This window comes from Octopus bimaculoides, chromosome 2, assembly GCF_046866305.1.
Source record: "Octopus bimaculoides isolate indiv1 chromosome 2, ASM4686630v1, whole genome shotgun sequence".
Classification (NCBI taxonomy): Eukaryota; Metazoa; Mollusca; class Cephalopoda; order Octopoda; family Octopodidae; genus Octopus; species Octopus bimaculoides.
In genome coordinates this window covers 171,303,672-171,368,671 of record NC_142929.1, presented here as the reverse complement: position 1 = coordinate 171,368,671, position 65,000 = coordinate 171,303,672, and the positions used below count along the sequence as shown (strand labels likewise).

General features: G+C 37.5%; 1 protein-coding gene across 9 annotated transcripts; it reads left to right on the top strand.

The window, feature by feature from the left end:
* The first annotated feature begins 10,988 nt into the window (after positions 1-10,988).
* LOC106876845 (protein SERAC1) lies at positions 10,989-49,414 on the top strand. Of its 9 annotated transcripts, none has more exons than XM_089348076.1 (17): positions 10,989-12,116; positions 20,137-20,312; positions 20,667-20,694; positions 21,331-21,449; positions 24,061-24,111; positions 25,446-25,571; positions 27,013-27,131; positions 29,011-29,127; positions 31,154-31,273; positions 33,936-34,098; positions 35,203-35,353; positions 37,305-37,452; positions 38,918-39,018; positions 41,306-41,403; positions 43,262-43,438; positions 45,263-45,406; positions 48,222-49,414. In XM_089348076.1, the coding sequence occupies exons 2-17, from the start codon at positions 20,162-20,164 to the stop codon at positions 48,407-48,409; spliced, it is 2,001 nt and encodes a 666-aa protein (XP_089204202.1). In that variant the 5' UTR covers positions 10,989-12,116; positions 20,137-20,161; the 3' UTR covers positions 48,410-49,414. The 9 variants fall into 9 exon arrangements, with proteins under 9 accessions (XP_089204202.1, XP_089204200.1, XP_089204203.1 ...); XM_089348074.1 differs by having other exon boundaries at positions 12,095-12,132; XM_089348077.1 differs by having other exon boundaries at positions 12,110-12,324.
* The last annotated feature ends 15,586 nt before the right edge of the window (positions 49,415-65,000 follow it).

Genomic DNA, 65,000 nt, shown 5'->3' with positions numbered 1-65,000 from the left:
TAAAATATGCGCGCGCACACACATTCACACAATTGTGTGTGTGTGTGTGTGTGTGTGTGTGTGTGTGTGTGTGTGTGTGTGTGTGTGTTCGTTTGTTTTACTGTCTCCTTGCCTTGACATGAGACAACGGTAATAAGCAAGTGTCACTGGTATGCAAGAGGTATTCATTTCCAATCGGTCATGTCAACGTGAATGGGCACGGCGAAATATTATCTGGAAATAGATGAAGGTTGGTAACAGCAAAGGCATCTGACCATACAAAAATTCGTCTGATGCAAGTGAACATGGAAAGGTGGATGCTTTTATATATATATATGTAGTGAACACTTCTCTCACTAGTATATATATTAACAGGCGAGCGTAGTAGAAAGCAACTCTTTCCCTGTCATCACCTGACTGACTATTCTTTCCGCGGGTAAATTATCTCCAGTCCGTTCACCCTAGGACGCAAATCGACCAACCGTAGCCCCTAATAAGGTCACGTGAGAGTGTTCTTCTGATGCTTCTCTGGAGCCGATCTGTATCTATAAATAGCCTGCTAGATACCCGTCAATTCGTTGCGGCTCAGATCTTGTAGGATCTGGTCGTTTGACCACACACGCGTAACACAGCACCAACCAGCCAGCCAGTTCCAGCGACGACATCAACAACCACTTCAACTACGACTACCAGCATCGCCGCCAGCGTCAACATGACTTCGACACGTACACAAGCTACCAACAGCTACCAAACAGCCACCGCAGCTTCTCAACCTTGTTTGTGTGATTTGCTCACCACGAAATTAACAGCCCGAACTCAGCCTGCGAAGAACATCTGTATTCAAGAATCCGGCCCGGCATAGAAGCCCCAACATCACGACGAGTGACCGCTCTGCCTTAACCTTAACTTCTTACATACAGACCTACAATCTAACTGTGTACCTCAACAGAACTGGTATTTCCTTATCCGTGTTACTGACTCTAAACTATACTCTGTAACTCTTACATTCACATACACTATTTTCTTTACATGACGGCCAGTCTTATATTGTGTTTTATTATGTCGCATTCATACACACACAGACATACAGTTTAATGCTACAATAAATCTTACTGTTTTCCATTCGTCACCATTTCTCCTTTGGTTCGCACGGTCGTTCTTACATATATAATAATTTTAGGCGCAGGAAAGGCTGTGTGGTAAGTAGCTTGCTTACCAACCACACGGTTCCGGGTTCAGTCCCACTGCGTGGCACCTTGGGCAGGTGTCTTCTTCTATAGCCTCGGGCCGACCAAAGCCTTGTGAGTGGATTTGGTAGACGGAAACTGAAAGAAGCCCGTCGTATATATGTATATATATATATATATATATATATATACATATATATATATATATATATATATATATATATATATATATATATATATATATATATATATATATATATATATATATATATATGTATGTGTGTTTGTGTGTCTGTATTTGTCCCCCCCCCCCCCACCATCGCTTTACAACCGATGCTGGTGTGTTTACGTCCCCGTAACTTAGCGGTTCGGCAAAAAGAGACCGATAAAATAAGTACTAGGCTTACAAAGAATAAGTCATGGGGTCGATTTTCTCGACTAAAGGCGGTGCTCCAGCATGGCCGCAGTCAAATGACTGAAACAAGTAAAAGAGTAAAAGAGCATATCTGTAAAAATATGTGACACTTATCTTAATAATTCTGATGCGCACTCTATACGATCTTTTTACTCTTTCGTTTTTCTCTCTCTTATTCTTTTACCTCCTCTTCTCCCACTATTCTATCCTACTACTCTGTCACTCACACTCCTTCACTTCTCCTCCCTTGCTCACGTGGCTCCCACATGACCATCCTTCTTTCTTCTCCTAACTTGTGTTTCTTTCTCTCCGTTGTAGCTGGAACATGGAAGATGTGTTCTTGTCTGTCTCCTGTCCAAGCTTGATTTACGCATTCGCCACCACAACCTCGTTTAGGCTTAGCAGCCCTTCCTGTTTGTTTTCACTGTCCTGTTTGTGTTACCAATTTTGACCCTCCGCAAAATCCCAAATTTTATTTGATTTTTTTTTTTGCAGGATCAGCTGTTTTATCGGAAGCGTATATTGTTGTTAAATGCTCGAAATACGAGAGTAGAAAACAGCCAACAACTGATGAAGGGTCGTTTTTTATGTTGTTTGTCTTGTTTTCCATTTGTGTCTTTCAATGTTCGAAAAAAATAGTTGATATTCCATGTACTCGTACTTCGTATATTTTTGTTGTACACGTTTCATGACGTCCTGTGCCCACATATGCATATATATATATGTGTATAGGTGTAAGTATGTACATATACACATGTATATATGCATATATATATATATATATATATATATATATATATATATATATATATGACTGAACACTATTCAATTTTTTTTCTCCGTGTTTTTCTCCTTGTCTCCGTATTCTTTCTGTTGAAGAGCGTAGCTCGAAACGTCAAAGTCTTTCCGTATTCCCGAGCGTCATACTAATATATACTTTTGTTATTTACACCACCTGTCCTCGTCTGTTGTTATTATTTGTATATTCTCCCATATATATATATATATGCATATATATATGCATATATACATGTGTATATGTACATACTTACATCTATACACATATATATATATGTATATGTGGGCACAGGACGTCATGAAACGTGTACAACATGAATATATATATAGGTATGTATGTATGTATGTATATATATATATATATATATATATATATATATATATATATATATATATATATATATATATATACATACATACATACATAAATATATATAAACATATATATTACACACACACACACACACACACACACACACACACACACACATATGAAATGATTGCATAAATAAATGAAACACTGATATATTTTGACTTGGTTCAAGGTTTCAGATGTTTATGCATTTTGTTACGTTGCTGCTCTTAAGAAATATTTACAGACCGTAATCGAAATTAGTTTCTGACTATTAAAAGGTTGACGAGATTTTACACCCAATTATAATTGATATATTTCTACTATCGTCACAAGGCCTGAAATTTGTTGGGGAAATACTGATCGATATCACCGGCCCCAATGCTCAGCTGGTTCTTATTTTATCCTTCTCGAAAGGATGAATGACTAAGTCGACTTTGGCGGAATTTGAACACAAACTTATAAGGCGGACAAAATTTTGTATTACATAAGAATTTCATTCCCTGCTTAAGTAAGACGTAAGCGAAATAAATTAACTACAAAGAAAATCCCTTGGGTACGTATTCTCTGATATTCTCATCTATTTATTTATCGTAGAAACATAACTTCAGAGTTCTGGAAACCAGGAAATTATATTGTTACGAAATACCGTTCTCAATAACGCTAACGTCTTGCCTGTGGCGAAAAATATTAAGTCGAGAATCGAAACTAGGTCGTTTCCCTCTCTAAAACGGCCTCTTACTTGAACGGGTGAATAATTAGTTTCTCACATTAGAGTGCCAGTTGGCGGAAACAGGACCTTTCAAAGCAACATTGAACCCGTTGATATTGAAGAAGCTTCCTTCTTATAAAGTCATACATTTTTTTCCTCTTACACAATCACAACTTACTGAATTTTAGCTTACGTCAGTGCAAGTTGAGTACTTATTTACCTAAGCGTTACTATTTTAAATCCTTCTATAAACTTTTTATTAGCCCATATAGCAAAAAGAATTAAGATTAAAAACTGTTTTCTTATCTTTTATAATGCGGTATTAAAGGTTTTAGGGTTTGAACACCAGGCATTCAGAATCAGCATTAACATTTTTTTAAACAATTTTTTTTTTTTTTTTAAATCAAAAACTTATTAGAGATAAGCGATTTACTGCTACCTTTTAGCTTTTAATGCTGGGACACCGCCTGAAGGGTTTAGCTGAACAAATAGACCCTAGTACATTTTTTTTTTAGTTCGGTACTTATTATATTGTTTCTTTTGCCGAACCGCTAATTTATGGACACGTAAACACACCGACACTGGTCGTCAATCGGTAGCTAGAAGGAGATGTCCCAGAAATTTTTCGAAGGGAGGATACAAGGTCAGAAGGATTTACATTTCCAGGAGAAAGTGGCGTAATAACATTATGTAGAAGGATGCGCTTCTTTTCTTGAGGGGGTGGGGGGGCACGATTCCCTCCCCCGTGTCCGCCAATGGCTAGAGGAACAAACACAGATATACCCATATAGATGTATACGACGAGTTTCTTTCAGTTTCCGTCCACCAAATTCTCTCCCAAGGCTTTGATTGACCCAGAGCAACTGTGGAAGACACTTGCCTAATTTGCTATGCAATACGACTGCACTCTGAACCATGTCGTTTAGAAACAAACTTCTTACCACACAGCATCTATACAGTATATTTTTCTTTTCGTAGTTATTTCTATTTCATTTGCATTTCAAGTTTATAAATTTTGTTCGCATTTGTAATCAGATTTTCATTTTTAATAAACTGAAAATGGAAACAAATAAAATTTCAAATACGAACGAGCTAAATGCTTAGCGGCATTTCGTCCGTCATTACGTTCTGAGTTCAAATTCCACCGAGGTCCACTTGGCCTTTCATCCGTTCGGGTCGATAAAATAAGTATCAGTTACGCACTGGGGTTGATATAATTGTCTAGCCCTCTCCCCACAAAATTTCAGGCCTTGTGCCTATAGTAGAAAGGATAATAATAATAATAATAATAATTATTATTATTATTATTATTATTATTATTATTATTATTATCAATAATAAGTATGGAGACTTATACATCCACAGAATTTATTTTAATATTATATACAGCATACTATAATGACCTACACGTGTTTCCGCTGCAGCGACTACTCACTGTTGTAAACACAACCTTCCATTATTGTCGGTGCAGCTTCTTCAGAGCCGTCCATTTGGTCATCCTCGAAGTGATGAACCGACCCTGATGAAGCTGCAACGACAATATTGCAAGGTTACATTTGCAACAGTGACTAGTCGCCGCAGCGGAAACACGTGTAAGTCATTACAGTATGCTGTATAAAATAAATTTTGTGAATGTACAATTCGCCATACCGTTTATTATTAAATACCGATCGTTACGATTAACCGTTAACTGGAACCTAACTGAGAGCTAATATGGTATCCACTCGGGTTATATATCCCTCCAAACACATTGTGTGTGTGTGTATGTGCGTGTGTGTGTGTGCGCGCGTGTGCATGTGTGTGTGTGTGTGTGTGTGCGTGTGTATGTGTGTGTGTATACAGAGTTCGCCAAAAATATTTATACACACACTCTTTCTCTCTCTCTCTCTCTCTCTCTCTCTCTCTCTCTCTCTATATATATATATATATATATATATATATATATATATATATATATATATGTGTGTGTGTGTGTGTGTATGTGTGTGTGTTGCTTTCTGTGGAAGAGCGTAGGCTCGAAACGTTAAAGACTTTTTCACTTCTCGAGCGTTATACTAATACATCTGTTTGTTTTCTACACCAACTGTCTTCGTCTTTTTTTTTTTTTTTTTGTGAATTCTCCCTATATATATACATATACATATACATTCGGCCAGATATCTGTGACTTGATTTCGAGTGGATTTTTACAGTCACAGATTTCGCTTACCCAATATTAGGTACAGACGTTTTGCACCTCTTCCACCTTCTTGTGGACATGCGCACTTGGCGCTTATGGGAGGTGACCACAGAACTTTCTATCTTAGGTAAAAGGCCACTAACCCCTGCAGTTAGTCCAGTCTTTTTCATTGTTGCTACGAACGACCCATACTATGCACTCTTAAACTCATATCCGGAGCTGACTAACCTAAATTGTTTTACTGCTGCTCCAACGCACACCACCACCCATTTCATCGAAACTAAAACTGCTCCGGTTTTCTCTCGCCTTCGCTGACTCTTCTCGGAGAGGCTAAAGGCGGCCAAGGCGGAATTTAACCACATGCTCCAGTTGGGACTCATCCGCCTCTCTAATAGCCCCTGGGCGTTGCCCTTTCACATGGTTCCAAAGCGTTCCGGAGACTGGCGGCTCACTGGTGACACAGGAGATTAAACGCCATCACGGTGCCAGACAGGTACCCAATACCCCACAACCAGGACTTTGCATCATCTCTCCACAACTGCAGGGTATTTACCAAACCGGACTTGGTTAAGGCGTACCATCAGATTCCCGTGAATCCAGAGGATATTTCAAAGACTGTCGTAACTGCTCCTTTTGGCGCATTCGAATTCCTAACTATGCCATTTGGTTTACGGAATTCAGCCATTACATTTCAAAGGTTCATAAACGAAGTCGTCCGAAACTTAGGCTTCGTCTATACTTACATCGACGACATCTTGATAGCTAGCGCCTCACCCGAGGAACATCTCCATCATGCACGTCAGCTGCTCGAGCAGTTCAAGACTTATCAAGTGCGGAGCAACCCTACCAAATGTGTTTTCGGCGCATCTTCTTTTACTTTCCTAGGTTACGTCATCAGCCCCGAAGGCATATCGCCACTGCCCGACAAGGTGAAGGCATTGCAGGAGTTACCTCCACCCACCTCGTTACGTCAACTCCGACATTTCTCGGGACTTTTCAACTTCTATCGGCACTTTGTTCCTCCTTCAGCTGAAATCCTATATTCGCTAAACACGCTCCTTCGGAATAGGAAAAAGAGGAATGAGCCGATAGCGTTGGACTCCACCCAACTTGACTCTTTCAACACAGCAAAGCAGCAACTCGCTCAGGCGATAAATTATTACCATAAAATTAATAAAATACTTCATGGCTTAATTACACCTGATTCTAAAATTTATATATTGACTTAGGATTGGGGGATAAGAATGGGAGTGGAACTAAAACGGGAACGGGATAGGATATGAAACAGTGTCATGGGAACGGGAACTGGAAATAACCCCAGCTTTTCCGGGTATTACCGGATAATTCAGCTAGTATATATCATATTTTACACGCTACATTTATGCGTGTATCTTTGCTAGGCGCAGCTTCACCTGCGCTATGCTGAACATTTATTGGGAAGGGAAACAACTCAATGAAGTTTATTTATTTTGCAATTTCCACCCCATCCCGAATTACAGGAAATTTTTTTATCGATAGTCTTTTATATAATTTCTAATTCTGGCAAATGACCAGCATTTTCGTTGGAGGGATTAAATCAACACACGCTGCAGTGCTCAACTTCCGACGGAGTGCCAGTAGTATGTATTCCCAATAACCCACGGGGAAAGTGACAGGAAAATATACTACAAAATGTTAACAAATGACTGATTTCATATTGTATTTGTCTTTTGCTTCGTTGCTTTACTTAGGGCATTTTATAAAATGTGATATTTTTTTAAACATGTCTATAATACCATTTTATAAATTGTGATGTAAGTCTACGAGCAGAATCGTTAATACGTCAGACAAAATACTTACAAGAGGTTGCTGAAAATTTTTCTAGCTTTGGGTAAAAGAAAATGCAGGCGGATCTGTTGATTATGATTTTATTGAACATATTCCCCTCTCAAACTCACACTTATTGCAGCGGTCCTTCAGTTTTTCTAAGCCCTGTGAAAGAACTCGGAAGGTTGGGCCTCCAGCCAGGTCTTTCGCGACAGGAACTTTTCAGCACCTCCTCATAAACGACATTTCTTACGGTTCTTTACGTTCCGAGTTCAAATCCCGTCAATACCAACTTTGCCTTTCGTCGTTTCAAGGTCGATAAAATAAAGTACCAATCAAGTACTGTAATCGACTTCGTGCTTTTCCATAAACTTGCTAACGTTGAGTCAAATTTAGCAAGAATTTTACAAGTTGTGATATCGTTGTGTACAATTAATAAATGACGTAAAATACAATTTAATCATTTTAACTATTATTTATGGTATATGAATGAAATGAGACATTCATATCCCGCTACTTTTTCTCTTTGCCATCTTTAAATGTTTCTCTACATTAGGATCTTTTTTAAAACGGGGGCCACATTTTTCATTAACGAAACACTTTGAAACTTGGAACACTGGTAGAATGTGTCATATAAAACATCTTTTTCTCTTAGTCTTCTTAAAAAAAAAAGAAATCCATAAATTATTCCATGTTAAAGTTGTCGTATTTCTGTAATTTCACCCAATCACTGACGTCCATTCAGCCGATATACATTAAGCGCCGACTACATAAACAAACGATTCTGAAACAATTAACCCTAACCCTAGGGTTAGGGTTAGGGTTAGGGTTAGAGTTAGGGTTAGGGTTAGGGTTAAAGCAAATTTAAAATGAAAAAAGCAAATAAAACGAAGAATCGTTTGTTTATGTAGTCGGCACTTAATGTATATCGGCTGAATGGACGTCAGTGATTGGTTGAAATTATCGAAATAAGACAATTTTTTACATGAAATAAATTCGAATACAAAAATATTTTTCTGTTCTATAACACAAAATAGATAAGTATACGAAGTTTGAAAGTCTTTCGGTACCAAAAACACTACGTAAAACATTAATGAAAAATGTGGCCCCCGTTTTAAAAAAGATCCCTACATTAGAATGATCAATCAAATTTAATCACGGATGATAGAAATTTCAAGAATAATACCACCGACTATCAATACTGTTCTTAGAATTCTAATATAAATCATTTTGTGATTATAACAACACTCTGGTTTTGTGTTGTAATTTTCACAATAATTTAGAAATCTTCTATAAACCTGTGGTTGTGTGGTTAAGAAGCTTGTTTGCAGCCATGGCGTTTGGGGTTCAGTCCCACTGCGTGCACCTTGGGTGTCTTCTATTATTGCCTCGTGCCAACGGGCGAATGAATTTGGTAGGCAGGAAATGAACAAAGCTCGTTGTATGTATGTATCTATATATGTATGCCTGCAATGTCCCCCACCATCGCTTGATACCCAGTGTTGGTTTGTTTACCGCTCCGTAACGTAGCGCAGTTAGGCAAAGGTGACAAATCAAATAAGTACCAGACTTAAAGAGATAAGTACTGGGGTCAATTTATTTGACCCCGGTGCTCCAGCATAACCGCAGTCCAATGACTGCAACAATTATAGGATAAAGATAAAACCTTTCTGTGATTATATCTGAAACAATAAAATGCACTGCCTTTATTATAAACTACTTTATAACAATAATATATTCTGCTTTTGCAATCGTTAGCACACCGGATAAAATGCTTTGCCTTTCATCCTTTCGGGATCGATAAAATAAGTACCTGTTGAACACTGGGGTCGATGTAATCGACTTATCCATGTCCCAAAATTAATGGCCTTGTGCCAAAATTTGAAACCAATGTATACTTCAGGATAAGTCATACAGAGTTGTTCCCCTTCCTAAGAAATTTTTCCCATTACGTTTTCCAGTCCAGGGGACAAATAAGTGCTAATATCAAGGGTCTCGTGTAATATAGTGAGCTGAAAAACTTCAATTAGCCGAGATTATTCATTAAATTTATGATAAAAATCTTCGTTAATAAAAATTGTAATTTCCAAGGAATCCTTTTCTTTTTATCATTGGAAACAATTCAGCGTTAAAAGACATTGTCCCCCACCTATATATATATATATATATATATATATATATATATATATATATATATATATATATAAAATATATATATATATAATATATATATATATAATGTCTTACGTTTAAGATGATTCCCATGCATTTCCCTGAGGAGAAGTTTACATTTTTAACATCGCCGATTCCTATGGATCGCATAAATTGTAATTCTTCGAAACATATGTCGGAATAAAGTATGCAGTTATAACATGCGTTTTCTCCATTCCTTAAATTTTTAAATATACTCAAATACCCAAAATATCAAGGAGTTTCTGCCTCACCAACAGGAATTACACCACAGTTATTTTGTGATCTTTGCTACCTTGGTTTCTATTAACCCATTTATTCTATCAGAATAATTATTATTTATTAGGATAGAATAAATACATATAATTAAATAATATATATATATATATATATATATATATATATATATATATATATATATATACATATATATATATATAATTACAATTTAGTGCCCCTAACGGGTTTTGATTCTTCGTAATTTTCTTTATTATATCTATTACCATTTCCATAATGTTAATGAAACTATTTTTTTCAATTTATAAACCTCATACTTATTTATTAGAATGTAACGGCCATAGTTTTTTTAAACGAAACAATAATCTGTTCATGATCATTTGACATTATTTCTAACAATATTATTTATGATCAACATAAAATAGGTAGGCACGATGAAGAAAAAATTGAAGTCAACATTTTGCTTGCTTCAGCAGAGAACGAAAGTGTTTTTGACTGCTCCTTCAGATGGCTGTTGATCTTTCGACTTAAAGAAGAACGTAAAATCGAGCAACCTATGAAAAACAGAAGATATGAGATGACATTATTAATTCTTTATTTGTATAAATATAATTTATCATGCAAAAATTATCGAGTCAAAACTTCATCACAATTTTCCTAGCTTTAGTACAACTGATTTTTAGTGACTTGTCCAGTTCAAAACTCCATTGTATCTTTCGTAACCTTTTTACGGGAACCCAAGTTTTCATTTTCCCGATTTTTGAAATAAATAAATAAAAATGTTGACTCATGATATAAAGGAACTTTTTCTTCTTGAGAAATACACTAAATTTGAGGAAGCTGACTATCATTTGATGATCCGTGATTTTTGTCTGGAAGGAAAAGATTTGACCAAGAACAAAATTTATTCTAAGAGGCATTTTACTCCAAGCCAATTACTACCTAAGTATATGTAAAAGTTTTAAAGGATCTCCAAAAATGTCAACTATTCCCACGACTTGTCATCCAGTTTCCAAATGGGTTATAATTTTCTAGCCAATATCGAGCTTGTTTGCCCTCGATACTTCTAATTCCATTGTTGCACTTCTTCGCATCTTGTTGGTCGCAAGAACAAAAGGTGTGATAGGGTGATCCGAATTTGCCTTATAGGCAGGTGGATAAGTGACATTGAAACATTCCCAGATATTGCCCTGATTCCAAATATGTTCCCTTTGTAGAGAGTGGGGACTAAGTCTATGAGTCAGGAAACCGCACGGACAGACACATAAAATTTTGCATTTATTACATAAGGATCAGGCATGGGCAACCTTTTTCGAGAAGTCTGAGACATAGCTCATCATCAGGCGAGCCGCACCACTATAAAAATGCTCAAGGTAATTTTTCGGAAGGGTACCATTCAGCAAGTCCTGCGGACTGCAGCCTGTAGAGATGATATCCCGCATGTTCTTCGTTCCTCTTACCTTACCATTATTGTGTTGTACTTTAATAGTGAGCAAGTTATTAAATTGTTATAAAAGGCATTGGCTTCTTTTCTTTCTGAATAATTTTTTTTTAAAACAAACATAATCGAAAAAGTATCTCTGAAATTTCATTTTAAAAATATGCATTATTAAAAAAGTTATGAGAAAGCAACTTTAACTAGTCTACAAATACTTTGTCATAGTGAATACTTATAAGTTAGCGCTGACTGAAGTTAATTAATTTTGAAAAGCAGTAGATTATATGATTTTGTGGAGAAGCCTCGACGTTAGTCATGGGTAAAGTGGAGCCCGTAGGACTTTATGAAAGGCGCGCTGAACGAAAAATTACCTCGAAATTTTGGCGGACGTCAAAGATAGGTAGCCTACTTAAGTTGGAATTTCTCCGTTTTGATGGAGATTTTTTCATGGTGCCTTAGAAATGATCAGAAACATCTTTTTCAGAAAAAAAAATTTTTTCGGTAAATGTTTTTTTTAAACCTCCCCACCACCTAATCTTCCCCTATCGCTGATGTGCACCGAAATTTTTTAGTAGTGCGGCCCACTTCTCAAAAATGGTTGCGCACATCTGCTCTTCATTGTCGACCAGCCTACTAGAAATAGCAGCCAAATTTCTCTCAAGCTGCACTCAACCATTTTGGTTTGTCTTAGGGCTAAACACCAACAACAATTAACAAAGATTAGACTATTACCATATAAATACAACATCATGACCTGGGAAAAGCTGGATACATTAGTTTACTATCTTCAATACAAGAGATTGTTATAAAGAAAGACAACCATGGTGAGTTTACACAAGTGTATGTGTTTTCGATTTTTCACTCAATTCTTTGATTTTGTTTTCATTCTTTTTAATTGATTTTCATCCTACCTACAATACACATCAATTTTGTTTATTGCTATAAGATAAATATTCTTCAACCTTCTCCTTAGAGTTTATATGTATCTATAAATGTATATGTGGATTTATAAATATAACACTGGACATGAAGGTAAATTATACTTTCAAAATCAATATTTTGATTGTCTACATATAGATATCATTTCATTTATCTCTCTTTTTTTTTTAATTTATTCTGATTTAAACGGATATCAGCAGTAGAAGTTACTATAGAAAGGGAAAGAAAAACAAACTTTCCGTGCCTACTAATGCCAGGTGATTAATACGAAATCGAAAGTAAAACTCTCCAAAATATGGTATATAGATCAGCGATTCTCAAACTGACAAATATCCTGCCTCCCAAAAGTGAAAATTTTGCCATCTACTCTCTTATTAATGAAGAGTCGGGCCGTTTACAACGAAGTTCTTGTCATCGTCGGCGGCTCACCTTGTCGGTGCCTGAGGTGATGCCCGTGAGGGTGCTTACTCTTCCAACGCCTTAGCCCGTTGTTATGTCGCGAGTGTGTTGGCTTGCTTCAGTAGGTTCCGTTAAAACTTCTGGTGTGCGACCAACTGAGGCACCTAGTGTTTGTTAAATTCATGTTTTTTCTTCCTCTTTTTTCGTCCATGTTTGTGTTTTCTTCGGTTTTAGATTTGTATTTTAATGTGGTTTTGTAATATATATATATGTATCATACACATACATGTTATATTCCTAAATATATTAAAATCACTCCTCACACACACACACACACAAAATGTTTAAAGCTATTTTATGTTAAATATGGCAATTTATCCGCTCTCTCTCTCTTCAATCCTCACAAGACCACCTCCTATGAGAAACAAGTCTAGATTGAAGACTAAAGATCAACATATACTGAAAGTACTATGGGAAAATATATAAATAGAGATGTAGATTCTGTATAAATAACTATCAAACATGCCAGGCAAGGTGAACTAACCACTTTTGCATCTAGCTGCAGTCGTTTCGCTTTCATACACGTTATGTCCATAAATTAAAAATTATTTCGTCGTGCAGTTTCATACGTCAAATATAGTCGCTTGCGCTTACTTAGGAAATGTGTGCATGTAGTAATCACGGATTCATTCGTGAAAATCTGTCGTTAGCACGCATGAAGAGATATTTCGTGATTCTACACACATCTTTTATATGCATGCTTAGCTAACTGATATTTTACACAAACACGCTAACACGTTGTATTTATAGAAAAATAAAATCATTCATCGATTTCGATTTCGACGAACTGTGCGATCGACTGAACTACCTTCTCATTGTATTAATGTATAGGTGGCTAAGTATCCCTTTGAATTGCAAGTACAATCTACCCATTTTCACTCAAGGCTTCTCTCGGCTCGAATTTATAGCAAAAGACACTTCCACTTGATGCTAGATAGTGGAATCGAACCTAAAATCTCATGATTGCGAAGTGAACTTCTTGCTTGAGCATGTAGTTTGGCATAACTATAGATTCCTGCCCCACCGACTTTGGATGATCATAACTTTCAGAAAAATGGATATTTTTTAATGAAATTTTCTACGACTATGTGTTATATCATGTAGATTCCGAATATACAAAACTTTTGGGGAAATGTGTTTTAGGAGGGGGTGGGGTGGGGAATTTCGCAAAATTCACCCTCGTCCACTTCAATTCGTCTTAACTTTCAAGAAAATTGATATTTTTTTATGAAATTTTCTACAAATATACCTCGGACTATGTAGATTCCGAGAACATAGGAATTTTGAGGGAAAACAATTGGAGACTACTTTTGAGAAAAGTTCATATTTGTTTCATTTTCTCCGCTTTGTGCATCCGTAGATTTCTAGTCCTTTTCTCTCTCTCTCTCCCTCTCTTACACACACATTTGTTTATTTTGAATCATTGTTAAATGAAAGATCTGGGATTGATGTAGCATTGATATACCTGAGACTGATATATCAATCCCTGATATACCAAACTGAGGTACTATTAAAGCAGCGCGGACCCGAACGCGCAGTCGCGCGTCCGCGCTAGCTAGTCTTGAGTGGTCGATCCTAACCCTATCCCTAACCCTAACCCGCGTGTGCAAATGAATACGTGTTTAGGGTTAGGGTTAGGATCGACCACTCACGACTAGCTAGCGCGGACGCGCGACTGCGCGTTCGGGTCCGCGCTGCTTTAGTAGTACCCCAAACTGATGGGATAGTCACGACTGGAATGACTTTAATCATAGGTCTGCTCGAGGGTTAATCTGGGGTTAAACAACAGTAAAATTTGTTTATAACTTTTATTTTAAATTAAAATTTTTATTGCCTTCTTCACAGTGTTTACTGTTTTACAAAATCAAACTAGAAAACTGGACAAAACAGAGAACACAATTGAAAAAATGAAAAAGAAAAAAAGAGAGAGAAAGACGAACGAGAAAAAAAGAAAAGAAAAAAAAAATTCACCACCTTAGGTTGAAAAGTTGGGGGTCGCTGGGAAACCTTTTATAACTCCTGGTTCTACCTTTCTCTAACATACATTAGACATATGATTATAGACGTGGATTAAGGCGGCAAGCTAGCAGAATTGTTAGCACGCTGGACGAAATGCTTAGCGGTATTTCGCCTGTCGCAACGTGTTGAGTTCAAATTCCGCCGATGTCGACTTTGCCTTCCATCCTTTCGGCATCGATAAATTAAGTAAGGCTGGTTATCTTCCTCACCCAAATTTCAGGCCTTGTGCCTATTGTAGAAATGATTATAAAGGTGGATTAGGAGAATCGTGGAACCGTCCAACAAATGTGCATTAAATGTTTAGTTACTTCCCTTTACGTTTTGAGTTCAAATTCTTCCGAGGTAAACTTTGCATTTTCATCCTTCCGGCATCGTTAAAATAATGTTTTAAGGCTAGTACAGGTGTCGATTCTTACAGTGTATCTTAAATGTGCAACATCATTAGAGTGCAATTAAAGAAAAATAACTTGTCCATAATTAACCATAGCTGTTTAAATACAATGGGTGGTGTAACATATAAAGGTAACAAGTAAAGCTTATAATTTTGTTTATTTTTAGACGTTTTCTATCTAATTATGATTGCTTAAATGTTTATTTCTCTTAAAATAGATAGCTATGTAGTCTGCGAGCCATTCCCTTCCATTTTCCTTTGTAGGTGATGTAGTATTTGGAGGAAGTGATTTGTTAAAAGTACATTGTGTATTGCCAACTGCTAGAAATAACAGCCAAATTTTCCTCATCATATTTTTTTTTTTGAAGGCAGTTAAATAATGTAGTCCAGAATGCTCTAGGTTTATGCCTAAACAAAAAAGACGAGATGGTCACGGTTGAAATACCTTTTGATCATAACTATCTTCATTCGCAATTGGCTTGGTGTTAAACGACAACAATAGCTTATAATGTATAATGTGTATATCAATGTATCCCTTGTTATTATTTGAATAATGGTAACAGTACAGTATGTCGTCAGCACGAGAATGTGTACACAACCTAACAGACAAACGGCCTGGTATATTGTTATTTATTCAGCAATGCCATGTTTTATATCTTTTGTCGTTCATTCGCTGGCAGTTTGCAAATTACGTATGTGAAACTACAAGAAACTTTGTTTTTTTTTAAATGTTTATTCTCTTTCATTTGTTATGTATGAATGGCAGTACAATCTGATTGGGGTGGGGGTAGGAATATTAAAATATTGATATACATTTCGCAATGATACCCAATTTACTCACTACTATTTACCTTTTTTTTTTCCTTTACTGTTTACGAATTAAACACTATTTATTTTACTAAAATTTACCCGGTTATGAAGGATAAATAATAAATGGTAATTAAAAATCCTCGTGGAGTGAAGATCTCACGGTAAAATTTACCGATATTACTAGGTAGAAATCGTGGAAGACTTTCTCATCTCAGAATAATTACTTCAATAAACTTATAGAACAGCGACTTATCGTAAGACTCTCTCTCTCGCTCTTTCTCTCTCTCTCTCTCTCTCTCTCTCTCTCTCTCTTGTAAAAATATTTTGCTACCTGTATGCTTACACACACTTGCAACAGTCACATTCTCATGTGTACTACCATTTGATCTTTTGCACCACTGAAAGACACCTTACCTCTATTAGACCTCTAGTGGGTCGAGTAATCAATAGCTGCACATCTCTTTCAACGCGCCAACATGTTTCTGCATGGGCACATATATGCATTGCCCACCATATAGCTCTCTCTCTCTCTCTCAACTCTACTTTGCGTAGTGTAAAAGGATCGAATTACCTCAAAGATATGTAACTAGACACAGTGGTAGGTAATTTTCCTATTCACAAACCTCTTCATATGTAACCGTATCTGTGTGTACTGTGTGGTAGCAAACGTGTGGACGTATTGTAACCCATGCAAATTGATAGCATTTCTACGTTTAAGCGGGTTGCATATATTTTGATGCAAGGGAAGGGTGCACACACGTGCATTTGGTGCGATTTACTCTCGTTCTTAGAGGTTTTTTGACCGCTGAAGCCGAAAAGTTACAAAGTTATGGGATCTAGTTCAAAACGGGGGCACCAGTTTTCGTTTATGTTTTATGTAGTGTTTTTGGTACCGAAAGACTTTCAAATTTCGTATACTTATCAATTTTGTGTTATAGAACAGAAAAAAATTTTTGTATTCGAAGTTATTTTATGTAAAAAAAATTGTCTTATTTCGATAATTTCAACCAATCACTGACAAGTATTCAGCTGTTTATAGTTACTCCTTTGGCATTTTAAGCGGTTCCTTTGGCAGTTTAAGCGGTGTAAAGCGTATTTAATCTCCATTACTTCTGACATTTTGCAGAGAGGCAACACACGTGTGTTCGTTTTCCTTCGTTTTAGTTTTAATATAATTTCGTTAACATCTGCCTGAACTGTATGTGTACAACATTTGCCCTAACCCTTCCCTCAAAAACCAGGCCTTGTGCCTATAATAGAAAGGTTTATTAGCTACTGCCAATATGCTTCAGCCATTTTTTGATAAGGAAATAATAATTTTATCACCGCCAGAATCGTTTGTTTACGTAGTCAGCACTTACTGTATTCGGCTGAATGGACGTCAGTCATTGGTTGAAATTACATAAATACGACAACTTTAACATGAAATAAATTGCAATATAATAATTTTTCTTAAGAAGACTAAGAGAAAAAGATGTTTTATATGACACATTCTACCAGTGTCCCAAGTTTCAAAGTGTTTCGTTAAGAAAATACTGGCGCCCCCGTTTTGAACTAGATCCAAGTTATGTTTCTGCTATAAGATGTTGTGGACTCATAGTTAGCGCCTGAATAACACCTTGCAGTTTCATCGGAGACATATATATATATATATATATACACACACACACACACACACACACACACACACACACACACACACACACTCTCTCTCTCTCTCTCTCTCTCTCTCTCTCTCTCTCTCTCTCTCTCTCTCTCGTGTGCTATATGAACATTTATTGTGGTTTAGAGTCTAGATTTGACTGCTATTTTCAGCATGGCGGTATCTCTTAGATGGTAATCTTCCAGTTTGGAGAGGTTAAAAAAGTAAATAAAATGCAAGGGAAATAACTGAACGTCTTACCAGTATTATCCGTACTACTTTGTTTATAAATAAATCATGTGATTTGATTGACGTTAACTGTTTATATATAAATCACACACGTGATTGAATATCATAGTTTCTTATGAGAAATCGAAAATGCCTCGTGGAAGACCGGTTGCACATCTTATTGTTGCTGAAAACGAAATCCTCACTCGTGAATTAATATTAGAGGGAAAATGGAAAATCTGTGATTTAAGCAGTAGCTCAAGATACAGAATGTTGGAATGGTGTACGCGTCGTCGACTTATTAGAAATAAGTTTACTGTTCCGTCGGGTACTTCTGCAAACCATTTCGTTTCCGTTTTGTAAAAAGAAAAAAAGTCGCATGTTGTTTGTAAAAAGAAAAAAACATTTTAAACTTTTATAAAAAAAAATTCCGTCGCATGCTGTTTTAGAGAAAAAGTAGTATGGATAATACTGGTAAGTCGTTCAGTTATTTCCCTTGAATATTTTTATTTATTTCTTTTACCTCTCGAAACTGGAAGATTACTCTCTTAGATACCCCAAATTATAATTTTAAATAAAGATATGTATATATATATATCTCTGAGTGGTTGGCGTTAGGAAGGGCATCCAGCTGTAGAAACTCTGCCAAATCAGACTGGAGCCTGGTGTTGCCATCCGGTTTCACCAGTCCTCAGTCAAATCGTCCAACCCATGCTAGCATGGAAAGCGGACGTTAAACGATGATGATGATGATGATACCGGAGTAAGCACATGAAATGTGCAACAAGGTGGAAATATATATATATATGTGTATCTATATATATATATATATATATATATTCTTTTCAAGGATGTGTACCTATTATTTCCTAGTGGTAATCAAACTGGGGTATGTTGTAGCAGGTATGTGCAAAGGAATCCAGAACTGCATTATATACGTGTCCTTCTCTAAGATAATGACGATGTGAGTCGTGGAAGACTGGGTTGTTATTTTTAACAGATCAAGTGACCATATAAAGGTTCCCTCCACTTTAAAACTAATAATCGGTTTCCAGTATTGAGATTAATTCCCACTATGTGACAACTCACAATTGGCTGCTTGTGATGGTAGCGATGGTACAGTTTGAAAGCTTTCTGGAGGACAAGACCTGAATTCTGCCCTGAAACGTAAAGAAACACTCAACACTTTTACAGTACTACCACTGCATACACATATGTATCATAGATATTTATAGCAAACAGGTCTGAACCTATCATAGATATTTATAGTTAAAGGTCTGAACCTTTAATTTCTAACTGTCTTCGCCCTAGGTACAATGCAGTGTCAGTGACAGGACACAAATGATTATGATTTCTTGGTTGACACACATGCATGCATGAAACTGAGACCTTGTGACACCTGTGTAGCTTTAAAACGATATAATTATTCTTGGATAGTGAGTTCTGTTCCTCCGATTTATAGCACCAAGGCTGTGTGTGTTTGTGTGTGTGCACGTGTGTGTAATCATTATCTTTACCATTTTCTATCCTTTTTAGGATTAATTTTTATATTCAGAGCAACTGCTGTTTGAGAGGGGTTGAAATATAATCACACACACATACATAAAAACATACATACATACATTTCATATATATTTCACATACACAGTGAAAATATGTACTGATCTTCATGGCTCTATATGACAGACCTCCTCACATTTTCCACTCACAAGTTACTGCTGAAGCCAACCCTGTATTAAAAGACATTTGCTGAAAGTGCTTCACTGTGGAATCAAAGCCATACTTATGTTTGCTAAGAAAACTTCATCATCATATAGCCCATGTATCATCATCATCATTATCATCTTTACATTCACTTTCCCAGGCTTGTATAGGTCACATTGAATCTGTTGAAATAGATTTTCTACAGCTAGATGCCCTTCCTTCCTGCATTCTTCATCTGTTTCCAAAGAATATGATATTTCCTTATGAAGATTGGAACCAAAGGACATCATTTGAATGATTGTGACATGTGATGTCAAGACAAGGAGACACAAGCACACATATACCTATGTACATATATCAGACTTCTTCAACACGAAGGTTCTTTTGTCCAACATTCTTATGATTCTGTCATTCCTTCCACCAGATATTAATAATTCTCTCGATCGTAAAATAGTGATACATATTTGAGACCCTGATGAAGCTATAAAATGTTATTCAGAACACAACTATGAGTCCACTGCATCTTATAGCAAAAACAGCTGTAAGCTAATAAAGTTCAAAAGATAATCGTTTTATTCCTTTGTCATTTCATTTTCGTATTTATAATGAAATAAATAATAATTATATGTGTTTCTTTTGGGGTTTTTTCCAGTAAAAGTTACCACTTAGCATGCCCGATGCCGATTCAGCATTTTTCGGCTGTCCATCCTCAAGTAATTTGCAAATGGCACAAGAGCAACAGTTTCATTCTCCCCCGTCGGCATTCGTCTCAATGGTTACAACAATGGGCCAGACGAAGCAATCTACGCTCCAGGTTAAGAAAGATTGGTATGTAAATTTTTTTCTTATCCCTTTTCTTTAGACCAAGTAAAAATTAGTAGATAATGAAATGAGCCCTGAAAACATTGAGTTTCAGATGAGAGATTTGCATGATTGAGATGCATGGAGAGATGATGTATAACAGACTTATGCAACCTAAGTAGTCTTAATGAAAATGCTGACAATAAAAGGATTACAAAAACGATATGATGATGCCTGAAGATTTGAATGGTAATTGTGACAGTGGTGGGTAAAATGGAATAATGCAATATATAATACATGGTTCAAGTTTTGAGTAAGTCTGCATTAACTGCACCTACAGCTCATAATGATTTAACAAAATTTTCCTTTTGTATCTTTCAGGAATTGTCTTGGGTGGAGTTATGATGTGGTAAGTACACCTCCCACATTATATATTTTTCACAATTGTTTTTGTGGGTAATTGTTTTCTGTTATAAACTCAGGCCGATCAAAACCTTGTGAGACAATTTAGTTGGCAGAAATTGAAAGAAGTTGTCATGTGTGTGTGTGCATGTGTCCTTGCCTTTATATAGTTGTAAGTGAATATCACTGTCATTCAAATGATGTCTTTTGTCTTCCATCTTTGGAGACATGTCTGGTCATGGGGAAATACTGCTATTGTTAAAAACTGGTAAGGGTTGGCAACAGGGAGAACATCGGGCTGTAGAAAGTTTGTCTCAAAAAAATTCCTGTCTGTTGTTGTTAACATTCTTTTATACATATGCTACATTTTTCCAACAACTATTTAGAATGGCTAAGTTGGTGTTGGTTTGTCCCATTACCCAGAATTCATTATTTTCAGAAAATCTGTCTTGATCTTTTTAGTTATACTCTCGAAAGATCAACTCAGTTCTGAATAACCTGAATGCTAACGAGTTAATTTTCTTCATTTGTTTCATTGATGTGTCTTTTCAAAATATTTTTTCTTTGAATGTATAAAAAAAAAAACTGTTTAAGTTATGAACTGTTTCTAAGCATTGGTATGTTTTGTTAATCTTTCTTTCAGTGGGTCAGCAGTTTACCTCGAAGTTAAGATGTTAGATGAAAACCTGCCCTCCTTCAATAACATCTCTAATATGGATCGTAGATCTGAATCAAAAGTTTCTCAAAGTTTCTCTCGTATCGGTGAGTAAAACATGGATGTCTCTCATTATTCACTTGGTCACATTAATCATTGGTTACTTTTTCTGACTTGTTTTAAGTACTTATATAACTGCTGTTGAATCAATGACGAGCAAGCTTGCTTGCTATGCTGCATCGAGGAAACATTTATAGAATTTGTTTCTTGCAAGATGTTGTATGAACTTGACTAATACTAACTGATCAATGAACTTTATTCATCCTCTCAGGTGTATTGTATGAAATTTTGTTTAATTTCAATTCTTTGTTACTTTGCAAACATGCAAACTTAAATCATAAAATATATAACTATGCAACTGACTCCCAATACATGAAATTATTGGCTTTGTGCCAAAATTTTAAACCTTGTGTGTTGGGCCTCATGGAGGCAGTGACGTCAAACCAAGTGAGATCATAGTCATGGCCGATGCCAGTGTCGCATAATTGACCTGCTAAAAGCACCCTTCAATCATTGGGCAATATGCTGTGCTTGAAGACCTGTCAAACCAAGTGAAGTCATACCTGTGGCCCGTGCTGGTGGCATGTAAAAAGCACCATTCGAGCATTGGGCCTCATGGAGGCAGTGGCAGGTGACCAAGACCCTTGGCAATATACTGTACTTGCATTGACCTGTCAAGCCAAGTGAAACCATAGTCACGGCCGGTGATGGTGGCATGTAAAAAACACCCTCTACATTCTCGGAGTGGTTGGCATTAGGAAGGGCATCCAGCCATAGAAACCTTGCCAAATCAGATTGGAACCTGGTGCTACCCACTAGCTTACCAGTTTTCAGTCAAACCGTCCAACTCATGCCAGCATGAAAATCAGATGTTAAACGATGATTATGACAACAGTGACAAAGAGGAGGACAACGACGACAACAATGATGAAGAGGATGCTGCTGCTGACGCCAATGCCACTGCCGACAATATTGTGATATTCTCATCAGGTCTGTAAGGGTGGCACAGATGGTAACACACCCAGCGCAGTTATTAATTTTGTTAATTAATGACTGAGTTCAAATCCTACCAGTCCACTTCAACATTGCATTGTAGATCAGGATTCACGAAAAGCCCCAGTAATGTAGTGGACAGAGATGACATCATCAGCAGGACATTTTACTTAATATATAGGATTTATTTCTTAGACCTGGAGAATTTCTACTGGTTCAGTCAAGAGGACACAAGCTGAAAGGTCAAAAGTTCATATTTGGATGATGAAATGTGAAGTTGCATTCTAATCCTGACACTATCTATAAATATGTACAGCAGAGAGTTACTGCTTGCCAGTAGGTGTCAGATGAATGGATTGTGTCATTTTACATGAGTATGAAGCTATATATTTCTAAGAGTAGGGTTGTTCACTAGAGAACCTCAACTCCTAGGGCTGCTGTTGTGACTTATTATACAACAGTCTTTTCTATCTGCCTTGCCTGTGTGTCAAAGCTCAGTTCTCAGCTCATGATTTGCATGTCCAGTCACCGGTTTTTGCCTATATATCTCTGCCTATGTATACCCTTCCTTCTTTCTCCTTCCACAGATTTTTGAAGAATGGTCTTTACATGGCCTTATTATCTCAGCTCTCTTTTCATTACTGTTGCGAGAAGGCTTTTCTAGAGGCCACTATGATGCCAATTAGTTTCACAGTCCTGCATATTTTTCATGTGGCTGAAGTATGAGATACCTAAGATGTTGTGTTAGTATCTCATTTCCAGTGCCAGCATATTTCCCTGTATCTATTCATTGCTCACATACATAGAGGAAGATGAACAGTAACAGTGCATGCAAGTATCTGAACATGCTCTTTATGGCAATGTTTCATCATCATCATCATCATCAATGTTTCTATATCATTGGTTTCAGTTGCTTAGTGCAAGGGTAAAGACACTTGAATTTTATGGACTAGATACTTACTTTATAGATTTATAGTAATGAAAGGCAAAGAGGGCCCCCAACGTGGTTTGAATTCAGAATATAGAGCAAGAAGACTAAATAGTAAATTCAAACAGGCTCTAGCATTTCTGCTATCTTTCCACTTTAAGCCTTTAGCATTCAGATTATTTCATCAAATGTAATGCATATTTATTCACATTATTTTGAATTAATCATGTATTGTTTTCTGGTATCACTTTCGATCATGTGATTGTTATTTCTAAAATGACATTGTAGGGTAGGTGTAAGAGGTCAAATCTGGCCAGTTTGAACATAAAACAGGTAGGATATTTGAGCCAGATATGGCCAGTTTAAATGCTAAAAGGTTCAGGAAATGATAATTAAGTAGCTCAATACCCATCACTACACTGCTACAGATTCTTAACTACTGCTTCTCGGTGATAAGCTGATTAGAGGACACTCCTCTTGAAAATGGTACTACTCAACGATAGATCCTCTTGTAGTCACTTGACCTGTTAAAAATAGCTGTCAAATTTCTATCAAATGATGCTCCATGTCTTGTAAAAATGCTAATGCTGATGCACTATGTATGAGAAAACAATCTTTGACCAGAGGTTTTCTCACCAAGATTAATTTGGGTTAAATGACAGCAGCATATATGAGTAACATTTATGGAAATATATTCTGTTTGATTATGACCCATCTCTTAAATATTCTTTTTCCAGCTGACCTAAACACTGGCCCAGTAAAAGTAAAACCAAGAAGTGATAAGCTAGGTAAGGGAAATTTCCTTATGTAATCAAATAACAAAAATTACTACTAAAACGTTTTATCCCTATGATAGTTTTAACAAATTAAAATCTGAACTTCAAGGAAATCAGTAGTGGTCTGTGTGAGCAAAAATTCACTCAGCAAAGTTCACAAATCTGTTTGTAAGAGGACAAGAATTTTCATCTTGCCACATTGTATAAACTTATCCAAATTTAGGAGTATAACCTAAGCCAGGTCAAGTGAGTTATATCAGTTTGACCTATCTTGAATTGACTTTTTCTTTTTTTCTTTTTTTTTTTTTCTTTAAAAAGAAAATAGATGTGGTTAATGAAAAAGGATGTTTATGATGTTTCTGACAAAAGTTACTACCTTATCCTGTATTGCTCTATAATGATCTGAACGCTGAAGTAAACTTGAATAGAAAGATCTAGGGATGCTCAACCTCACTGACAGTGAACTGGCATTACAACATATGCCAAAAAAAATGCCATGTGGCATTTGTTGTGTCTCTCTGCACTCCAAGTTCAAATCCTGCCAACATCAACTTTGTCTTTCATTCTTTTGGAGTGAGTAGATAAAGTACCTGTGAACAGTAGATCAGTTTGGTGACATTGTTAGAGCATTGGACATGATACTTTGCTGTAATTGTTTCAGCTCTTGGTGTTCTGAGTTCTTGAGCAGCTGATTTAACACCACCACTTGGTCCTTTGCTGCCTTTAGCCTAGTTCATTCTACCGCAAGTATTCAATGCAGATCTTATAACTTCCTCCCTTATCCCAGCAGCCTGAAAATACATATACGCATATATATTAAAACAAAAAGTAAAATTCTGGTCATAGTTACCAATGGTTTCACATCCATGAAAGCCACAGCCTTGTGGACAGCTCATTAGACTCTCTCTCTCTCTCTCTCTCTCTCTCTCTCTCTCTCTCTCCCCCTCCCTCCCCCTCTCTCTCCCTCCCTCTCCCTCTCTCTCCCTCTCCTTCTCTCTCTCCTTCTCTCTCTCCTTCTCTCTCTCTCTCTCTCTCTCTCTCTCTCTCTCTCTCTCTCTCTCTCTCTCTACACACACACATATATTTATAGGGTTATTTGTATTACCTTCTATCTCTAAAAAGTAGAAAATGTTGAGATTGCAAAAGATTGGTATGTAGCATAATGCTGTATAGCAGACCCATACCAGCATTTGAAAATGAACCTTAAAACATTGATCTAGTACTTAGTCACGACCATTTTAATTGCAAATCAAAATACTTTCATGCTCTCTCATGCTCCCTCCCTCTCCCTCTCTCAAGGTTAAACAAAACAATATAATCTGGTTCTTGTTTCTATTTATCCACAGCTGCTATTCTACCCTGGCTTATGTCGCAGAGCAATGACCACTGGAATCTTCTGAAACTGGCACAATCAGAGAGTCGCCTTGCTCGAATTGTTGGAGTCAAGAGACTTGTTCAAAAGACTTGGGAAGGCAGTTATTTGTTTGTTTCATTTTTTTGTTGATTTGTTGTTTTTCCTTGTTTCAATTTTTGTTCCCTTTTAATACTTTAAAACAATTTGGTGTCCATTTATGATTGTTAATCTTATTCCATTTTTCTCCAAATGCATTTGAAAATGTAACACCAAATGCATCTTTATGTGTCTCAGATGCATACATTAATCTTGGGGAGGGAGTTAATTGTGTTTCTTGCATTCAGCGTAAATGAGAATGTGCAACAGTCTTTAATAACATTATATTTTGTAGCTGTGTAGATGTGTGATATCTGGTGTTTTACTTGTAGATTTTTTCTGTTTGTCTTATCTATACTACTCTATTTACAATGGGGACAATTTTTATAGTTGTTTCTCACATATGATTTACCCCTACCTTTAAATTTCTATATTTTGAGCCAATCTGGAAAACTTATGCATTACATGACATGCTAGAAATAACTACAAAATCTTCCTCTGATCACACACTATAATCTTAAAAAGGAAAGGATGGATCTATTGGCTAATGTAGTTCTAGATATACTATGCCTGATAAGAAAAAAAAGGTGGATGGACATAGCTTGGTTGTGTTTGATTGTAGTTTTTTCTCAATCAGAACTGACCTGGAGGTTAACAATGACAGAAACAATCCTGGTATACTCGTACACCACAAAATACATATTTGTAGGCACACCACAAAATACCTGTTTGTAAACAATCAGCTACAAACTATATATCGTTAGTCTTATATTTCATTTATGGCACCATATAGACCCTTGAGAATAGCATGAGTACAATCACTCAGTTTGATTTTTCCTTCACTTTGGATGAACATTTCAAGCAACTGCTCAATTTCCAAAATTATAATGAGGATCTTCCTGAACTTGTTGCTTGGCATTTCAATCAGCCAAGCTTTCATACAATCCACTTTTGGTTTGTGGTATCACTTTATGTATTTGGTTCTCTGACAATTGCACACATAAGAAAGGAAATTGATGTTGTCTTTGAATACTAATACATTATGTGACCTCCTTGGATTACTTCTGTCTATTTCTATCAAAAGTTGGCTATCGGTCTTTGGTGTTTTTATGCATATCTTCTAGATTCAGTTGATTGAGCTCATAGAGATGAATGAGCAAAAGAATTTATCATCAGGGTTAGCAGCCTTTCAAATTTTTTTTATGTCTTCTTTCTTCCAGCACAAAATTCAATCTTCTTATCCCTCTCTTTCTTCCTTATACCTTTACCCTTTCTCATATTGCCCCTGACTAATTTGTCATTCCTATATCCACCCACACCCTCTTTTTCATTCTATATATATTTCCTATTTCCATTACAACCTGGGGTCCCTTAATTTCCCTTGTTTATACTGTTTTTTTTTCCCTCACTTCCACAAGCCTGACATGTTTTCCCTATGAAAGAAATGATCTTTTTTTCTACAGACTATGAATACCGAGAGATACGGCAAGCAGCTGACTACCGAACTTTCATTGGTCTTGCACGCTCAGAAGATGCTGATATGCGGTTTTTCAGAAAGCCTCCTCAGATTACTGATACAAAGGTATCATTGAATCATTGTTTCTCATTTCATTTTGTCTTGTTTGTTTGGCTTTGGATTATTGTTGTCCTGTGTCCATTCATTCAAAGTTAAATTATTACAATGACCTGAAAGGAGCTTCACTACCTTGGTGTTCAAGGTGTTCAATTCTGGTTTATTGTAACATTAAGCAGATAAGACAGATGTCTCCCACTTCACTTTATAGACAGAACAGCATTCAGATAACATTTCTAATAAGAGGAGCTGGACTGAGCACTAGAAATAATGGAATACCTTTCAATTTTACTGTGCTGCCACTGCTTACACAAGAGGAATGGCTCATTATGAAATGAGCCATTCCTCTTGTGTAATTTCTATCATTTCTCTTATCAAACAAGCTTACAGCTTCAAGAATAGACACAGCACTAATCATTTATCTTTACTAAAATTAACAAAAAGCATACAATGAACTTGCCATGGGGAGTGGTATTCAAGATTCTGACCAAAATCTTCTTCAAGTCAAAGGTGACTGAAGTGAAATAAAAGAGAGACGTCTGTCTGAAACATTGGATTCTTCCAGTTCCCCCTGGCAAGGTCACTGTGATCTTTTTCTTTGTTTTTCTCAATAATACAGGTCTTGCCAATACAGACCAACAGTAGTTTCTTTGAGCCTTGTTTTATCATATTTATCTTTGATACCCTTATAGGAAAGTGGGTTATACATCATTAGATGTATACCTGACTTTCCTATATAAAATTAAGAATTAACGGAACGCTGAACTCCAGACTATCAACTTAAACAACATTTATTCAGGTGGTAAATATATACATCTTTAGCTCTTGTTGTTACAGCTTCTGTGTGTGTGAGCATGGTTGTTGGGACGTTGGTATGTATATGTGAGCGAGCTGTCTAGCGTAAGTTCGAAAGATGGAGAGAGACAGCTAAACACGTCCGTGCTCAATCGCTGGCCAGCAAGAAAGAGACAGATCAAAGCGGGAAAGCTTAGTATGTTGAATTCCACGCATGCGTGAGACTACGCATGCGCACGGCGTTACTACACCCTATTAGATGATAGGGTGTATTTGACTCTTTTCAGTATTTAACCATGTAGCATTTAAACTGGCTATAACCGGCAGAAATATTCTGCTTGTTTTATGTTGAAGCTAGCTAAGTTCTCACACCTACCCTACAATGTTAATCTAAAAACAAACAATGACATCCTCAAAATGTTGAAGCTACAAGATAATACATGATTAAATTTTGAAAATGTGAATAAATAAACATCACTTTTGACAAAGTAATCTGAATACTAAAGGATTAAATACTGTGGAAAAATAAAAACTAGTACTAGACAGAAACTAGACATTTTCCTGGGGTTAAAATGTAGTAACACAGTTCTTTATAGTGGCAAAAAATGTTACCTTTTATTAAAATAACTTTGTCATTATTACACTGGTGTTTGGAGTGAATGAACATGAAATTTTGATGAAAGGTTTTACTTTAGATCACTTTAAAACAGGAAATTTGTGTCCTAGAACTCCAGTCAGTCCCAGGTAGATTGATATCAAAGGGATTAAACAATATGGTCCTAGACATAATGTTGGTTGGCATTAGGAAGAGCATCCAGCTGTAGAAACCATGCCAAATCAGATTGGAACCTGGTGCAGCTCCCCAGCTTACCAGTTTCAGTCAAACCGTCTAACCCATGCCAGCATGGAAAGCAGATGTTAAATGATTATGATGATCTGCTCAACCAGGGAGGAGGAGCTACAGACTTCAGATGTAGAGGGCAACTGGAAATTCCTACGGGACAGCTTACTGAGCACCACAGACCAAAGTCTAAACAACAACAATTAATTAGAAAAGAATACTGAAATATATGAATATTATTTCATATTTCAGCGGGAACTTTTAACAGAATTACGAGAATTGCTATCAAGTCTTCCTGTGACAGAAGATCCATGTGTTGGATACTTCACTTCTGCAGGTCTTCAAAAAAAGGAATCTAGAGATTTAGGGGTGAGTTTTTGAAAAATTTTCTCTGTTGTTTATTCTCTATTCTCTTGTTTTTTGTTTTTTTATTTGTTTCAGTCATTTAACTGCAGCCATGCTGGAGCACCACCTTGAAGTGTTTTTGTCAAACAATTTGACCCCAAGATTTATATTTAATCCTAGTCCTTATTCTATTGGATCTCTTTGCCGAACTGCTAAGTTATGGAGAACTTAAACACATCAACACCAGTTGTCAAGCAATGATGGAGGGGTGCAAACACAGACACAAGCTTCATGTATATTCTTTTATTCGTTTCAGTCATTTGACTGAGGCCATGCTGGAGCACCGCCTTTAGTTGAACAAATTGACCCCAAGACTTATTCTTTGTAAGTCTAGTACTATTCTATCGGTCTCTTTTGCCAAATGGGGACATAAACACACGAGCATTGGATGCCAAGCGATGTTGGAGAGACAAACACATATATGTATGCGACGGGCTTCTTTCAGTTTCCATCTACCAAATCCACTCACACGGCTTTGGTCGGCCCGAGGCTATAGTAGCAGACACTTGCCCACGGTGCCACGCAGTGGGACTGAACCCAGAACCATGTGGTTGGTAAGCAAGTTACTTACCGCACAGCCACTCCTGTGCCTTTCAGTTTCCATTCACAAGGCTTTGGTCAACCCAAGGCTATAATAGAAGACACTTGCTCAAGGTGCCATGCAATGGAAAGCAAGCTTCTTAACATACAGTCACACCTACTATTTGTTTATTTTTTTTATTTTCTTCATATAAATATCTTCTCATTTCCAGGAGAGATTGCTTTCAGTGATACAGAGGTGGTTGCTGTTAGTACATTCAGTATCTATATTGCAATAGTGGTAGTAGCATTGTAGTATTGGGTGTTGTAGTGTTGTAATGGTTAGTGATAGTAGTTGTTATAGTGATATTGTATAATGATTGTAGTACTATGGTAGTTCTTAATATCAGTAATTGTAGTAGTCGTTGTAGTAGTAGTAGTTAGGTATTAGTGTTTTTAGTACGAGTATAACAGTTGCATCAGTGGTGAAGATGATAGCAGTGATCATGGTAGTTTGACTGGGGACTGTCTGCTTTGGCATGGTTTTTACAGCTGGATGCCCTTCCTAATGCCAACCACTTTACAGAGTGAACTGGATGCTTTTTATGTACCACCAGTCATACAGTTCCATTTACTTATTGAGCCAGAAAAACAATCTTCACTTGCTTGCAAACTTGTAGTGTTTGAGAATAACCAATGAAATTGATAACAGTACATAACTGGTATTTACATTGTTGAGCCTAGTGTGATATAAAGCAAGGTAAACCCCAGCCTGTAGAGAGGCATAAGTATAGAATATGCACATGTAGTCCCACAACCATCCATGTCTTCCCTAAAATGGGAGCGAAGGTCTATCCCCTTTCATTTATTAGTTCACTTTATTACTGATTTAAATGTTAATATTGCATTTAAAATCATCATCTCTTGAAAAACTTCCTGCTTCCTACTTACCTTCATCTTTTCTCTTTCTAAGTTTCATCTCCTTCTCATTATAACTTCATCTCACTCCAGACCCTACCACTATCTTTCTTATCTCTGGTGAAATATTTAGATCAAAAGATTAAAATATGAATTTAAAATAACAGTAGCAACATCAGTTAGCCAGTTTTCATCTCAGTAGTTTCATTCTACTATTTCTGATACACTCATTTTTGCTCTGTTGTTCATGCATCCAGCAGACCATACTTGCTTCGTTTCTTTCTTTGTGTACCTTCTGCATTTAGTGCATATGTTTTGCTACTATGTAGCATTACACTTCATACACAGGTATCATACAATCTACTCTTCACTTGCAAAGAGAACCACCTTTGACTTTTGAAGTAGGACTGTGAAAAGGAATGGTGTAAAAGATGTTAACTGTCTCATTTGACTGTTTAGAGATTTGTGGTGTGCACATGCAGATTTGTTTGTGTGTGTATGTGTGTGCATGTTCATACTGGCATTTAGTTATTTTAATTATCTATTTTCACAGAGATTGTTCTGGAATCTAGAAAATGCTGACAGTGTTGAAGATATCAATAAAGATAATGCTGCTAACTCAGAGTTGAGCATCTTAGAAAGTCTTCTGGAGGCCATATTGAGACAGTCAGTGGTAAGTAAACAATTGTTGCCTGGTCTTCATCTATTTCACACAACCCATGCTAGCATGGAAAGCAGACGTTAAACGATGATGATGATGATAATTGATCAGATTTTGTTATACACACCTTGACACCAATGTATGTACAACACACAAACATACACGTGTGTATGGCATGGCGATTTGAAAGCACTAACAATGCAAACTTGTCAACTACATTACATCTGTGCCTATATATATATATAATTACCTTATTTGGAAACAGACATGGGCTGGAACAAAAAGGACATCCAGCCAGAGGAAGTTTGCCACAGCAAATGCAGTCCAGTCCATAATAGCGTGGGAAAGGGAATGTTAAAATGATGGTGATTTTGTATGTATATTTAAAACTGAGCAGTGCTTCATGAGATTGCAGTGCTTAATTGAACATTACCAGTAGTAAAAAACACTGTTCTTTGGATGGAGAAGAGGAGAACTTGGCATTGGATCAGGATTCTATTTACTGTGGTTAGTTATGCAGTAGAAACCAGTACACATACATCGTCCCAACATGGAAGAGGGTCATTAAATGATGATGATGTCCACAACAACGATTATGTATGTGTGCAAGTTGGATTGGTATTTGTATGATGTAGAATGAATGACAGTAATGATGCTGATGGTGATGAAGAACATAAGAACATTGTAATCACAACAAAGCAAAGCATCGGCAATCTCTCTCCCACTTTTCTCTCACCATTTATTCTCTCTTGCACTTCGCCTCTCCCTTCAGTGTGGCTGAAATTGCTGTAATATGATGACAACTGTTATTACAAAAAAAATGTGAAGGTGTGTAGTGTAGCTTAGGGGTTAGGATATATAGCTCATGTTCATAAGGTCATCATTATAAGGTCATTCCTGTGACTTGTTGTGTCCTTGAGCAAAACACTTTATTTCATGATGCTCTAGTTCATTAAGCTGGCAAAAATGTATAGTACCTCTATTTCAAATGTATAGTACCTCTATTTCAAATGTATAGTACCTCTATTTCAAAATGTATAGTACCTCTATTTCAAAGTACCTCTTTGTCACATTCTGTGTCATGCTGAATCTCCCTGAGAACTACATTAAAGGTACACGTGTCTGTTATAGTAGAAAGGATTATTATTATTATTAAAAAAAAGTAGTGAGCTGACAGAACCGTTAGCATGCCAGGCAAAATGCTTAGCAGTATTTCGTCTGTCTGCACATTCTGAGTTCAAATACTGTCGAGGTTGACTTTGTCTTTCATCTTTTTGGGGTTGTTAAAACAAGTACCAGTTGAGCCTTGGGGTTGATGCAATCGACTTATCTCCTCCCCCAAAATTGCTGGCCCTGTGCCAAAATTTGAAACCATAATTATTATTATTATTAAAAAAAGGCTGTGAACCAGCATAATTGTTACTGCACTGGGCAAAAGGCTTAGTGGCATTTCTTGCAGTTATTTATATTCTTAGTTCAAATGCCACTGAGGTCAACTTTGACTTTCAACCTTTAAGGGTCAATAAAATTAGTACCAATTGAGCATTGGTGGGTGATGTAATTGACTAACCCCTATCTCCTTAAAATAGCTGGTCTTGTGCCAAAATTTGAAACAATTATTATTATTATTGTTGCCTTTGCACAGCTTCTAACGCTGGAGATGTACTACGGTGTCAGCTGTTCACTACCTTGAACTAAGGTAACCCCCTTATTTTTTGAGCACCTACCGGAGTATTCAAGCGGTTCAAAGCAGTGCTGTTTTCTGCAAGTGCTCCACCCTTATTGCAGCCCCTATTTGTTCCATGTACTTCTCAAGAATTTTACTCACGGTTCCCAAGGCTCCAACAATTATTGGTACTTCTACCACCTTTTTCGGCGATCACAACTGCTTAACCACCCAAGCTAACCTGTCATGTCTATTGACTTTTCTTTCTTCCTTATCGCATACTTTGTTGTCAGCTGGGTATGCTATATCTATGATCCAGCATAGTTTGCTTTCTTTCTCAATTAAGACTATGTCTGGCATCCTGTTCTCTATCTCATGGTCGCACTGAATCATAAAATCCCACAGGATCTTTGCATTATCATTTTGGATGATGCCTTCGGGTTTATGGTCGTACCAATTTTTTGCTCTGTCGTTTATGGTCGTACCATTGTTGTCATCATTATTATTTTTTTTTCCTTCTTTCTTCAAATTTTCTTCCATTTCTCGCCGAGTGTTTTCCATACACCTAGGGCAGAGAAACTCATTGTAAGCATTCCTAGTTTACACACGTAAATTCACAGGTGAAATATGTATGTACAAAAAAATTTATAAATAAATAAATTCATGAATGGATGTTGTTTTCCCAGTGATAATGCTCTTCTCAGTACATGAGTCATTCCAGTTAACACGATTTTTTGCACTTCCTGTAGGGATGGTAAGCCTGGTATCATTTTCAAATAGGTTTCAGTACCTTTTTTTATCATTGCTAGAGATCCTACAATCACTGGTACAGTAGTCGCCTTGAGGTGCCACATTTTTTCAATTTCTATTAGCAAGTCTTTATATTTACTGATCTTGTCAAATTCTTTTGCCACTATATTGTGATTGCAAGGAATACTCATGTCAATTATTATTATTGTTGTTGTTGTTGTTGTTATTACTTTTCACGTTCTCTCCCTTCATTACTAGATTGGAAATAATACAGTGGAAATAGTACACAAAGGTGGACTGGCTCTTTTACGAAGATCTCTGTTGAGTTACCCGGACAACGTCCATCTGCAGCAACTCTGTGCCCGTATCCTTGGTAACCTTGCCTTACTGCCAGAAACCCATGAACATATTGTCCAAAGTGGTAAATTCCATTGTTGCATTCATTCTCTTCTTTGTCCTTCTCCCTTATGTTACCCTCTTAAATTTACACGCTTTCTCTATTTGCCTCTTCTTTCCTCTCTGCCTCCGTGTTTTTCCTACCCATGCATTCAACCATATATGTATGTGTGTGTGTGTGTCTTTTAAATTTGTTTTCAGGAAGCGTTTTGAATATACAAATGAAGTTCCTATTCCTTTCTGCCAGCCACGGTCTAATGATGCTAACTGGTGAACCAGTTTTTTGGGGTTGTATCAAGCTGTACCAATATAAAATATTAAATGTATATAAATACCATCCAAGAATTATTATTATTATTATTATTATTATTATTACTATATTAGGTGCAGGAGTGGCTGTGTGGTAAGTAGCTTGCTTACCAACCACATGGTTCCGGGTTCAGTCCTACTGTGTGGCACCATGGGCAAGTGTCTTCCACTATAGCCTCAGGCCAAACAGAGCCTTGTGAGTGGATTTGGTTGACAGAAACTGAAAGAAGCCTGTTGTGTGTGTGTGTGTGTATATATATATGTTTGTCTTTGTGTCTGTATTTGTGCCATCACCACCACTTGACAACCAGTGATGGCATGTTTACATCCTCATAACTTAGAATAAGTACTAAGCTTTAAAAAACAAAGTACTGGGGTCAGTGTGTTCAACAGAAACCCTTCAAGGCAGTGCTCCAGCATGGCTGCAGTCAAATGACTGAAACAAGTAAAAGAGTAAAAGATTCATTGTTATCATCGTCATCATCGTTGTCGTTTAATGTCTGCTCTCCATGCTGGCTTGGATTGAAAAGATTATAATCCTTTCTACTATAGGCACAAGGCCTGAAATTTGGAGGAAGGAGACTAATCGATTATATCAACCCTAGTGCGTAAATAGTACTTAATTTATCAACCCCAAAAGGATGAAAGGCAAGGTCAACCTCAGCGGAATTTGAACTCAGAACATAGTGATGGGCAAAATACTGCTAAGCATTTTGTCCAGTGCGCTAACGATTCTGCCAGCTCACCACCTTTGAAAAGATTATAATATATATATATATAAACACACATTTATATACTGATATTTGTATATTTATTGCAGGGTGGGTGAGTATCCTTGTGAAATGGTTGAAATCTGTGGATATAGATGTTTGCCTCAACACAGCACGTGCCTTAGCCAACATGGACATTGACAGTGCCTCAGCCATGTACCATGATGGTATTTATGTCCTCCATCCTATATACAGATCCAAGTAAGTAGCAATATTTTATTTTCCTTTCACCCTCAGTGATTTCACTTTACCCACCTCAAAAAAAAAAAATTAAGTGTTTATTTCATTTTGATGATATTAATGGAGAGACAAATGGTTGGGGGTGATGGTAGGGGAAGCGGATGTATACTTGACAGGGACATTTTGAGCAAGGGACACAGATATGTGCGCATGTACATTATGCTTCAGCGTCCATCTGCACCACCAGTTTTACCATGTTTTGCAAAGGTGAGCAGGTCTTCTTGAGCATTACATGTCTCCAGTCATCTTTATCCTTTGTCATCTCCTCCGTGAAACTCAACATCCTGAGATCAGTTTTCACCACTTCATCTCATGTACTTCCATCCACCCTACCCATATATATATATAAAACAGGGTAACTCTGAATCTCCTCCTGTTCAACCTACCCACTGTTTTCCTTATCATTCTCTGGTTCACTCTCACTAATCCTTGACATTTCTTTTTTCCCTTCTATTACTCCCTTCCTTAATATTGTTATCATTGTTACTGTAAGTTTTATCCTTCTGTTCCTTCTATCATACATCTCATCATTGCGCCTAAAGTCACTACCTGTTCTGCTATTCTTCCTCTCTGTTGTGAGTGCTTTTTAGTCTTGTGAGTTACAAGGTAACTAGTTTAGGTATCACTCAAAAAAAATACACAGTACATTCAGTAAAGTAAATGACATTAGTAAGGGCATCTAGCAATAGAAGGCATAACATAAGTGAGACATTGGAGATAATGTCCATTTACCCATTAAATGTATTAAGCCTTTCAACCCATACTAGCATGGATTGGAATTAAATAAACACACACACGTACATACATAGTGCATCATATATTTGTGAACACATCTTTAGTGGGTCATAAATAGAAGATGACCTTAACATGATCTCAAGTAGCATGCACTAAATTTTAACTTTTTCGTTTCTCTTCGAAACATCTCAACATTATTAACATAGTATATTCCAATCTAAATCAGGGAACAAAAAGATACGCCATGCTTGTGGCTGTAGCTGCCAAATACCACTAGAGTAATTCAGAGATCATTAGTTCTTGACTTGAATGTGGCCAAGTTCTTCATGTGTATTGTCCAGAAAGAGTTAGAGGCCTCTGTGATGGTGGTGGGAGGGGGAGGAAATGCCATTCCTTCCAAGAGACAAACATTCTCACTCGTCAAACACATTGTCAGGAAGGCCGAGTCTGTTCTGCAGATTCAGGACATCATCTATAACAACAGTATATTAAATTTTCTGTTTGATGTCTATCGTTTGTTCTCAATTTTCTGCTACTTCATACTTTTCTTTACCTACAAAATGTTTAGCTGTCATTTCCTCTATGTCACTACTATTTCTCCTTCTGTACTATAGCTTTCCCATTTTTCTATTTTCCACCAATGCCTGCCCTTCTCTCTCACCTTAATCAATCCTCAGCAATGGTCCCCTCTTTTACCACTCTAACGGTCATGTTACTTTAAACAAATAAAGACAAAATAGTACAGTGAGGGTCCTGGATCAAGGTAACCTCACAAGTCCTGATTTTATGATAAATTGCATCAAGTGCATTTTGTAAAATGGTGGTTGAATGGTTGGGAACATCATAGGCTCAAAAGGCCCCTTAGTTTTGTTTTGCCAGGGTCATGACAGTCTCTCTCTTGTATGAGTGCCACAAAGAAATGCACTTAGTACACTCTGTAAAGTAGTTGGTGTTAGGAAGGGCATCTACCTATAGACACCATGCCAAGTGAAAATGAATGAGAAAGGCGTGGTTCCTTGGCCATGTCTAGCTGGGCATTAACCCCTAAACAAGATCTGACCCAAACTGTGATGACCTCTCCAATCCATGCCAGCATGGAAAACAGATGTAAAATGAGAATAGTAGTGGAGGTAGTGATGTAACTAAATTTCGATCATAATATTTTATTATTTTACAGGGAACCCATATATGCAGATGTTGTGTTTGTTCATGGTTTACTTGGAGGTCCATTTAAAACGTGGCGACAAGGAGGTTCTGACCAGAAAAATATTGCCGAAGTGGAAGAGTCAATATCTCAAGGTCTCTATACTCGATGCTGGCCAAAGGTAAGATATTCTTTTTATTTACTTCCTTTCCTTTCCTCTTACTATTTTTACAATTTTTTTAAAGTTTGAATTTTTTTTCTTACAAGGTGAGGCTGAAAAGTTTGTAGGATAACTATGAAGGAGTGATGCTACAGCTGTAAAATTTTGCATACATTAATTTCAACTCTTTCTTATTAATAATCACATTGTTTCTGACTGTTCAAAGAAGACTTCAAAAGTAACTAGTAATGACCTCTTGAAAATGGACAAAATTTAGCATCATCATAGTGTTATCAAGTACCCGCAGAAAAAGGATTTAGCTCCCAGCGACATTCATTCTGGCATGATTAGGGGATGATGCTCTAGCTTTATCAACAGTGCAAAAGTAGGTCACTGAATTTAGGAGAGGAAGGGAGAGTCTTGAAGATGACCCAAAATCAGGACGTTCTGCAACTGTCACCACCAAGAAAAACATTGATATATATCTATATAGGAAAGCAATAGCATAGATTGTAGGGTATACTCGCATAGATAGTGGCATATGCCATAGTTCAGCATAAGCATAATATAGATAGTAACTTAGAGCTCAGCATATCACAAATAGTAGTTTAGTAGCATAGAAAGCAACATAGAATAATTAATAGTGTAAATAACAACATAGATAGCTTGGCAGTAGCATAAGCATAGCATAAATTGTAACACAGTGTAGATAGAAGCATGATAGTATAGATAGTCGACTAAACCTGCAAACCGGTTTCAGTTTTCAGTTGTAATTATTTGGGAAAGAGAGGAGGGTGACAACCTTCACTTCCTTATCTTTCTTAAGTCACAAAGTCTGATCCCTGATGGAGTTGATCCTGATAATGTACACCTCTTATAAAAAAACTGACTGACTTATTGTTTAGCCTCAAATCTGCCATGCTTGAACAGACCTGTGATCAAACGTTTTCTAACCATAGCCACTAGGACTACTCTTTCCATTGTAGTCTTGAAGATAGGAAGATGTAATTTGATGGAAATTTAGCTACTATTTATAGCAAGTCAACCATGTAGTGATTCCTTCATTGGCTTCATTAACTCACTAGGTGTGTGACAAGTAAATATTTACAGTATCTCCAATCAGGCATGTTCCTGACAGAGAAATTATTTACACTTAAAAAGCACCCATGTGAACATGATATGGTTCCTGTGCCGGTGGTACATAAAAAGCACCATCTGAACGTGGTCAGTGCCAGTGCCCCCTGACTGGCTCCCATGCTGTTGGCACATAAAAAGCACCCACTACACTCTCAGAGTGGTTGGCATTAGGAAGGGCATCCAGCTGTAGAAACCTTGCCAGATCAGATTGGAGTCTGGTGCATCCTACTGGCTTTCCCACTGCTCAGTCAAACCATCCAACCCATGCCAGCATGGAAAGCAGACGTTAAATGATGATGATGATGATGATTTTGCTGAAGAAAGAAATCTGTTATTTATTTTTAAACAGAGCTGGTTACCTCAAGATTGCCCACATATTCGGATTCTTACAGTCGAATATGATACCTATCTCAGTGAACTATCAGCCATATGTCCATTCGACAGGGAAAAGTAAGTATTTGAAGAATTTCATATTTTGTCTTTACACTAATTGAAGTCTGGTGTCACAGTAAACACAGCCAATTCACTATGTTGCAGAATTTGGTGAGGGAAAGGGCATCCAGCTTTAAAAGTCCTACAAGGAAACACAAGGAATTGTCCATGAAGAATTGGAGATATATTACCAATCTATAAATAAAAGATCAATACTCTTTTACTTGTTTCAGTCATTTGACTGTGGCCATGCTGGAGCACCGCCTTTAGTCGAGCAAATCGACCCCAGGACTTATTCTTTGTAAGCCTAGTACTTATTCTATCGGTCTCTTTTGCCAAACCACTAAGATATAGGGACGTAAACACACCAGCATCGGTTGTCAAGCAATGTTGGGGGGGCAAACACAGACACACAAACACACACACACACACACACACACACACACACACACACACACACACACACACACATATATATATATATATATATATATATATATATATATATACGATTGGCTTCTTTCAGTTTCCGTCTACCAAATCCACTCACAAGGCTTTGGTCAGCCCGAGGCTATAGTAGAAGACACTTGCCCAAGGTGCCACGCAGTGGGACTGAACCCAGAACCATGTGGTTCGTAAGCAAGCTACTTACCACACAGCCACTCCTACATGACATATAAATCAACATATAACAGCATTTTGTATTGCTAACAAAATCGATGACAGTAACAACAATGTGTGGTTGTAGGGTTTAAAATTGTTGAATTACTTTTTATATGAATCAACAGTACAAATTATATATTTGTTATTAAGTAAAATACATTACTTTATACTTGGCTTAGTCTACATGGCTGATAATATGCATCCCATAGAGGGGCAAGCTGGCAGAATCGTTAGCACGCCAGGTGAAATGCTTAGCGGTATTTTATCTGTCGTTACCTTTTGAGTTTAAATTCCGCCAAGGTCAACTTTGCCTTTCATCCTTTCAGGGTCGATAAATTAAGTACCAGTTGAGTACTGGGGTTGGTGTAATAGTAGACTATGACCCAAGAGGCTGAGCTTAGGAAGATGGAAGTAATTGCTATAAGTCACCCATCTCTGTGAACTGAGAAGTCAGGGAATGCCATACGCTTGTATAAGCCCACCACCACCATTTCCATCTTTGTATTTATTTCACAGTTAAATAGTTACTAGTAGAAAAAGGACAGCTTGCTATAAGGAAAGAGAAAAATCACTTGCACCTTTAATGTGCAAATATCTTCCAGCCACATGGTTTCAGGCTCACTCCTTACCATGTCACACCTTCAGCAACTGTCTCCTGATAGAGCTCCAGGCTGTCCAAAGTCCTTGTGAGCAGATGTGGTAGACAGAAACTGAAAGAATCCTGTCATACATGTGTGTGTGTCCATATATATATATATAGGTACAGGAGTGGCTGTGTGGTAAGAAGTTTGCTTCCCATCTAAATGGGTCCGGATTCAGTCCCACTGTGTGGGCACCTTGGGCAAGTGTTTTCTACTATAGTCTTGGGCTGACCAAAGCCTTGTGAGTGGATTTGGTAGACGGGAAACTGAAAGAAGCCCATCATATATATATATATATATATATATATATATATATATAATGTATTTATGTGTGTCTGTATTTGTTCCCCTGCCATCACTTGACAACCAATGTTGGTGTGTTTATGTCTCCATAACTTAGCGGTTCAGCAAAAGAGACCAGTAGAATAAGTACTAGGCTTACAAAGAATAAGTCCTGGGGTCAATTTGTTTTCAACTAAAGGCAGTGCTGGTGGTGCATGATCACAGTGTAATAAGTAAAAGAATATATGCACACACACAAACACACACACTTGTCTGCATGTTATTGTCACATTGTTATGATGTCATGTGATAGTCGTAAATGAGTATAACTGTCTTGCAAGGGGTGTCCTTTATTTCCGATCATCCTTGGAAATTTGTCAAGTCATGGGGGAAAATTCACTTTATTTTGAGACGGATGAGAGTTCGTAAATATTAAACTCTTTTTCTTTTATTGGTTGATATTTGTGCGGGTGGCACATAAAAGACACCATTTCGAGCGTGGCCGTTTTCGTGCGAGTGACACGTAAAAGCACCCACTACACTCTCTGAGTGGTTGGCGTTAGGAAGGGCATCCAGCTGTAGAAACTCTGCCAAATTAGATTGGAGCCTGGTGTAGCCATCCGGTTGCACCAGTCCTCAGTCAAATCGTCCAACCCATGCTAGCATGGAAAGCGGATGTTAAACGATGATGATGATGATTTATTTTTGTTGATTTCCAGGCGGTCATTATTCGTTCGAGCCAAGATAATTCTTCAAAAGTTGCGCAAAGCTGGAATTGGTGAGCGACCCATTATCTGGATCGGACACTCTATGGGGGGTAAGTTGAACCCAACCTTTTCTGTCACTCAACTCTTTTTTAGTTCTTTTCTGATTTTTCTTTTTGTTTATTTTTTTCTTTTCTGACCTTGAATTAGAGAAAATAATTTTCAAATCATTCCAACTGTAAATTTATGTGGAAAGGAGTAATAATGAGGTTATTATAAATTCAGCACCTTCAGTGACATTAATAATATACTTACTAATTTTGGCACAAGGCCAGCAATTTGAGGGTTAGTTGGTAAGTCGATTACATCAGCCCTGATGTTTAACTGATATGCATTTTATCAACTCTGAAAAAATGAAAGAGAAAGTTGGCCTCTGTGGCATTTGAACTCAGAATGTAAAGATTTGGAAGAACTGCCACTAAGCATTTCGTCCAGCATGGTAATGATGTAACTAGTCGTTTCTTGGACTGCTTCCTTCTGAAGATAAACTTTGCACCTGAAATATAAAGTGTTTTGTAAAACTTTCTACATTGTTTGAAGCTTTCTTTATTTTCCTTTTCTTTTTGTGCTTCTGCACTACAATGTTTCAAGCAAACTACAACAATCTTGAATTCAGTACCTTAATCCATTACCTATCAGTGATCTCATATAAGATCACTTAAAAATTACAAATTTCGTAATTATCTGTCAATATTTACACATATCTAACCTTTTTGCTATATCTACTAGGTATATTTCTCTGATATTCAAATGAAGTTTGCTAATTTTTCACCCAATATCTCGCTTATTTCTATTTAAAATGTTATTTTGATCATTCCAACGTGTTTCTAAGGCTGTTTTATGCTAGAAATCAAAGTTTCATAAAAAATTCCAGTTAATAGAATTATGGGAGGTAATGGGTTAAGAAGAATTATAACAATAATTTGAGGGGACAAATGCAAAGTTAAAGGTACCATGACCCAACATCTGGTTCAGGGCTGTTGACAAAAGCCAGTTACTTAGGTGTAAAGTATGGTACTTCCAGTTCGACATCATATCCAAACTGCAATGACCGTTTTTGCTAGATGACTTCCCCATAGCTCAGACAGAACCAATGGAGAGATTACATGGCAAATCCATGAAAAGATGGTTGCTTGTTCCTACCAATTTTCAGTGAGAACTCCAAGCTTCTCTTGCCAATTCTAGCAGTAGTGAAAAAATTCAAGTATGTACCTTATTTTTCCAATTAAGTTCCTTTGATCTGAAGATGGAAGTTTAACCCCTGCCAAAAACTTTTATTGACTCCCATATATTGAGTCAGTAACACGTCTGTCACTTTGTAAGAATGATGCTTTTTTTTTTTATCAGTAGAAACTTAAGACTCCTTCCATTTTTGAACATGAGACAGGCCCAACAGAGTTATGTACCTTGTGTTGCACTGGTTCTCACACGCTTTTTTTTTTTCTTTTATTCTCTTACTCTGTCTCACTTTCTCACACACACACACACACACACACACACGCACACACACACACACACACTCTCTCTCTCTATCTCTCTATCTCTCTATCTCTCTATCTCTCTCTCTCTATCTCTATCTCTCTCTCTCTCTCTCTCTCTCTCTCTCTCTCTCTCTCTCTCTCTCTCTCTCTCACACGCGCACAACATTCCTCACTGCTTTCAAGCCAAGACAGGAGTCTCTATGTGGGCGTTTGGCCTACTTGAAATAACAGCCGAATCTCCCTCAAATCGCGTATTTCAAAGGAAACCTAGTGCTCAACTGATACTTGTTTCAGACCTTATGTCTATAATAGAAAGGAATTTAAATAAAATAATTTTGAAAAAAAAAAAATAATGAAAAAGAAATTTATTTAAAAAAAAAACTTGTTTCTTTTAATTCTAATTTGAATTCCATCATTTATTCATTGATAGGCCTTTTGATAAAACAGATGTTGCTACTGGATGAACTAATGGAGAGAAAAGTTGTGAAAAATAGTAAGGGTATTGTATTTTATAGTGTCCCACATCGTGGTTCCACCTTAGCAACATTATGGAAACAAGCCTGGTTTTTGTTGTATCCTTCCATTGAGGTTAAAGAACTTGACCCAGGTGGGTACAAAGACTGTTACATTTCTGTATTTTCTCAAACTAAATTTCTGTTTTCTAAAATCAGATGATAGCATTCCTGGTTGTAGAATCACTTTTCCTCTTTTGGTGATGTCATTAGAAAAAGTATGATTATAATCATCATTAACATTTTAATGTCCACCCACAAAACTTAGGCAGTTTTTTGTGTGGCCAAAACGCTCTTCCTAGGGTCCTTCAGACAATGAACTACTCAATACCTGGATATGTTTGTATTGCAGATTATTAACAAAATCACCATCACATAGATTGTAACATTGTTTTTACACAGCATGCAAACAGCATCAAGACAACGGAATGACACAAACATATGTGTGTGTATTGTATAGATTGTTTGAAGTGGTGTACAGATTTTATATATTAAGAAAAAAGAGGTAGTCAGAATTTTGAATAATCATCAGAAATATCTTTACAGAAAATTTATGCCTTTTATATATATGAGTTACTAAGAAAAGATTCCCTTTGGTCATGAATGACTATGGGATTGCACCTAGAAAGTTAACCTCCGAGGCACAAGTCCAAACAAGGTTGTTTATAGGAGACCAGCAGTTGCCCATGCATACCAGTCTCCCCTCTCCATGCCTCCGATGTTATCCAAGGGAAAGGTAAAGGCTGATACAGCTTGACACCAGTGACATCACAACTTATTTCTACAGCTGAGTAAACCGGAGCAACGTGAAATAAAGTGTCTTGCTCAAGAACACAACACACAGCCCTCTCTGGAAATCGAACTCACTACCTCATGATTGTGAGCCTGATGCTCTAACCACTGAGCTACGTGCCTTCACATAATATATATGTGAGTTACTAACTCATATATTTATAAAGACATATTTTCTGTGCAAGAAAGACGGCTGCACTGTTATGGTCATGGGATGTGATTGAATAATCTTTGAAGTTAACCAAGTTGTTGAGATACCCTCACGATCAGACATGGGTCTGTTGGAAGCTTGTGACAGCACAACTTTTCACAAAGCATGATATCAATTATTTAAGAAATAAAACATGGTAGGTGAAAATATGCATTTCATGTTATTGGTAAAAGCGGTGAGGTCAGCTGTTCGGATGTTTGACCTCACAGGTAGGTTAACAAGGAACTAAGACGAGTAACAAAATGTTATATAGATTTGTTCAAGCCATGCAAGTATGGAAAACAAATATTAAAATAGTATAGTAAGACAATAGGGTGACACCATTACTACAAGAAGTTGGAAAGATAAAGGAGGGGGATGAACTACTGTAATTGAATAGATTATAAAAAGTTAAAAGCAATTAAGAGCAAGACAACAAAAGGTGAAAACGGTTTTTTTAGAAAATTCTTTTTTCTTTAAAGAAATCTCAAAAATCACTTAAAAATTTTTTTTAAAGCTTAATACATTTCAAAAATCCCTAAAAAAAAAATTGTTTCTAGAACAATTCACTAAATCTCAAAGAATCTCAAAAAATTCAAAAGTTTCAGAATTATGAAGTTTTAAAGTTTAAAATGTTTCAAAAGTTGCAAAAGCTTTAAAATTCTTTTAAATTTCAGAGGCTTTAAAGAGTTCATGGATGATAGCATATTTAGTTAGTTTTGCTATGATGGAATTTGAAAACTAAAACTCAGAACTTTAAGGTGAAGAGGAAGAGAAAGCTTGTATTCATGAACCTGATAGACTGAGATCTTGATTCTTATAGAATTTCTTTGGCACCAATGTTGATGAAATCATTTCTTATCATTCCTTCTTCTCTCTCTTTTTTACATTACAAAGTTTTCTATAATTTTTTTCCTTTTCCTTCTCTCCTTTCCAGATTCTTTGTTTCTTAGAACACTTCATAAGAACTTTCAGGAACTGATTGTTTCAAGTGAAATAAAATGTGTTAGTTTTGGTGAGTTACAAAAGACACCTCTGGGCATGCGCTTTCAAGCACTCATTGTTCCTCCTCACTCAAGTGGTACGTAATATTATTTATCCCTTTTTTACTTGTCTTTCTTTTATATGTGTAAGGTTTTTTTCCTAATCAAACAGACTTAATTGGAGCTACCCAAAAGCAACATCTTCCTTCTCCAAAATAGTGGTGGAAAACCTCTTCTTAAAAGCTACAAAGGACAGTCCCTTGGTGAGGACAACCATGTGTTGCCATCCCCTGCCCCTTTGTTTCTACTTTATTGTAAATTATGAGATTGAAATTTGCAATGGATATGGGACTACAGCTCCCAGAATGCTGGATAAATTTTATCAGGAACCCAAAATACATGAGTAAACATGCATAAAAGGTTTCCTTCCAACTTCATCTCAAGCAATGTTGTGAGTGGAATGCATGAATACACATGGCCTGTTGGGGTCTCTGGAATCAGTGTCACTTTACAAGTGACTTCAGGTCATTAAACAATGAGGTTTACACCTTATACAGATGTAATCCTCATAGATTAATCAATACTCTCATATCAAAAAGCAGCATGCTGGCAGAAACGTTAGCACGCCAGACAAAATGCTTCGCGGTATTTCGTCTGTCTTTACATTCTGAGTTCAAATTCCGCTGAGGGCAACTTTGCCTTTCATCCTTTCGGGGTCGATAAATTAAGTACCAGTTGCATACTGGGTCAGTCTAATTGGCTGGCCCCCTCTCCCCAAAAATGTCAGGCCTTATGCCTAGAGTAGAAAACAATACTCTCATATCAAATAGTATGACAGTTTTGATACAAAACGGTCTGAATCTCCAAATAAAAACAATCTTTTTGGACTCTGATGGTTGGTCGATGGTTCTGGATGCTTTGAGTTTGATGGTCCTTTATACTGATAGGGGTTGGGTGACCACATTTCTTTAGGCACCTGGAAACTTTCATCAGAATATCCTATCCACTAGTTTAGTGGAGAGGATTGGATACGTGCTGGGATTGTGAAAGATTATCTGATCAAAGTGGGTAAGTTTAAACTCTAACAATATGGACTTTGCTAAACCATAGTGGGTCTTCTAAGTCATGTTTAGAGGTTTATTGAGACAGTGTGGGATGTTGACAATTCAAGGTGGTTATGTACACAGACCCAAAAGTTTTTGGTGTGTACTGAAAGCCTAGATATATGTCTAGACAAGATCTAACTATTGGAAAATTAATATATTGTTACATTTATGTATTTAGCAGAAGTATAAACTGAAGATAATACAAGTAAAAATTAAAATAAAGATCAAATAAATAGTGTGTGTGTGTTTTTAATTGGCTAAGAGAAAAATGACCATCCTCAAGAATAACAATAACATATTGTTCTCAACACAGAAAATTTTCAGAGAGCAAATTAGCAAACTAGTTAAGCAGGAATTTGATGAGTGCAATCATCAGCAACTGGAAGTAGGTGCCATTAAAAAAAGAAGATTGGAACAGAATCCATTAGTTTTAATAAGGAAATAACACTAGAAAATGCTAAAATGAAGAAAGAGTTAGAAGGTAGCCTCAAAGAGGCTGATAGAAAAAACATTGAATATAAAGTGCAAGCACTGAGAATGTCTTGAGCATTTCTTTAAACCAAAATGTGGAGATTGCATTGTCTGAGCTAAAATGCATATGTTTAGACACAGAGGAATGAAGGCCATTCAACAGGGCCTAGAGGTGGAGACAGAACTTGGCAACAAGATCACATCTGGGCTTTTGATAGACTACAGTGAACATGTCTATTGTAATGGTGATGGGGAACCTGTGTAGTCATTGTTATGGAACACATCCTTCCACAGCTCATTTTTTTGATCTACAGTCCTATGTCAAACGCAGACAAAATTAGGCATCTGGCATCTAGAATGTTGTAGTGTTGCCGGACACTCAGTGCTCTCTGTCGGCAGAGTAATACAGTCATTAGAGAATATAAGAAATGATGGCTTGTGAACAATTCTTTGGTCTGGCTGTGCTACAAGAGAGCATTACTAGTTTGAGATAAACTCTAAAGGTATAGAAGTGCATTTAGTCACACAAGATGTATGCAGAATGATGAAACCATTCTGCATGCACTCATTCAGTGTCCAAACATTACTGATTTATAGAATTATGTTGAACATCTGTGGGGGACAGATTTGGGCTGTTATAAAGATTATCCAGCTGCCTTCTTATGGTATGTGGGCAGTTTTCCTCTCTGTGAGGCTATGGCAAAGTGATGCTGTTGTGGTTGAGATAGCAAGTATTGAAAACACTCGCTTTCCATTTCAGCCAATACCTCAACAATTTTTACAGTTACCACCTGTGAAGGAAGGTAGAAGTTGAGAAGTGCTGTCTTTAGTAAATTTGATGAAAGATGGCTTGGGAATATCTGGATGGTTCCAGAGAGATGACACTCCTCCCTTTGTTTTAAAGGGTATTTGAGGATATGTGGGGAGTTCTATTTTGCTCTAGGTTAATGTCTCTTTTTTTTTTTTTTTTTTTTTTTTGGAGAGAGTCTAAGTGACTCTCCTAAAAAGCGAGACGTAACAATTGATATTTATTTATTTATGTTTTTATTTGTTAATACTTTATTATTTTTCATATCACTGCATATTTTTCACTCAATGTAAACCCCACCCCATTATTTTTTAATCTGTCTTTATAATGCCCCCACCACCCACACTTATTGCCTTATCACAGATAAAGAACCACTTATTATAATTATTACTTAATTGATTAATGAAATTAGATAATTTCAAGATATCTCATTCATTATCATTCAACAAATGTTTGCATTGTATGTTTTTTTTTTTAATTTTATTTTTACTCATTTATTTTTTTCTTTTTTTCTTTTTGTATCGGTAGATCCTGGATTTGGAATGTATTATGGAATTGAAGCTAATCATGTAACTATTTGCAAGCCAATTAACCCCCAGTCCCTATTATATGCTGTAACATTGCAGTGTGTGCAACATTGGGCTAATCAGAAATTAGTAGACAGTGTAATGGAAGCAGGACTTTCAATCGAAGACCAGCTGGTTGGAATATTCTGAGATATGCATTCACGCACACACCGGCACTCCATCTGTTATGATAACGGGGGGGGGGGGGTTTCAGTCAATCCGTTCAACAGAACAGCCTCCTCATGAAATTAACATGCAAGTGACTGAGCTTTCCACAGATACGCGTACCCTTAACATAGTTCTCAGGGAGATTCAGCTTGACACAAAATGTGACAAAGATGGCCCTTTGAATACACACACACACACACACACGTGTGCACATGCTTGTATCAACAGTGTAATATTTGTAATCAATACTTTGAAATTAAAGGTTACAATGAACATCTTGATTGGAAATTTCATTGAGGAAACATTCTTGTAATTATTTCTTTCAAAGTAATATTTATAAATATATACTTATTCATGTTATTTATATAGAATAATGTTAACTGTTATATTACTTCTGTCGTCATCCCTAAAGCTTTGAGCATAGATATGGATGCCTATTTTGTATTTTGGATGCTTCAACAACTATTTCTGCTCAGCACCAGATGATTACATTCAACCTTTTGCATAATATTGTTTGTGGAAGAAATCTAACTGGAATGTTTTTCTGTCCTTTTTTTTCTTTTTATTTATTTATTCTTTTCTTTCTCTCTCTGTATACACATACAAACATACACACACACATATATATACATGTATATTGTTTTTGTTCTAGTTAATTTATTGTTTTACTTTAATTTGACTATGTCAATGAATGTGACCCACTAACGTGACAAGTTGGCTGATGGTTAAATTGAGGACAAACCATGCACTGCTCTTGGATTGTTATGGTGAAAGAACAGAAAAAAAAACTTCAAAAAATTAAAAGCAATAAATAAATGAAGGAATTCACACATAAGAGAAGCAATCAATGTAATGTTGATTAATGTTTGTCTTAACTATTCTTAATTAAAAATATCTGTTGTTGCTAATAAGAACAGCTTAAGATCTGTAATTTAAATCGGTTTACATTGTATAAAGTTTCCTGAAATGGATAAATTATCAGCTAAAGTTGTTTGAATTTTCTTTTTATATGTGTTGTATAAAAGATATGATTATTTGTCAGGATTTGGGTTTAAGCACCCCATATAATCTCTCATAACTCTTTTATCTTTTGGAATTTTCAGTAATTTTTTGTGAATTTATATTCTGCACACAGGAATTCATATGATTATGCAAAAATCAGAAAAAAGGAACACTTTTTTAAGGCTATTTAGCTGTTATTTTTAGCATATCTCGCAATAACCTGATACCCTCCTTGTTTCTTTGTCACTTTGATGTTTTTCAATATCTTTCTTCCCATAAAAATATTTAGTAGTCTATTGGGATTTAAGCAAAAAATTTGGACTGTCTGTATTTTAAGTTCTGATTTAAGGAAAAATTTTGAAAAGTTACAAGAAGTTTTTTTTTTTTTTTTCATAATCATATTAATTCCTTTGTGTAGAACACCAATATGAAAACATTTTCTAAAAACCCCAGAAAAAAAAAAGTTATGAGATGAGCTCAAGCTGAGAGAAAAACTTGGTATAAGAGGAATCATATGTAGTGTGTAAGAGAAAACTGTGCTGAGCACTATTCACAATAGTTTCATTATTATTATACAATATAGAGATACTACAATGCATATGAAGAACGACAGTTGGGTAAAAAAATCAAGTGATGCAAATCGATGGAACCTGCAAAAAAAGAAAACAAACAAAGAATTGTTGAAAGCTAAACCTCATGATGGAGATGATAAAGATCTGCAACAAATGTTAAGACATTGTTCTAGAGAAGATTTGGCCAACTTATGGAAACATTGAAAGACAAAGATATGATGATGAGTATGATGTGAATGTGTGTGTATAGATATAGGTATAATAAATTATAACTTATCCGAAAGTTACTTTGAGCTCATAAACCCAGTGCTCATCTCTAGATTAAAATTTAATTTTACAGTTGACATTCTCTGTAGATTTGGTATGTACTTTCAGTTGCTATAAGAATTAAGGCATGTAGCTAGTTCAGGGACATGACAAAATATCTGAATCTGAATCAAGTTTTTCCAGATCTAATTCTCTGACTACAATATGCTATGCCCTTCCATTTTCTTAGATTAGTATAGTTTGAGAGAGACTTGGCTGCTATTTCTAGCAGGTTAAATAATTATGTAAGAGAAGGGTCATTTGGGTGACTGGCATTCCATCACTTATGAAGAAACTCCAGCCTCTGCTCCACAGCTATACTGTCTCCTCTCTTTTCTATCATTACTAAAACAGTTTCTGCTCATCAGAACTGGCTGGTCTTGTAGCTCTGTCACTCAAGTGCTCCCTGACCCATTGGTCACTCCACTTCTCTTTATATTTGTTGCTCCTCCACACTAATGACTATGTCCAACCTTTCTTCTACAGAACATCAGGTCTCCGGAATCTCCACCCTGCTCCTGTCTTCTCTGCAGGCATTGACCTGTAATAGCTTAAATGGAACAGTAACAGTATCAAGCTTATGAGTCTTAGAGAGCCAGCAAGAGCCATAAGCTCTGCCCTTTCCTCTTGACTCAGCAAATATAAAAAAAAAAAGGTAATGTTGAGATGAGAGGTAACCATCAACATAGGGAGGAGCAACCCTATTGAATTTGTTGCTAAGAGAGAAGCAATTATCATGTTTATACTTTCTCAAAGACATTATCCTCAGTCAAATCGTCCAACCCATGCTAGAATAGATTAACGTCCGCTTTCCATGCTAGCATGGGTTGGATGATTTGACTGAGGACTGGTGAAACCAGATGGCTACACCAGGCTCCAATCTGATTTAGCTGTAGAAACTCTGCCAAATCAGATTGGAGCCTGGTGTAGCCATCTGGTTTCACCAGTCCTCAGTCAAATCGTCCAACCCATGCTAGCATGGAAAGCGGACGTTAATCGATGATGATGATGATGATGATTATCAGAATTGGCAAAATTACAACTGGGAATTAGGCCCAGTTCACTTATCTGTTTTCCCTGGAGCTTATCATCGGCACTAATGGTTATGGATTCAATCCAACTCCTTGAGTCAATGTCTTTTAATACTTGGATGGATTATGCTTGTTATTGTATATACTTAATCTATTGCTTAGTTTAACACCACCTGACCCTTAAGTATCTTCAGTAAAGTTCACCCATGTTGCAAGTATTTTAATGAGGTCACTCATGTTTGAGGACAATTCAACCTTCTGATACTCTACTTTGTACTTAAGCAACCTTTGTCTTGTTGTCTCTTTAAACATGCCTACCTTATAAGTTTTGCAGGTCATGAAAAACGTCAGCAGCACTGTTCTTGTTTTTTTTACAATAAGTAATAAAATACATCTCTATCTATTTGCGTCAATGTGTAGGTGTGTACATATAAAAATTCCTTTGTATATATACACATTTGAGAAGTGACCGATATCTGTCACACATTGACCATTCTGATCAATATGTTTGATTGGCTATTATCATTTTATGAAACCTGAGTCACAGCTGAACCACCATTCACCAACAATAGATTTAATCTTAAACTGTTAGATTTTATTTTTATCTTTTAGTAGCAGAGCTCATGACCCATTACTGGGCCTCTGGGGATTCATGGGAGGAAGGTAGCCTCAAACTGAAAACCTGGCCCAAATGCTAGCAAGATAGTAGACTCTGCCAAAGACACTGAAGGTGCCAAGTGGTGGTGGTTTTAAACCAAGAAAAGGAGTAAGTCTGCTATCCCAGTTGGCCATGATGGAATTTGAACTCAGAATACAAAGAGCTGGAAGAAATACTGCAAGCATCTGTTCAACATACCTTAGATTGGCACTTTTTTTATTGACTCCCAATAGGATGGAAGACAAGGATGACCTCAGCAGGATTTGAACAGAGTTGAAATAAATACTGCAAAGCATTTTGTCCAATGCTCAAAAGACTCTGCCTTTGTTCCACTTTTATAAAAGTTTTGCTTTTATAAAGTCATTAATTTAAATTTAAAAATATAAAATTTATGCCATTATTCAAAATGATGATAAGATATTTCACTCAAGTAGACAAATATCTTCATTGACTGAATAAACTTTGAATGACAATATTGACATTACATTATTTTATTTTATCATTTTTTTGTGTCTTCAGTTTTCAAGCCATAATATTTGATTGGTTTGCTCTTTTTCTCTTTTCTTTTTGTCACGCCACTCACATATTTTATTTGTTTTCTCCAACCAACTTTCTTTCAAAAGTCTCACCATTTTTTGTCCCTTGCTACTGTCCTCTATTGAGTGGATGATCAATAACTTGTTAGCTATATGTCATAACTGTCATATACATTACACTCTACACTCATCTAATCATTACATGAAAATAAATTAAAATATTAATTTCTGTATCATGTCATGGTGATGTGTGGTTAAGAAGCTCGCTTCCTAACCACTTGGTTTCAGGTTCAGTCCTATTGCATGGCACATTAGGCAAGTGTTTTCTACTGTATCCCCAAATATGCTTAGTAAGAAATTTTTTTTTTGCTAGCTTTGGTCCATATAGGGACAGTCTTAGTATTATCAAGAATTAGGGCGGGTGGGCGAACAATCATACATTTGATAAGCTCAAGAAAGACCTAGCTCATTCTTTGGGGCCAAAGTCACAGTAGAGATCAACCTGGATGTGACATTAGATGCAGACACAGGTAACTATAAACCTTTCCAAAAATCAAATGAGAGGCTGACATATATCAACACCCCCGCACCTGCCATCCAGCCATAGTTTTCAAAAGCCCAATGAAGGAGATTAACAAAAGAATCCCCAGCCTGTCTTCATATAGGATCTTCAATGCTGTGGCCTTGTACTATGAGAAGCCTTGGTTGCTATATGTTTAAAAAATAATATTAGTTTTATCGCCAACCCTAATCCCACCAATTGAAAATGCCATTGTATGCAAATGGTTAACACACCTATTTTCTCTTAATGTTAAAACTTGTGTAGGCAAGCTCTTTCATTTTCCATAAACATGCAGGTACAGAAAAATATTTAATAGACATACTCTAAGGGTTTCTTTTCACTACACATGTAGCATAAAGCATTTAGCTGTAAACCTAGTGAAAAAGACTTTAACATGGAGGATGACTGTTCATGCAGCAGTAACACTACATTCCCACTAAATGGTTAATGTAATACAGAAACTGTCATTTATCCTAGAGGGTGCCAAATATACAGAAATATGTGAGTGTGACAAAAGGCCCCTTCAAGGCCAGGTTAATTAACCACAAGTCCTTGTTTAATATCCAGGAAAGATGACACGAGATTGGTGAGGCATATATGGATAATGAAATAAAATGCAACACAGTATAATATTAAGTGGAGACTGATAGAAAAGTATAGAACCTACCTCAACAGCAGTAGGAGATGCAGACTATTTAGTTGAGAAAAGGAATTATATTGAAGCACTCCCTCCATCCAAGGGCCTACCTGGACAACTCATGGCCCTCTTCAGTGTTTTTGAAAAGACCCCCCCCCCCCCAACAACAACTTTCTGGGGTCAGAAAGCAGTCTTGTTTCACTTTCTAGAATTTCTCTCATAGGCCCTAGCTCTATCTAAAACATTCAGATGATGATCTTCTGTTTAGAAAACAGCCAAAATTTAATGTATACAATGAGTTAGAAATACTTAGAATTAACATGTGACAACAAGGGAGCTTATACATGGTCGTTCAGTTTGCAAGAAATAGCTGCTAAATCTCTCTTAAATACCACTCTACTGTTTCAAAAGGAAGAAGTGTACATTGGCTAATATGGTCCTAGATACATGTGCCTGAAAATGAAAAAAAAAAGATAAAAGCTTGATTGCTTTTGATCATAGTGATAATAAGTCAATTTATTTAGGCCTTACACAATGTTAAACAATATAAACAGACATATTATCTTATTCTCATATTATATTATAATGTCATTAAAAATAAGACTTTTTAGATTCAAAGGCACTGAAATTAACAACCAATGATTTGATTTTATGCAAACCTTATAGGGAAATACCTTCAAACTTTCATGAAATGCTATTTCATCTCTTGTGTAACATCATGTTGAAGCAAGTAAAAATAACTTTTACAGTCTGCTGCACTAGTAGACAAAAAAAAAGGCTTTAAAATAAAAGTTAAATTTATATCATCTTGTACAATTTTCCAGGAAACATTGCTCACATGTGTCATGGTAGCTGTCATGCATCAAATTTATTAAACCAGATTTGTACAAAATAAAAACCCCTTGTCAGTCCAATTTATCAGTGTGTAGTTGTTGGAGATTTTGTTTTTGTTTCTCAGTATATAAGAAAATGTCTCTACACATAAGATTCACTCATTGATAAGAACATATAAATCAATAGTGACAAATACTTAAATACAATCATATACCACTACTTAAAAAATTGTTGATACAACAATTCAAATAAATTCAGGAGTTCAAATAAAATTATAAACTAGGTGAATTTTGAATTGCAAGAATATCATTACATAAGGGGAAACGATTTTTAAAAATGTCTTTTTTTTTCTGTATATAATCGTGATTTTATCACAGCATTCCTGTGTATATTACACCCAGATATAGGACCAGTATGTCTACGAATCAATATATAGATATATTAAAGTACTGCACAGCTGGTTGAGTAAGTAGCTGACCTTACTGGCTTGGATGTTGATGATTTATACATCAATACCAGTTCTGTATAATGGCCATGACCTGGAGATTTAACTCTTCCTGGCTCTTACTTTCGACAAGGCACCATTACATCCTGTTTCAAGGTGCTTCTCATACATGTGACTAAACAGTGACCATATAACATTCTCAACTAGATTCAGGACAAAAAAGTCGGTAGACTTAATAAGAATACTTCTGTCCAGAAATTTACTATCATTTCTCTATCTCTGCTATGACTGCCATTTCTCACTTGAACTGAAAATGTGTGTTGTACTTGTATCATCCTTCCATCTTATTCCTCTCAACCATATTGTCTCTCACACTTGTCTCTCCACTACTATAACTTCTTGTTTGTCTTTCTCTCATTTTCATATCAAAAACAAAGTAAGACATATTGAGCTATGGTTGTTTAAACCAGGGGTTTTCAAACTTTTTGACTTGCAGACCCCTTTATATTTCAGGCTTTACCTTAGGGACCCCCTTATAAATGCTTATGAAATTTATACATAAATATTTGCTTAAAATAACATATACTTTTACATTTATTTATTTAACAGTATTTAACAAATAGGTTTATTGTCAATTAAAAGATTTTGATTAAAAAACATATAAAATCAAATTGCCCATAAAAAGTATTTGCTGTCTACGGACCTCCTGTCTTGTCCTTGCGGACCCCCTGTGGTCTGCGGACCACAGTTTGAAAACCCTTGGTTGAAACTATAAATCAACTTCAGTATGACTTATAAGGTTTATGGGTTTTACTCTACTTCATGTGGTCCCAGATTCAGTCCTATTGCATGGCATCTAGGATAGGGAACTTCTACTGTAGTCTTGAGCTAACCAATGTTTTGTGAGTGAAATTAGGCGATGGAAAATGTGCAGAAGCCCATCATTTATGTATGATGTATGTATGTAGGCATATATGTGTGTGTATGTGTCTGCATGTTATGTCTCTATATCTGCTGTGTTTGTGTTACCATGGTTTGAAAAATCAATGGTTGTGTGCATGTCCTGTAACCCAGTGATGCAACTAAAAAAAGATTGCTAAATTAAGCATTAGATTTTAAAGTAAGTAGTGGAGGGGTCAATATGATTGACTACAGCCCTTCAAAGCAGTGCTCCAGCATGGCCACAGTCTGGTGACTAGAACAGATAGAAGAATGAAGAGGTAAATATGTGCAAATTTTGTAAATAAATAGAAATTATTGTTGCCACTTGTTGCTGTTAATGTTGTTGTTGGTGGTGCTGTTGTCATCGTCATCATCATCATCATCAGAGTTAATGTCAGTAGCAGCAACATTGGTGGTAGTGTCATCACCATCATCATCATCATCCTTGCTGAGTCATCCCTGATCAAAACGACCTATGATACAAGGAATTTGAAGTTGTAACCATTCCATTTTGATCTCTAACATTCTGCATCCAAGAACCACATTAACTGATGTGTCCTTATTTTTCCTCTTTCTTTTTAAAAGATAGTAGTTTGTGATTTGAAGAAAATTTTATTACTATTTCTATTAGGCTTGACAACTACCATATTGAAAGCCTTCTTTGGTTCACCCTGGGAGTGGCAGGACACATTGTGTAATTGCAATGAATGGCAGATTGAGAATAACTTCTTGGTTAATTTGGCTGACATATTCTGAAGGAATGCAAAATATTCATTTGGTTTCACAATGGTTCAGTGGCTAAGCTTTGTGAGCCCATTCAGCATTTTTACATATTTAAAAGGTTGTCAGAGAAGATAGTTTTTGTATTTGGAAGATAAAGAGGATCTATATAAACTTTAGAGACTCAGGAAATTGATTTTCTCAAATGTTCTGGTGGCTCTTTAGAGGTAGTAGATAATTTCTGCTACCTAGGGAACCAAATTAGTAGTGGGGGAGGATGCACGGAGGGTGTGATACCTAGAATAAAAGTAAGATGGAGGAAATTAAGAGATTTGTTACCTCTGTTGGTCACGAACAGTTTTTCTGTCCAAGTGAAAGGAAGATTGTATGATGCATGTATGTGGTCAGCAATTCTACTTGGTAGTGAGACATGGGCCATGAATGCAGAGGACATGTGAAGGTTAGAAAGGAATGAGACTAGTATGCTCCCCTGGATGTGTAATGTAAATGTACATGTTCAGGAATTAGTTATTGTGTACAAGACAGACAACTGCGCTGATTTGGTTATGTCATGCAGATGGATGCCGACAGCTCTATAAAGAAGTGTCAATCTCTCAAAATAGATGGAACATGTGGAAGTGGGAGACCCAGGAAAACAAGGAATGAAGTACTGAAGAATGACCTTAGGATGTTGAACCTTTCAGGTGAGATGACAAAGAACTAAGATGCTTGGCGCCTTGCTGTAATCAAGAAGACTCTGCAGAAGAAGTGTTAAGACTGATCCCTCTGGTGGTGTAAACCATTCATGGAAGTGCCATTTAAAAGTGTCCATGCAGTACCATGTGAAAGCACCTGGCACACTCTGTAAAGTGCTTGGCATTAGAAAGGGTATCCAGCCATAGAAACCATACCAAATCAGACTGGTGTCTGGTGCAGCTCTTCAGCTTGCCAGCTCTAGTCAAACCATACAACCCATGTCAGCTTGGACAACAGATGTTAAATGATGATGATGATGACGTCAATGATGATTAATTGGACTAGACAGCTCAAGTTTTGAGGGTCTTGTCTAAGGCACAATGCAACATTATAAACAGGATATGAATCATTAAACTTCTGCCTGCGACCCAATATTTACTGTGACAATCCTAACTCCTCACTAATTGTCAGTGCTTATTGCTGCAACTTTTGAGGTTTTCAGAAATGATTGCCCTTGGCTGGTACTTTGTTAAAAACCAACGCTGTCTCATTGTAGAAACTGAAGTCATTACTGAATAATGAAATATTTCTTAATTATTTAATACCCTGCTTACTGCTTATTTGCAATTCAGTGAAATTAAGCCAATGAAGGAAAAGAATGGAACTTTATGTAGTCATCTGCCCTGCTAGTAATAGTAACTAAATCTTCAAATTACTACTCCCTACTATCTTGAAATGAGTAGGACACATTGGATCATGTAGTCCTAGATACACAGAGTTGAAGTGAAAGACTGAATGGCCATGGCTGGAATGCTCTTGATTGTAGGTCTGCTTAGTAGAGGATGGTATGGGGCTAAATAACAAATTGGGCCATTTGAGAGCTAAGTTATTTTAACCACTAATATAAATACAACATCAGCAATTTGACATGAAGACAAACTCTTGTTTTACCTCAGCCAACTGTGACTTAGAAATGAAGTTACCGTCGTCAAACAGCATTATTTAACCATAAAATAATATTTACTATATCATTTGGTTTTTTCACTCATGAACAAACTAGTTACTGAAACCATCTGTCCCCATATTATGGCATATTTTTTTCATTGTTGTTTTATTGTTTCTGGCAAAGAAAATAGTTAAGTTTCTAAACTGAAGAGTTTTATGTTTTGAGTTCAAATCCTGTTGAGGTCAAATTTACTTTCCATTCTTCATTATGCAAGGAATCAGTTCTGTCACCTGTCCTGCATGTGTTTTTGTGCTAATGTATGAAATTATTTAGCTATGTGTGGTTAAGGAATTCACTTCACAATCATGCAGTTTGAGGTTTAATCCCACTGGATGGCACCTTGGGAAGATGTCTTCTTTTGTAATTTTGAGTTGATCAATATCTTGGGTGTGAAATCTGGTTGACAGACAAAATGTGAAAACCCATAACATATATTATCTATCTATCTATCTATCTATCTATCTATCTATCTAACTATCTAACTATCTATCAAGATAGATAGATAGACAGACAGACAGATAGATAAGATAGACAGACAGGCTGACAGACACATATGTTAAAGGATTTTGTACAGTGTCTGTCAACTAAATTCAAGATTCTACTATTGAAACAAAAATGCTGTTAACTGAAGCCCAGAACTATTGTAACAGGCATCGTACTATCACCCCAGAAACATTTTGAAGTGAAAAGAAAAAGAAAATTGGAGAAAAATATAAAGAATGCATTACACAATAACAACCAGCTCTCCCTTTTCGAATTATTCATAATCATCTTTGCTCCAGAGTAAAGATCATTTGCCAACTTCAGTCATTTTTGTATAACTATTTTACAGTGCTGTGGCTTACAACAATAAATTACTTCATAGAGCAGCGTTTAAGGCTAAGTACACTTGACCACTGATCAATCATTTCAAATTAACTGGGTTGTTTCCTAACATAACTAGGGTACAATTATTACATAGACAGCATTCCAACCTTTCATACTCCTTTTATCAACTGGCATTTATATAACTGGCCTGAGAAGCATGAATGGTGAAGTGGACTTGGGTAGGATTTGAACACAGAATGTCAAAAAGTCAAAGCCAAACACACCAAGTATTTTTCTTGACATTTTATAAATTTCCCATCTGCTGTTCTATATATAATATCATAAATCTTAAATTAAACTATTCTAAATAAGTAAGTTAGTAAGAACTTTGCTGCTGAGAATTTTTATTGCATTGACTAACAATACTAACCAAACACTCTGAAAGAAAAAGAAAACACAAAACACAGTTGAACTATAAAATTGGTTTCATTAGCTGAAATAACCTAACATACCAGATTGGTGTGTAGATATAAACATAGTTAAGTGCAAAGGTTTTGGTATAATGGGGGTGATGTACATGGTGGTGGTGGTGGGGATGGTAGCAATTGTGGTATTAGTATGTTTCTATGTGGAGGCACACTGGCCCAGTGGTTAGGGCAGCAGATTTGAAGTTGTAGGATCGTGGTTTCGATTCCCAGACCGGGCATTGTGAGTGTTTATAGAAAGAAAACACCTAAAGCTCCACGAGGCTTCGGCAGGGGGTAGTGGCGAACCCTACTGTAGTCTTTCACCATAACTTTCTCTCACTCTTACTTCCTGTTTCTATTGTACCTGTATTTCAAAGGGCCAGCCTTGTCACACTGTGACATGCTGAATCTCCCTGAGAACTACGTTAAGGGTACATGTGTTTGTGGAGTGCTCAGCCACTTGCACATTAATTTCACAAGCAGGTTGTTGCATTAATCGGTTCAACTGGAACTTTCATCGTCGTAACCGATGGTGTGCCAAGATGTTTCTATGTTTGCTATGACACCCATAGTGGTGGTACTCGTTCTAGTATGTGTCTGTGTCACATGGTGATGACAGTGGTGGGAGTAACAGTGGCAGTGGTCTTATAGCAGTTGTATGTTGTTGTTGTTGTTTAGCCCTAAATCTATGATCAAAGGTTTTCAGGCCATGACCATTCCATTTTGTTTTCAGGTTTAGTGTATCTAGGGCTTCATTATCCAATGTGTTTTTCATTTTTAAAGATAACATTATGTGAAGGCTTTGACTGTTATTTCTAGCAGTGTGGTGCCTCTGTGTGGGGTACAGCTCAAGCGGTTATGATTATGACAGTGTTAGTGGTAGCATTTATGATTGTTGTGTTATCGGTGTTAATATTTATAAATGTCTAGGGCAGTGATTGAGCAGAATTCCACCAAGGTGGACTTTGCCCTTCATCCCTTCAATGAAAAAATTTCAATGAAAAAAATTCCAGTTATGTATTGGGGGTCAATATAATCGAATTATCCCTTTCTCCCAAAATTGCTGACCTTGCATCAAGACTTAAAACCAACATTTGTTAATGTTTAGTAACACACTTGGAGTTGAGTGGTGGTGGTGGTGGTGGTGGTGGCAGTACAACAAAGAATGAATAAAGAGGCAACTTTCATCAATAAATATCTTCTACAACTAAATATGAACACATAACATAATATAGAACACTACTAACCTTTCATTTAATACCACTAACCCCCATACATCCCATACACCATTCACATTACAGATCTAGATCTACCCTAATTGCACCAAATCCAGAACTACTTACCTCGCCTACACATAATCTTTTTACTCAGGGACTAGTAGACCTGACACCGTTCAGTATTCGGTGTGCATTCAAAGCAATGATTAGTAATATTACGAAACCGGTATGCTTTTGAATCTCTTTACTAACTCATAATAATGACTTTTATTACCTTTATTCCTGCCTCAGTTCATCTAATTGTTTATATCTATCGTTACTTTTCATAAAAAGCCTTTACTTTTTTTGATTTCCAATGTGCATTTTCGCTAATTTTTCTTCTTACTTTTCCCTTATATTTCCATGTGTAGTTTCTATTTTGCTTTTGTAACATATTTCTATTATATGTATATATATATATAAGGGCATCCAGCTGTAGAAACTCTGCCAAATTTAGATTGGAGCCTGGTGTTGCCATCCGGTTTCACCAGTCCTCAGTCAAATCGTCCAACCCATGCTAGCATGGAAAGCAGACGTTAAACGATGATGATGATGATGATGATGATGATGATGATGATATATCCAACCACATGGTTCCAGGTTCAGTCACACTGTGACACCTTGGGCAAGTGTCTTCTACTGTAGCCTTTGGTCAACCAAAGATTTGGGAGTGGTAGACAGAAGCTGAAAGAAGCCCATCGTTTATATGTGAGTGTGTGCATATGTGTTTGTGTGTGTGTGTGTGGGCGTGTGTGTGTGTATGTGTGTGTGTGTGTGTGTGTGTGTGTGTGTCTGTGTGTGTCTGTGTTTGTCCCCCCACCATCACTTGACAACCGATGTTGGTGTGTTTACATCCCTATAACTTAGTGGTTTGGCAAAAGAGACTGATAGAATAAGTACTAGGCTTACAAAGAATAAGTCCTGGAGTCGATTTATTTGACTAAAGACGATGTTCCAGCATGGCTGCAGTCAAATGACTGAAACAAATAAAAGAATATATATATATTGTCGTCGTATAACGTCCGCTTTCCATTGCTAGCATGGGTTGGACAATTTGACTGAGGACTGGTGAAACCAGATGGCTACACCAGGCTCCAATCTGATTTGGCAGAGTTTCTACAGCTGGATGCCCTTCCTAACGCCAACCACTCAGAGAGTGTAGTAGGTGCTTTTACGTGTCACCCGCACGAAGGCCAGTCAGGCGGTACTGGCACCGGCAACGAACTCGCTCGAAGAAATTCCATGTATCACCCACACAAGAGCCAGCCCAGGGGCACTGGCAACGATCTCGCTTGAAAAACCTCATGTGTCACCCGCACAAGAGCCAGCCCAGGGGCACCGGCAACGATCCCGCTTGGAAGATATCATGTGTCGCCCACACATGAGCCAATCCAGGGGCACCGGCAACGATCCCACTCGAAAGATTTCATGTGTCGCCCGCACATGAGCCAGTCCAAGGGCACTGGCAACGATCTCGCTCGAAAATCCTACGACGGTCCCACACAAGAGCCACTTAGGGGCACTGGCAACGAACTCACTCGAATAATTTCATGTGTCACCCGCACAACAGCCAGTCCAGGGGCACTGGGAACGATCTCACTCGAAATATTTCATGTGTCGCCTGCACATGAGCCAGTCCAGGTGCACTGGCAACGATCCCGCTCGAAAGATTTCATGTGTCACCCGCACAAGAGACAGCCCAGGGGCACCGGCAACGCTCTCGCTCGAAAAACCTCATGTGTCACCCACACAAGAGCCAGCCCAGGGGCACCGGCAACGATCTCGCTCAAAAGAATTCATGTGTCGCCCGCACATGAGCCAGTCCAGGGGCACGGGCAACGATCCCGCTCGAAACATTTCATGTGTCACCCGCACAAGAACCAGTCCAGGGGCACCAGCAACGATCTCGCTCGAAAAACCTGATGTGTCGCCCACACATGAGCTAGTCCAGGGGCCCGGCAACGATCCCGCTCGAAAGATTTCATGTGTCGCTCGCACATGAGCCAGTCCAGGGGCACTGGCAACGATCTCGCTCGAAAATCCTCATGTGTCGCCCACACATGAGCTAGTCCAGGGGCACCAGCAACGATCTCGCTCGAAAAATCTCATGTGTCGCCCGCACAAGAGCCAGTCCAGGGGCACTGGCAATGATCTTGCTCGAAATATTTCATGTGTCGCTCACACATGAGCCAGTCCAGGTGCACTGGTAACGATCCCGCTCAAAAGATTTCATGCGTCGCCCGCACATGAGCCAGTCCAGGGGCACCGGCAACGATCTCGCTCGAAAATCCTACTACTGTCCCACACAAGAGCCAGTTCAGAGGTAGTGGCAACGAACTCACTCGAATAATTTCATGTGTCACCCGCACAAGAGCCAGTCCAGGGGCACTGGCAATGATCTCGCTCGAAAGATTTCATGCATCGCCCGCACATGAGCCAGTCCAGGGGCACTGGTAACGATCCCGCTCAAAAGATTTCATGCGTCGCCCGCACATGAGCCAGTCCAGGGGCACCGGCAACGATCTCGCTCGAAAATCCTACTACGGTCCCACACAAGAGCCAGTTCAGAGGTAGTGGCAATGAACTCACTCGAATAATTTCATGTGTCACCCGCACAAGAGCCAGTCCAGGGGCACTGGCAATGATCTCGCTCGAAAGATTTCATGCATCGCCCGCACATGAGCCAGTCCAGGGGCACGGGCAACGATCTCGCTCGAAAGAATTCATGTGTCGACCGCACATGAGCCAGTCCAGGGGCACTGGCAACGATCTCGCTCGAAAGAATTCATGTGTCGACCGCACATGAGCCAGTCCAGGGGCACTGGCAACGATCCCGCTCAAAAGATTTCATGTGTCGCCCGCACATGAGCCAGTCCAGGAGCACCGGCAACGATCCCGCTCCAAACATTTCATGTGTCACCCACACAAGAGCCAGTCCAGGGGCACCGGCAACGATCTCGCTCGAAAAACCTCATGTGTCGCCCGCACATGAGCCAGTCCAGGGGCCCGGCAACGATCCCGCTCGAAAGATTTCATGTGTCGCTCGCACATGAGCCAGTTCAGGGGCACTGGCAATGATCTCGCTCGAAAATCCTACAATAGTCCCACACAAGAGCCAGTTCAGGGGCACTGGCAAGAAACTCACTCGAATAATTTCATGTGTCACCCGCACAAGAGCCAGTCCAGGGTCACTGGCAATGATCTCGCTCGAAAGAATTCATGTGTCAACCACACATGAGCCAGTCCAGGGGCACTGGCAATGATCTTGCTTGAAAGATTTCATGCGTCGCCCACACATGAGCCAGTCCAGAAGCACTGGCAACGATCCCGCTCGAAAACCTCATGTGTCACCCGCACAAGAGCCAGCCCAGGGGCACCGGCAACGATCTCGCTCGAAAGATTTCATGTGTCGCCCGCACATGAGCCAGTCCAGGGGCACTGGCAACGATCCCGCTCGAAACATTTCATGTGTCACCCACACAAGAGCCAGTCCAGGGGCACTGGCAACGATCTCGCTCGAAAGTTATCATGTGTCGCCCGCACATGAGCCAGTCCAGGGGCACTAGCAACGATCTCGCTCGAAAGATTTCATGTGTCGCCCGCACATGAGCAAGTCCAGGGGCACTGGCAACGATCCCGCTCGAAACATTTCATGTGTCACCCACACAAGAGCTAGTCCAGGGGCACTGGCAACGATCTCGCTCGAAAGATATCATATGTCGCCCGCACATGAGCCAGTCCAGGGGCACTGGCAACGAACTCACTCGAATAATTTCATGTGTCACCCGCACATGAGCCAGTCCAGTGGCACCGGCAACGATCTCGCTCAAAAACCTCATGTGTCACCCGCACAAGAGCCAGCCCAGGGGCACCGGCAACGATCTTGCTCGAAAAACCTCATCTGTCACCTGCACAAGAGCCAGCCCAGGGGCACCGGCAACGATCTCGCTCGAAAGAATTCATGTGTCGCCCGCACATGAGCCATTCCAGGGGCACTGGCAACGATTCCGCTCAAAAGATTTCATGTGTCGCCCGCACATGAGCAAGTCCAGAGGCACCGGCAACGATCTCGCTCGAAAAACCTCATGTGTCACCC

Excerpts from the sequence above, each read along its gene's own strand:
- LOC106876845 (XM_089348076.1), top strand. The coding sequence starts at position 20,162 with ATGCCGATTCAGCATTTTTCGGCTGTCCATCCTCAAGTAATTTGCAAA. Across the intron at positions 34,099-35,202 it reads TGAACATATTGTCCAAAGTG|GGTGGGTGAGTATCCTTGTG; the intron begins GTAAATTCCATT and ends TATTTATTGCAG. Across the intron at positions 39,019-41,305 it reads TGTCCATTCGACAGGGAAAA|GCGGTCATTATTCGTTCGAG; the intron begins GTAAGTATTTGA and ends GTTGATTTCCAG.